This window comes from Diabrotica virgifera, chromosome 2 (genome assembly GCF_917563875.1).
Source record: "Diabrotica virgifera virgifera chromosome 2, PGI_DIABVI_V3a".
Taxonomy (NCBI): Eukaryota; Metazoa; Arthropoda; class Insecta; order Coleoptera; family Chrysomelidae; genus Diabrotica; species Diabrotica virgifera.
In genome coordinates, this window is record NC_065444.1 from 219,598,069 (window position 1) to 219,670,157 (window position 72,089).

Sequence of the window (72,089 nt, forward strand, 5' to 3'; positions counted from 1 at the left end):
ATGGTATATAGCATATCCCACCAGAATGAAAACAATGGGAACCTTCTCTGGTTACACCTCCGAGGCTTCTACAATTTGCAAGCCATACGGATGCTGAGACTAAGGAAGATGAGGGAATTCTACAATTTACAATTCACGTCCCATTGTAGAATTCCGTCTGTGTGGAGTATGAAGGGAACCAGTCTCGTTGGAACTTTACCGCGCTGAGCAGATGGGACGTGAATTGTAAATTGTAGAATTCCCTCATCTTCCTTAGTCTCAGCATCCGTATGGCTTGCTGTAGAAGCCTCGGAGGTGTAACCAGAGAAGGTTATGAGCACTATTATCCATCCAAGCTACTATCAATACAGATTTTGAATGTAGGGATAGACTTACTTATATATTAACATAGACTGAGCGTACCATTGGTGTTATCTCTTTCTATCACATTGTATCGAGAAACTAACATGGAACTAAGTGGGGGTATAGATCTGGTAGGTATAGATACAGTAGATGAGATCTAGTGTCGTACATTTACTATGTGTAAAAGGCGGATCCACATCAATAAAAATTTACCGAAAATTTACAGAAAAAAACATTTTCGCCACAAATTTAAATCTGGTCAAGTATTTTTACGACGTAAATATTTAGTTCGTGTGTTGTACCTCCGAATCCACTTAGCGACAAGTGGATAATCAAGTCCACACTGACTTTGCTGTGCGGCGCAAATTTCTTTGAAGTTGACTAAAAACCGACAGCACGATGGATAGCGTGCGTTGTTCGTCACAAAAATATTTTTGCGTTAATCTATGCGGCACACAGTCCACATCAACAAAAATTTCAGCGTACACGAACAAATTTGCGTCAAATGCAACGTACAACATAAATTTTTATTGATATGGATTCGCCTGAAGAGTGAAACAGCACTGATCAAAAAGAAATGGTGTCGTCACTTCACTCAACATGACACTCTATGTTAATAAATAAGTCTATGGTGGTGGGGGGATGTGGCAACCTGAGTCGAACCCTGATACAGGAAATGATGCGAAGACTTCTGACACTTTGGTTTACATAGAAGGCACTACCAACCTGGTAATTAATTGCTCTTTTAACAAAGGTAGGACAATCTTTGACAGATTGAAGAGAACTGAATCAGAGATGTTAATAGGATATATTCTGCTATTGGTCAAATACCAGATGACTGGCTATACAGGGTGTCCAGAAACTCTACCGACAAACGAAGACAGGAGATTCCTCAGATAATTTTAAGATAATTTAACCAAATTCACCTAGTCCGAAAATACTCCTAAGGGAGCTAGAGCTCTTTGAAAATAGCGTCTTGTAGTTAGTTTTTCTTAAATACCTCCAGAACGCTTCTAGCTAGAAAAGTGAAAATTGGTACACATATTTATCTTCCATAGATAAATCGATTCCATCTATTGCAAATTTCTAGTACCGGTCATAGGCGTCCGTTTTGGGTAGGGCAACCGGTTATTTTATCGCATAACTTTTTTGTCTTTAAATTTTAGGCATTTTGCACTTTGGATTATTAAATTGTGAGGTATTATAGTACTAAAAGGTACTCTTGCTTTAAATTGGCAGGACACAGCGTTTTCTAGAAAAATCGATTTAAAAATTTTTCGTCTCTTGAATTTGATTTTAAAAAAAACCGGTGTATTTTACCAACTTAAAGCAAGAGTAACGTTTACTACTAGAATATACCTCATAATTTAATAATCTAGTGTCAAAAATGCTTAAAAATTAAAGACAAAAATTATGCGATAAAATAACCGACCTACCCAAAACCGACGCATATGAGCGGTACTAGAAATTAGCAATTAATGAAATCGAGTCATCTCTGGAATATAATTAAACGTACAAGTTTTCGTTTTCTTAATAGTTTTTTTTTAATTTTTTTTTTTAAATTTAAAAAACGAAAAATTTTCAAATCGAGTATTCTAGAAAACGGTGTATCCTATCGACTTAAAGCAAGAGTACCTTTTAGTACAATAATACCTCGCAATTTAATAATCCAGAGTCAAAAGTACTTTAAAATTAAAGATAAAAAAGTTATGCGATAAAGTAACCGTTGTCCTACCCAAAACGGACGCCTATGACCGGTACTAGAAATTCGCAATTAATAAAATCGACTTATCTCTGGAAGGTAAATACGCATACTAATTTTTGTTTTTCTAAATAGAAGCGTTCCGGAGGTATTTAAGAAAGACTAATTACCAGACGCCATCTTCAAATAGCTCTAGCTCCCTTAGGAAGCGTTTTCGGACTAGGTGAACTGGGTTAAGTTGTCTTAAAATTATCTGAGAAATCGCCTGTCTTCGTTTGTTGGTAGAGTTTCTGGACACCCTGTATATCAACGTTTGTTCTAATTCCAAAGATATCAGATCTAAAACAGTTTACAGATTTCAGACGTATTAGCTTAATGAACCACGCCTTATAGGAACTTTTTCACGTAATTATCGCCACAAAATAACTAGAAACTATGTTTGTTTTTAAACCAAGAGGAATGATTCAAATTTACCGCGCTGTAATACTTGCTTGTAATTGGTCCAACCGCAGGCAAGTTTACTCCAGTGTTATAAAATTTTGACACTAATGACATTTATCAAATTTGGACACTTTTGGCATTTCATAGAAAAGGCCATTGAGTACAATAAATCAGCATATCTATGTTTTATAGACCTGACAAAGGCTTTTGATCGCATCCAAGTCGAAGACGTCTTACATTTACTGTATAGAAGAAACATACCAATCAATATTATACAAACCATCGAAAACATCTATTTTCATAATCGAATACAGGCAAAGATAAATGGAAAACTAACGCAGTTTATACCAAAACAAAGCGGAGTCAGACAAAGTGACTCATTAAGCCCACTGCTCTTTAATATAATAATGGACGAAATAATAGAAGCAGTACGTAAAGGTCATGGTTACAGAATGGGGAACAAAGAAATCCAAATATTATTTTATGCAGACGACGCCGCAGTAATCGCCGAGACAGAAGACGATCTCCAAAGATTAACACACATATTCAATACAACAGCCAACAAATACAATATGATAATATCAGCAGAAAAAACCAAATGTATGACAGCATCTAAATAACCACTACGTTGTAAAATCGAAATTGATGGAAAAATAATAAAGCAGGAAGCAAGGTTTAGATATCTGGCAATAGATATAACCAGTTACGGAGATGTTGAAGAGGAAGTACGACAACAAAGCTTAAAAGCAAGTAAAGCGGCGGGATCTCTTAATGACACAATCTGAAAGAACAAACACCTAAGACAAGACACAAAAGCAAGAATCTATAAAGCAGCAATTAGACCTATATTGACATACACGGCGGAGACGACTACTAGAAACAACAAAGATGAAAATACTCCGACGAATATCAGGGAAAACTCTGTTGGATAGGGAGAGAAACGAAAACATAAGAAGATCATGCAATGTAGAAGACATAAATGGATGGGTGACAAAACGGAAACAGGAGTGGAATGAACACATTAGTAGAATGGCAGAGGATAGGATAGTACGAATAGCACGAGATAAGTCACCAAATGGACGAAGAAGTATTGGCAGACCAAGAAAAAGATGGTGCGATAACTTAAATAATTTAGGAGGCTAATATTGAAGAAGAAACAGGCTTTAAAGCCTACATACAAGAAGGAAGAAGAAGAAGAAGAAGAAGAAGAAGAAGAAGAAGAAGAAGAAGAAGAAGAAGAAGGCATTTCATAGGTTAAATAAGTTATATCGGCGATTTTTGTATTTTCTGTGTTATTTCTTTAATATTTAGATTTTTAGTCTGCTTTTGTATAAAAAGCAATTGTTGTTAGAACTTTTTAGCTACGTATTAATATAATATAATATTGATGGAATAATGGATTACCATTGAGGGCCGACATGATCAACCAAAAAAGAAGATGTATTTTGGTGACTTTTCTAATGACTTTCTTGGGTGTGAATCTGTCTTTTTGGTTTACTCCTCTTGGTTAAAAAATAAACCATAGATGTGAATAGATGACATGATCAACAATTCGTTTTTTTTTTCAATGTTTAGACACTTCAGTTTCAGACAATGTTCAGAAAGAAGCATTTCTCGTTGAAGCTTTCAATTTGAAAATGCTAGGATAAGCAAAAGAATATTTTTATTTCATTGGCTATTCATTGACTAATATCAGCGTGCCTTAAATAATATCAAGCATGACTTGCTGTTAGAAAGAATGCAAGAAATGCATAGTAGTCCAGGGCGCATCTGTTTTGAGATGGACGTTGAGAGGTGACTCATTTTTTTTTGCAGAAATTGCTTGAAAATAACTCAAATATTTGAGTTATCCTCCCACTCAAAATGGTCCGGAACATTGTTTAAATAATCAAAATGTCAAAATATGAAGGAAAAATGCGATTTTTTTATTGATTTTTTGATTATAACTTTAAAACTATTCATTTCTGAGAAAAGTTGTACTGACATAAAAGTTGCGTACTTAAATTTCCTACAATATAGAATTGGTTAAAAATTTAAAAAATAGTCACCCTTGTTGCAAAATAGCAATAATTGCGAAAAAACCCATACAAAAACAAGTATTCGCATTTTACGTTTTTCAACCATTTATGCTACACTTAGGAGCTTCATATTTTACCCAGAAAAACTTTATGATATAGTAAAACAACACTGTAAATTTCATTAAGATCGGTTTAATAAATTTTGCAAAATAAATCTTGCAATCCAGCTTTCGCAAAAAAAAATAATTTTTTTTTAAATGTTGCAGGACTGAAAATAAAGCAGATCGCAAGTTGAATTTTTTTTTGCTTATAGAAGTGTACGGTACCTTTCATTTGCAATTTGCAAAATTAAAATCGATTAATTACCACGGCGTCAGGAAATTTTTAAATATTTTTGGTACTACGCGCAGGACAGCGGTGTTCGATTCACACAAGATTTCCACCAAAATTTCTTCCAATCTTTATCTAATATATTATTTTCTTACTCTATATTTTGTTGCATTTTAATATTTTAATTTCACAAAAATCAAACTACTTTTATTATTGTTTGTGAAATATTGTTTAAACAATTGCATATGTTTAAAAATAAAATAAAATTTTACTCTCTAAGTTAAAATATATGAACAAAGAAAGTTTTTGCTAAAAAAGTGTTATTTCAAAGGATAGAGTATGTGTTTTTATTTTGCAATAAACAAATTTATTAATTTATATCGAAATGTAATAAAAATTAAAATGTATCAATCATTATCAAAGGTCATTGGAATGCCCAATCAGAGCAAACTATCGGCTGTCCTGCGCGTAGCACCAATAATTAATGTTTATTTAAAAAATTTCCTGACGCCGTGGTATTTAATCGATTTTAATTTTGTAAATTGCAAATGAAAGGTACAGTACAGTTCTATAAGCAAAAAAAATTTCAACTTGCTGTCTCCTTTATTTTTAGTCCTGTAACATTTTGAAAAAATGAATTTTTTTTTGCGAAACTGGATTGCAAAATTTATTTTGCAAAATCTATTGAACCGATCTTAATGAAATTTACAGTATTGTTTTAGTGTATCATATAGTTTTTCTGGGTGAAATATGAAGGTCCTAAGTCTAGCAGAAATGGTTGAAAAACGTAAAATGCGAATACTTGTTTTTGTATGTTTTTTTTACAATTATTGCTATTTTGCAACAAGGGTGACTATTTTCTAAATTTTTAACCAGTTCTATATTGTAGAAAATTTAATTATGCAACTTTTATGTCAGCACAACTTTTCTCGAAAATGAATACTTTTAAAGTTATAATCAAAAAACGAAGAGAAAAATCGAATTTTTCCTTCAGTTTTTGACATTTTGATTATTTAAAGAATGTTCCGGACCTTTTTGAGAGGGAGGATAACTCAAATATTATTATTTGAGTTATTTTCAAGCAATTTCTGCAAAAAAATTTGAGTCGCCTCTCAACGTCCAAATGTACTAATATTTTTACAGATGCGCCCTGGTCTATAGATGATGCTATAGATGAAAAGTGTGTAGATATTATCCCATATCTATAATAAAGTCAGGTGGCGGGCATGAAAATTAATAATTTATTGATGGAACCATTTGATTTTGTAAAAGAAATTCATTCGGGTTATATCCTGTCTTTAAATAACCTAGGTAAACGAAGCTAAAAATGTTAAAGTTAATGTGGTCACCACCACAATAATTAATCCACAGAGGACCGACAAGCCAAATATGACGATGATGGTGATCAGAACAAAATACAGCAACAATTAAACCTACAATATCAATAGCTATCAATAGGGTTTTTCATCGATTGTTATTTGTTTCGAGCTTCTGTCATGTGTCACATAATATTAATATATCTACGTCATACGTCTTTGGTTTGTATCATTGGTATATACCAGGGGTGGCCATACTGTGGCTCGCGAGCAAATGTGGCTATTTGAATGATAATTTGTGGCTCTTAATAAATGTACCTAAATTACTTTTAATTTTTGTGTTTCAAAATGTCTTAAATTACTGACAATAAATATAAAAGATTAAGTGTAACATCAAGATTTAAAAAACGAGACCCCTTATCGCCGTTGCTCTTCAATTTGGCTTTAAAATATGCAATAAGTGTGTGTGTGTGTGTTTATGTTTTATTGGCACTGGTTTAAGCAATATGCAATAAGTAAAATATCATTTGAGCTAACAGGGGATTTGCTAATCGAAGATCAAAACTATTGTTGGCCTTTGCTGATGACCTAGGTGCAGTCGCTCATTCTACAAGAGACGTGAGAGAAGTGTTTTCACAACCACAACTCGAGGAATAAACAGGTAGTCTGGGCCTTTGAATAAATTAAGAAAAGACGAAATACATGCTAGCAACTAAAAATCCAAGACCAAGAATTAGGCAAAACATAACTATTAATGATCACAACTTCGAAGTAGTAAAAGAGTTTAAATATCTAGGAGCGGTAATCACAGATGACAATCACATAGAAAAAAAATCTCAGCAAGGATAGCTGCGTGGGATCCCTATCATCATTATTAACAGGTAGCAACAAGCGCGGTCCAAGATTGCGGCTGTAATGTTGAATTTTTTGTCGAGATATTTGGCACACATATTCGTAATATAATAAAGAATGGCGGTACAGAGCCCAATTTGAGAAATATGTTAGTATGTGGAAATTACTCTATAACTAACTAAAATATTACAAAAAGGAGCCTGTACCGCCATTAAGAAGAACAAAAATACACTTTCTTCAAATAAACGTTTTTATCCCATGTCTAGATTTTATGTCACATTGGTTTTACTAAAAAATCGATTTTCTACAATAAGAAATCGAACGTGACTGACTCGGCAACATTTAGCGTGCCTATGAGTATAAAAATTATTGTTTTTGATAGTATAATGTCACTGTCAGTGTCGAATAACCGACGCACTGTTGCCTCACTGTTGAAAGTTCGCAGAACTTTCGAAAAACAAAAATATTGATGACGCGCTACTGTTTACTCTTAAGATCTAAGCTGCTAAAAAGATAATCTAAATTAAGACTATTCACTATTCACCTAATTGTTACATATGGAAATGAAACATGGACTCCACATCAGCGGAAAATAAATATGCTGCTGGTTTTTGAAAGAAAAGTTCTCAGAATAATATTTGGTGATGAATTGACTCTGACCATTTCCTGGTCAGAATAAAAATGAGAACAAGGCTAAACACGAGACATCCAAAGCAACGCCAACAAGGAAACAGATGGGACATTTCAAGGCTCGATCTACCTGATAATGAACGCCAATATCAGTCACTGATCCAAAATAAATTGCAGACACTGGAAGAAGAAGAAACATCAACACCAGAATTGACCATAGACCAGAAATTGCAAAATATAACAAACGCCATAGAAAGCGCCGCAGCGGAAACTATAGGGAAACAAAAGAATAACAAGAAGGAAAACCAGTGGTTTGACCAGGAGTGCGAGCAAAGCTTACAGCAGAAAGCAATCAAGAGGCTGGAGTTACTAACGCGACCTACAGAAGAGAACAAGGAAGACTACAACAGAGTAAGGACTCAAACGAGAAGACTTTTGAGAAGAAAAAAGAAACAGTACCTAGTAGCACGAATACAGCAACTCGAGGAGGAACACAGAACCGGTCAGTCTAGACAGTTTTATAGGGACATAAAAACAATGACGGGCAACACGATCAACAGCCCAAGATTTATAAAAGACGATGCAGGACAATTGCTCACAGACGATGAAGAGATAAGCCGCCAATGGAGAAAGTATTTTGAGCAACTCTTAAATACAGAAAACCCCACAACGACAGGGCAACAAAGACAGTACCAGTTAGCCGAACCTGAAATACCAGGGCCCACACTAGCTGAAGTAAAGTCAGCAATTTCGTCCCTAAAAAACCATAAAGCCCCAGGCCCAGACGGCATACAGGCGGAACTACTAAAAAAAGGGGGAGACAAACTACATCTTGAGATATATCATCTTATAAGAGAAGTCTGGGAAAGAGAAGAAATACCGAAACACTGGCATGAAAGCCATATAATACCTATTCACAAGAAGGGAGATAAACAAATATGTCGGAACTATAGAGGAATATCGTTAATTAATACAGCATACAAGATTATATCCATAATACTGTTTAGAAGACTAACTCCATACGCAGAGGAAATAATAGGCGACTACCAAAGCGGATTCAGACCGGGAAGGTCGACTATAGACCAGATCTTCGTCCTACGCCAGGTGTTGGAAAAAAACTGGGAATTCAACCGCGATGTACACCAAATCTTCGTGGACTTCAAACAAGCTTACGATTCTGTTAGCAGAGAAGCATTGTGGGAGACTATGGTAGAAATGGGAGTACCTGGAAAACTGGTACGATTAGCAAAGGTGAGCACGGAGAACGCTTCCGCACGAATCAGAATTGGCAGCACCACGTCGGAGGAATTTCTCATTGACACCGGACTTAGACAAGGAGATCCTCTCGCCCCCCTGCTGTTTAACTTCGCACTGGAACATGCAGTAAGGAAAGCTCAGCCACAACTGACAAACGGATTTGCCGCCCAAGGATCAAAAATACTATTAGCCTTTGCGGATGACGTGGACACAATTGCACAATCCACCAGAGATGCAAAAGAAGTTTTCACCCTATTCGAGAACGGAGCCAAGGAAGTTGGTCTTAAGGTCAACGAGGACAAGACCAAGTACATGGTGGTTACGAAGAACCCAAGGCCAAGAATTTGACAAAACGTAACAATTAATAAATACAATTTTGAAGTCGTCAAAGAATTTAAGTACCTGGGAGCGATCATAACATCTGAAAATAACTATGAAAAGGACGTGGCAGCCAGGATTATTGCAGGAAACAGGGCATATTACTCATTAAGGACCCTACTTAAATCAAAAATACTCTCAAGACCAGCAAAAATAAGAGTATATAAGACAATAATTCGTCCCACAATAACGTATGGAAGCGAAACATGGACTCTGAATCAGCGGGAAACAACAAAATTACTGGTACTTGAAAGAAAGATACTGCGGACTATCTATGGGCCTTGCAGAGAAGAGACAACAGGAGAATGGAGAAGAAGACACAATGATGAACTCCAGACAATATACGTAGATGAAAACATAGTACGCTACATTAAATCAAACAGAATACGATGGGCGGGTCACGTACTAAGATCAAGTGACGAAAGACTTTTAAACGCCACATTCTGGGAAAGGCCCGATGGAAAAAGGTCAGTTGGTCGCCCAAGAAAGAGATGGAAGGACGCAGTAGCCAGCGATCTACGCAAAATGGGAGTACAGCAATGGGAAATAGCTGCTCAGGACCGACAACAATGGAGGGAAATAGTAAACGCGGCCAAGACTCACATAGAGTTGTAGAGCCAAATGATGATGAAGATGATGATGATGAATTGACAGGAGAGTGGAGAAGGCGCCGCAAAGCTGTATTCTGAAAACATCGTCAAAGATATAAAAGCTAAGATAAGATTGGCAGATCATGTGGTAAGATCAGAGAAAGTCAGTGTTAAGGGCAGTGTTTTTTGAGAGACGGTAAAAGATCAGTCGTTCCGGAAAAAGATGGAAGGATGATGAAGAATCGAAGTATGTATCCTGAATTAGTAAAGGCTGCTTGTAGAATTATTTGCATATTTGAAACAATGATGTGAACCATTTTATTTCACTGCAGCTGCTTTCACAAGTCGTGAAATCCAAACACCGAGAGAAAAATTTAATACACTTTCTAAATAACTGTTTAATTGCGGCTCGCTAAAAATTTCAAATTTTGAAAAATGGCTCGGAATCAAGTAGCTTGGCCACCCCTGGTATATACCAATAACGTATGACGTAGATATATTAATATTATGTGACACATGACAGAAGCTCGAAACAAATGACTGTGAATGAAAAGCCCTCCCTATAGCTCAAGCACTAAAGATGAATCAGATACACTAATATGTAATTTTAGTAACAATCTATTAAATGTTTAAAATAATATTAGTGGCCATTTGTATACTAAACAACCAATTTATATATTTTAAAACATGGCAACCTTCTAATTTTTTGTAAGAAACATTTTCGTACTACCTGCACTACTTTAATACCTCTATTATTATTCTGATCTCGAACATTCGCTGGTATGTGAAGTATCTGAGAGGCATCTCAACTATCTCCAATTATATATCTACGTTTTTTAAAAGTCCTTGTGTTCGTGCCGACAAGAAGAATGAGCGTGTTTTGCTTCAAAAGGATATTTTTTTAGGTATTACGAAAATGCATTAAATTTTAAGTAGAATTCAGCGTTATACGAAAAAACTACATATTTATGTTGTAGTACTGAAATGAGTGGAGTGTAGGATGATTTCTTGAGTTAAAGATGTAATAAAAATGGTTAAAGATGTAAAAATTTCTTGGGAAAGATGTAAAAATTGTAGGAAATCTTTAGTTTGTAAAAATTTTATCCAATTTTTTTTAAACCAAAATGCTTCAAATTTAAATTTACACGTGGTGTAGATCTGTAACTTTCTCTGATTATCTTTTTCCTTACAGTTTTCACATAATCTGTCAGGGCCGTTCCTAGGGTAACTGCCGTCCGGGTGCGAGAGTAATTTGGCCGTTTTTCCGCTATCCTTAAACAAGAGGCTTGGATATTAGTGCACCCTATGTAACCCACAGCTGAATCTTATGCTTGTGCGTCACAGTGTTGCCATACTGTTTTCTTTATTTGTTTCATAATTTCAATCAATGTTAAATGTACCTACAAGAACAATAGGGCTTTTCATCGATTGTCATTTGTTTCGAGCTTCTGTCATATGTTGTATAATCTGTGTATAATATTAATATACACGGATTATACGACATATGACAGAAGCTCGAAACAAATGACTGTGAATGAAAAGCCCTTTAGAATAATTTTATAAAAACGTTTACTTCTCCGTCATTGTACCAGGTATTATAGAATGACAAATGAGGTGTTCAAAACTTTACTTTATTGGTGTTTCAAATTTCAAAAGTTTTAATTTATTATAATCATTCATCTGTTTGATTTATCTATTTATCTACTTTTTTATAACGATTTAAATTAACTTCGATTTAAAAACATTTTTACAGTTTATCTTCATTGACCTATTTTGTTTATCAGTTAATCTTCTTTTTTATAACAATTTTCAGGTAACTTTGATTTAAAATGCCTCTTTTGAGCTTTTTGTATTAAAAAAAAAAAGAATGTGTGTGTACTTTGTACGCACGTAAGAAGTTATACTTCTATTATATGATTATATGATTATATGACTATAAACGAAATTAATATACTTTTTATTTATATTTTATTTAAATATTAAATTAATTTATACTTACTACTTCTCAAACATTTTTATTAAAACAGTGCCAAAAATTAAAATAATAAAAAAATAAAACACACACAAACACATTAAAAATGCCACAAATGATTTCTGAACATTAATTGTCGGAAAAATTTTTAACTAAATACGTATTTTCTGAAAATAAAATTATATAATAAATATACTTCATCACAATCATAAAATGTATAAAAAAAAATAAAAAAATAAAAGTTTCTATTGGGATTCGAACCAACTTACCACGCGGCTGGTATTTGCGTTGTATTGGGATTCACTCGCATTAAAACTTCGCCACAGAGACAGCTTGTCATTATGTGCGAAGATCGTCTAACTAAACAGATTAACCTTTTGACATTTTTTACTTATGTAAATCAAATTATTTTGATTTTGAATTGAAATGATTTAGAATTGAAAAAATACAACAAAACATAGAGTAAGAAAACAATATATTAGGTGAATATTGATAGACATTTTGATGGTAATCAAATTATGTAAATAAAAGTATTACATACTACTTATGTATTTTGGTAGGTTCAAGGTAGGTATCGGAGCCCGTATAACGACTAATAAATTTGGCAATCACTTGCGTCGTGCAAAGTGGCTATGTTCAAATATCATAACAAAATTTGATCAACTATTTATAAAACACTTACCAGTGAAAGATTCTTTAGCTTTGAATAAGCGAGATCTGCGGCAGGCATACTAGTCACAGTTTGATGAGCTTTCACATTGGCATGCAACAATCATCTCTTCTATGTAAATAAGTCCAAAAATATAATATGAAAACTATTTAAAAAGGCAGTATAACCATTAACTAACTTTTTGTTTGTTGTTTCTCTTCCTACAAATTTTAAAACGCAACAAGCATACATTAGGTTTGTTCCAACACGACCGAGAACCGTCACGAAACGGTAACGCTCCTGCGCAGTAAACAAAATCCGTTCCAACAAAAATATTATCGTCATCGGATCGTCCATCCCACTGTTCCAACAAGAATTGTGATCTTTTAGTGACGGTTTCGTGATGACCATTTCAGTAATCGGGAAATAGGGTTTTTCATTGATTGTCATTTGTTTCGAGCTTTTGTCATGTGTCACCTAATATTAATATATCAAGGGCATACGTCTTTAGCTTTTATCATTGGATATACCAACAACAAAATAGATATTGATAGATAAATCAGTTATCAGTCAGGTAACCGTTCCAACATCGGTTTCCAAATTACCGTCATGGGACGATAACTGGGCGATACAATTACGAACATGCGCACAACAAACGTTACAGTAGTTTCGTGACGGTTTCTGGACCGTCCAAAAGTTCATGTTGGAACAAACCTATTATAACCAAACCACAGTCCCACAGCTGCCATATTGGATAATTTTTGTCATGTCATTTGAACATCCAATCAGAACAAAGTTATAATGCGCATGCGCCCGGTCGCTAGGTTTTACTATATAAAATTTCACCGTCATTACGCCCGTAAAGAAGTATAACTTCAAAAAACTTTACTTTATTGGTGTTTAAAAACTCTTTTTAATTTATTATAATTATTTATCTATTTTTTTATAATTAACATCCCTCTTTTGAGCTGTTTGTAAAAAACAAGTAATTGAACTTCATCCTATTAGACGAAGTCGTAATTGGACAACTAAGTCCAAGGTTTTCACCCAAAGTAATCGAAAGTAGAACTGGAAGTCGATATTTGAACCCTTCCTGTAACTTTGCGTCGACTTATATACGATTTTACTAATTTTGAGTCATATTTACTAAACTGTGGGTCATAATTGTTTAGACAGAAATGAGTTCAAAATCGAAATTAAAGATTCAAACTCGACTTTTCAATACGTTTCGATTGATATGTTACATGTATTTCTGCGACTATAATATGGCACTTCCGGTTAGAACCTTTTAACCGGAAATGATATAAAAACCAAAATTCTACATTTGTTCTAATCTTGGTAAGGCACGTCGAATAATATATCGCTTATACTATTTCGGTGACTTTAAAACAGTACTTACGGTACAGTCAGTATATGTATTATGCTATGGTATGCTGCTAATTTGTGTTGTGTAGGATGGGATGATGAATTGTGTATAAATGTGTCAGGATCATCCCATCCTACACAACACAAATTAGCAGCATGATACATAGACTGACAGAAATTCCCATGTCAAAAAATAACTTCGAGACTGAACTGAACATCATTAAACAAATAGCAGTAAACAACGGTTATAACGAACAAACAATTAACAAAATTTTAAACCAAAAACTCCATAAGAAAGCCCTGAAATTAGTCTATCCACCACCACAGAAAGAACTCAGTACCTTCTGCTCTATCACATATACTGGCAAGATAACAACAAAAATTGCCAGATACATAAAAAAGAAAGGAATAGCACCAGCTTTCAGAGCTAACAGCAACTTAAGCAAATATATTAAGAACAATAAGACCCGAAAGAGAAAATAACTAGGTACAGAGTGGTGTTTACAAACTAAATTGTGGTGACTGTCCGAAAACTTACATCGGTCAAACTGGCAGAACCCTTGACAAACGGATAGCAGAACACAAAAGGGCTTTCAACAATAGAAAAACAGACACTTCTACATACGCACTTCACCTTCAAGATCATAATCATTCTTTTAATGTAGAGTTTCAAATTCTGCATATTCAAAATAAAGGCCTTAAGCTATCTTTATTAGAATCTATGGATATTAATAAATTAAAAAATGCAGATATAATTCTGAATGACCAACTCGAGACAAACAGCTCCTCACTCCTCAACCTCTTCACTTAAAGACTTTAAAAAGGCAAACACATAGTAAACTAAATCACTTGAGAAAAGTACTCTGCTGAAACAGCTGTATTCACATAGTTATAATAAATTTTGTGGAAGTATAGAAAACAAACGTTTTCAGTGTTTTATTGTTAGATAAGCAACAGATAAGCAATAGATCAAGCAACGGTCGAATCCATCAACTCTTATTGTTCACTTTTTCGACTGAGATTAGACGAACTTACGCCTGGTAAACAGCTAGACGGAGCCTTAAAAATCGGTTTCCATAGTAAGTTGCAGTTTACAATTTAAAATGTTGTATTTTTGGCGTTAAATTGTTAATAATTTAAAAATTCCGCCAAATCCACTCCAGAAATCGTTTTGGATATCGAGGTCCAAAAAATAAAAAATAAATTGTCAGATATCTGGCCGGGACAAAGTTACATGAATACCTTATTGCTCTGGACTATTATACTTGTATACTTTGTAATTCTTTCCTCATGTATATACAATTTCTCATTAAAATAATTACGGTTTTCGTACATATTTTAAATATAATAATGCAGCTTTTTAACCGAACCGCCGCATAATAGGAACAATTTCTCATGTAAGTACTTAGTAGACACGCCCGCTGTAATGTATTTCTTGAACATTACAGTGTAACTGTATCCTACGGTATTAAAGTATGACAAATTAATTATACCGTGCGGCGTCTGTATACAATTTTTACATTACGGAATCAATTTAATACCGTGCCGCCCATGAATGGAACGAAATGGAAAACGAACTAGCCCATATGTCGAGAATAATAAATATAATAAGTAGTTCTAAAACGTAGAATTATATTCCGAACACTATTTTTATAATACAATAATTATACCAGATAATTATACCCAGATTTATAAAGTTATTGATGGAAATACATTATTGGAAGAATATATGAGAAGCTTTAAAAAGGGAAAATCCCTAAAAATAAAGAAAATTCAAATTAGGGAGCAGAAGATTTTAAAGAAATACTACAAGAAAATGCACAAGAGAAAACGGTGGACGAAGAAATGCAGTTAGAATTAAAAGAACATATGCAGAAAATAAATATATTAATTATGAACGCAAGCATAAATGAGGAACTAACGCGTTGGAGGATGGAGAATTAGAGAGAATTGCAAATGTATGAAGAACAATTAAACTGCTCGTCAAAAGTTAGGGATATAGAAAATTCTGCTGAATTTTCGTAGTCAATTTTTTCGTGAACAGATTAACGGATTCCGCAAATTTTTTTTATTATTTTAGATTTTTCTTTAGTATTTACACAGTTATGCAAAGGTTTACTTAAACTTTTTTTTTGTACTTATACCGGGTGGAAGAAAAGAAATGTTTTTCTTATGTTAAGTTTGAGACGCCCTGTAGGGAGGACGAGGTACAAATGTGAGTATACATCGAAATCGTATTGTAGTCTTATGTTTTGTGAACATTTTGTTTTTTGAATGTCCCTGATATCTTTAGAAACAAAAAAAAAATAAACGGTTTTGTAATATAACATGTGTTTTAACCGAAACAAAAGTTTGAGACACCTTGTAGGGAGAACAAGGCACAAAGGTGAGTATACCTCGATATTATGTTGTAGTCTCATATTTTGTGAATATTTTATTTTTTTAATTTCTCTAATATCTTTAATAACAAAGAAACTAGACGGTATTACTCTTTAATATGTGTTTTAACTGACGACATGCATCACATCACAAATGTGAAACATAGAAACACATATTAAAGAGTAATACCGTCTAGTTTCTTTGTTATTAAAGATAACAGAGAAATTAAAAAAATAAAATATTCACAAAATACGAGACTACAACATGCCTTTTTTCCCTACAAGGTGTCTCAAACTTTTGTTTCGGTTAAAACACATGTTAAATTACAAAACCGTCTATTTTTTTTGTTTCTAAAGGTATCAGGGACATTAAAACAACAACATATTCACAAAACATAAGACTAAAATACGATTCTGATATATACTCACATTTATAGCTCGTTCTTCCTACAGGGTGTCTCAAACTTAACATAAGAAAAATATTTCTTTTCTTCCACCCGGTATAAGTACAAATAATTACACTTTTATAAAAAAGAACTTTTTTATAATAAAACCTTTTTATTATTAATTTATAGGAAAGAATATAAAATAATTTAACGATAAACGATTTAACGATAAGATGCTTAAAATTCCAAAAATTAGACTCTAATAAAAAAGTACTTACCTTCTTTTTTCTGCTCCTAAACAATACAATATAACAGTTTTATAATATTTAAACTACACCTTCTAACACACGAATTCTATAATTTTTAATCTTAAATTTTATTTTTCAGAACTCTTGTTCTACTCTTAAACACTACGTCTTCATTTATCACTTTTATGATATTTAACAAACTGCACAAGAACTGCACCTCTTGACACAAGTTTTTTATAATTTTTAATATTTAAAAAAAACTACCCATTTATTTTTCAGATTTTTTATGTAAGCAAACTAGACCTGATAGACATTTAAATATTCAAAGTTTTCACAAATAAAATATGAAATTAATATGACATATAAAGTAACGCCATCTATAGGGCTTTTCATCGATTGTCATTTGTTTCGAGCTTCTGTCATGTGTCACATAATATTAATATATCTACGTAATACGACTTAATACGTCTTTGGTTTGTATCATTGACAATACCAATAACGTATGACGTAGATATATTAATATTAGACGACACATGACATAAGTTCGAAACAAATGACTGTGAATGAAAAGCCCTATTAAAAGTAAACATCAACCGAGTAAACTAGTAGCACCATCTTTTGTATAAAACCACGGCGAAATAACAAGAACCAACACATTGCATTGGTGTGGTGACTCGTGGTGCGACGATATCTCGCAGTGATAGTTAATATGCTGCATTATTTTATTAACTCAGCCGGCTGCTGTTTCTGTCGTTGTAATATGGTCTTTCAACCAATTATGGGATATATCAGATTTTTATCAACATCCTAAGTGCTCTTAACTTTGTTGCAAACACACGCTAAATACAGTTACTGTAAATAACATAGTGTAGTTTAAACTCCGAGGTCCAGATTATAATTCCAAAAATTACACTAGTATACAAAAGTACTTTTTATAATACCACGGTTGTTTAAAATTGCATAATATAAGGTTTGTTCCAACACGACCGAGAACCGTCACGAAACGGTAACGCTCCTGCGCAGTAAAGAAAATCCGTTCCAACAAAAATATGATCGTCATCGGATCGTCCTTCCCACTGTTCCAACAAAAATTGTGATCTTTCGGTGACGGTTTCGTGATGATCATTTCAGTAATCGGGCAAATGCATAATGTGCTGGTTGGACTGACTTGAGCACTAGGATTTAATTCTTTAAATTTTTTGAGCCTTTGATCGACTAAAAGCACACAAGCTGTCACCAACAAAAATGACAAATATATGATTACCGTCATGGGACGATAACTGGGCGATACAATTACGAACATGCGCACAACAAACGGTACAAGTAGTTTCGTGACGGTTTCTGGGCCGTCCAAAAGTTCATGTTGGAACAAACCTATAATAATTAACTTATAAAGTATGAATTTAAAGTATATTAACATTTAATTATGTATTAAAGAAATTAAAAAAAGGTAGCGACAGGTAGGTCTCGAACCCAGGACCTCCTCATCTACGGCCTAACGTTCTACCACTGAGCTATCAGGTCTCAATGTATTATCCCTCGTTAAAGCGGTATTTAAATGTCATAGCATTAGTCACATTTTTAAAATAGTTTGAAATTTAAATAAAATTCATTTATCCATACAATAGCAGGTAATAATGGTTTTTCTACCAATTATGGGATATATCAGATTTTTATTAACATCCTAAGTGCTCTTAACTTTGTTGCAAACACACGCTAAACACATTTACTCGAAATAACATAGTGTAGTTTATCTCCGAGGTACCACGGTTGTTTACAATGGTATATATTATAATAATTAACTTATAAAATATGAACTTTAAGTATATTAACTTTTAATTATGTATTTAAAAAAATAAAAAAGGTAAGCGCCACGTAGGATTTGAACTCAGGTCATGTAGATCTCCCGCCTAACGCACTTCCACTGAGCTATCGGCTCTAAATGTCTTGACTTACGTTAAAATGGAATTCAAATGTCATAGTTAATATAAAATGTCATAAAAATTCACATTTTTAAAATAGTTTGAAATTTAAAAAAAAAATCCATTTATCCATACAACAGCAGTTAAATATTGCATTGTTAGTCAGCTCTGAGCTATCCTGAAAATTTCAAGTACCTAGTTAGCCCAGAACTATTTTTAAAATGGATTACAAAATTTGCGGAGTCCGTGACACCAACCAAGCCAAGTATATAAAAAGGTTTTAAAAATAAGTTTGAGTAAACCTTTTCACAATTGTGTAAATACTAAAGAAAAATCTAAAATAAAAAAAATAGCGGAATCCGTCTGCTCGAGAAAAAATCAACTATGAAAATCAGCATAATTTTCTATATCCCTAGCTTTTGACGAGCAGTTTATTAGGGAATCATTGAAGAAGACACGGCCGGAAGTTGGACGGCCTGAAACTACACAAAGGAGAGACATCCTAACACTACCGTAGGTAAGAATATTTGACAGAAGATATAAGACATGGACAACGTTCCATGATTTATTCACAAAGTTGATTCATGAAAATAATAATCAACTATTGAACGCAGAAAAATGCAGTATCTCAAAACACAATTAAAAGAAAGACATCACTATAGCTTTCCTCCAGACTTTTGGATTTATAATATACGGATGCAGCAATTCATCATCTTTACGAGTCACTCTACGGTTTTTAGTCAAAAGTTCTTTATTTTTTCATTATCTTTCATTTGGTGAATCGCGCATATCTTCTACCTAGAAGAAGCAACAGTTCCATCAAGGAAAATAGAAAAACTGGATTAATACATAACGTTTCGCAACAAAGAAATAGATTCAGTAGTTATAAGAACTGGGTATATATAAAATTAGGATTACATAGAAAAGTAAGGCAATTTTGAATTAGTTTTACAATAGAGTATGGCTGACCCAGCCTGATTGAAGACGGTCCTGTCCTGTAGAATCTTCTGTATAAATTCAATTTAATATCAACGTGCCGCCCATGGCCCATGAATGGAGCGAAGTATTGCGTGAACTTACGTTCAAAATGCTAGTTTCTCAGTGAAGTCATGCCATTCTTCAATTTAAGTTTTTCCTTTTTTTCTTAATATTGGAATGTTGCTGGCAGCTGGTACATTAAACTGTGAACGGCTTATCTTCTTGTACCTGCTCACTATGTAATTTATTGTTTTAATCATTTTTTTATTTTTAGATTTTAGGTATAACCGATTGGTGTGTGTTTCTTTTTCCAAAAAGAATTTGGGATTTATTAGCAACAATGCGCCTGTGGGGTGATTAAAGATATTTATGTGTATGTTCGGATTATGCTAACATGTTCAACATTTTTCCCTTTTTGGATAGAATAATTGTCACCAAAAAAATTAACTTTTTTTGTTTTCGAAAAATAGCCTGTTTTTCTGCTTAAAGTGTTTTTATGATTTATATATTAAAAATGGTAGTTCCATTCTAATCCATTCTATAAGTAACTATGCCATTATCTGCCATTATCTGACAACGTTGTTCTTTGCAGATGATCATGTACTAATTGCAATTGGGGATTTCTAATGTCGGTAATAAAAGTTGCACTATTTATTTTCTATAAACCATTTTGATCTAAAATTTTCCAGAACACTTCTTTGTACTCTCTATTTTAACATAAACGTGATTAAAAGGCTAAATTTTAAATTTCGTCACTAAACTTTTGCGATTAAACTTTGCAATACACAAATCCGCACCTTTTCCTTTGAAAAATTCATAACCTTTATCAGAATAAGAATTAAAACTTAAAGCAGGTACCGTTGTCTTCAAAAATGTTAGAGCTATATACTGTAAAAATTTCAGAAAAAAATATTAAAATTGAACAGAGTTGTAGCGAGGTAAACGGAAAAAAACGTGATTTCTTTTTTTTTATTTTTAGGTTAAAATTGCGATTTTGACAATGTTCCCCCGCATAAAATTCAGTATAAACCTCATTTTCGTTTTCAGCACCTTCAAAAATATAAAGTATGAATAAAATTAGCCATTTACCTCTCCGTGGTCAGTACCTGGTCATTTTAGGGGTATCTCCCGCTCGTCTACATGTTATGCATCTTCTGTTCTGTACATTTCTTTAAATACTAATATGTATATAAATTTCTATAGTGTTGGAAGGGGGCGGCAAGTATTCAGTTGCACACGGGCGGCCAACACCTTAGCGGCTGTCCTGATTTCAAAAACATAATATATGCGAATAGACAGTGAAGACGAAGACCCGGATTTGAAAATTAGACAAATATAAAGGTGCTACGAATACAAAAATATTTGGGAAGTATTATCTTCAGTAAAGGAACAACATAAAGAACGAGATATCGATTACAGTGTGCCACAAGGCAGGAAGAGTGTTCGATACTTTGGAGCGAATTCGATACTTTGGTCCAACACAGCTACTTTGAAAACTAAAATGACAATCTATCAAGTAATAATTGTAGAGCCCATTCTTACATATGGAGCAGAATGTTGGCAAATGACAGCAAAAGGAAAGAAAAAGTTGACACGGTTAAAATGGACTACCTGAGAAGAGCTTGTCCTATATCAAGAGCAGAACGTATACCTAATACTGAAATTAGAAGAAAAACGGATAAAGTAAATAAAACTTCGGAAAAAATAGAAACTATACAGTTAATATGGTATGGATAGGTGCAACAAAAGGACAGATAGCCAAAAAGAGCTATGGAATATAATCCAAGTAATAGAAGGGAACTAGGAAGACCAGTGAAGTCTTGGATATGCTACCGGCCAAACCCGATTTTAGGACAAACTAGTTTGGCCTAGGCCAAACTAGTTTGTCGTGATATATATACACACTTCAGGCCAAACTAGTTTATCCCAGGGGCGTCATTTGATAGGGTCAGGGGGGCATTTGCCCCCTGACCCTGAAAATGACTGAAATTTACAAAAAATAGATCAATTTTGTATTATGTTTGCATATATAATGTATTGTATATATAATGTTTGCCCCCTAGTATAATTTCAAATGACGCTCCTGGTTTATCCTGATATAATAAAGACTCACACTTAAGGATAAACTAGTACGGCCTAGTCTAAACCAATTTAGCCGAGTCGAAAGTAATTTAGAGAGCATGTAAGGACTTTTACATGTGGGGAATTCCCAAATCACGTCCTAACAGGGAAGATATTGATACATGCTATAAATCAATATATTCTTGTATAATTAAATAATATAAAAAATAATAAATAAAAGGATGAGGTTTTCTCCAAAAATTAAAAGAAAATATATTACGAATAAAATCGAGTACGACTTAATATTGTTTTCACCAATTTTAAAAAAATGTGAAAACGTTGAATTATCCACATCCGTCTGCCGTCCGTCCGTCTGTCTGTCTGTCCGTGAACTCAACTCCTTCGTCATTATACCAGGTAGAATAACAAATGAGATGTCAAATGAAAGCTTATAATCCAAGGATAGTACTAAAGGTGAGAAATTTGACCTAGGCTGTCTGTCCGTTCGACCGCGAATATAACTCAATATTACTGTTTGTTTGTTACGAATAATTATAATTTTAATAAAAATGATTACTTTTCCAAGAACAATAGTATATTGTACAACAAGTGAGAAAATATTGTTGATTTGTGAATAAAATTGATGATCGTTTTTTGAGACAACGTGCTCTCAGAGATAAGAGAGTCACCAGCAATTTGTTCGAAATGTCGCGATATCGTCTAGAACAGTTAGAAGACGTTTACATGAAGCAGAATTGAGCAACAGGAAACCGGCCAAAAAACCCTTGCTTACCAGAGAACACAGGGTTCAGAGATTGCGAAGGCGAGGAGAAAGGTTTGCCAGCTGCAATATCTCACCTAAAGTACCTTTTGGTGGTGGCTCTAAAATGTTTTGGGGGAATTTGTTTTGAAGCTCGTACGGAGTTGGTCCCCATACGTACGAAGTCTATGAATGCCCATTATTACTTAGACAACATTATTGTCAAACATGTAAATCCTTTTGCTCCGTTTCTTGGACCTTATTTTTTATTCATGTAAGACAACGCTCGTCCTCATGTGGCTCGACAGGTTATTGGCTACCTAAATGACGTTGATATTCCATTATTAGAGTGGCCACCTAACAGTCCGGACATGAATCCTATAGAGCATCTATGGAACTATCTCAAAAAAAGATTCGAAATCGTAGACCCCCTATTGCCAATCACAACCAACTCATTGAGGCCGTTATTGAAGAACGGGAGAATATTCCGCAAGCTTTTGTTGAACATTTGATATCAAGCATGCCTCGACGCATAAATGCAGTCATAAGAAGTAGAGGAGGGCCTACACGGTATTAGTGTTGACCCAGATGCATTTTATTGTGTTACTTTACTGATTTTTTTCTTTTTGCAATTTGGAGTTATGCTAGCTTATTTACGCATTTCCGGCAAAAACAAATTTTTAAAGAAACAATAAGGCAAATTAAGGTCATGATAAAGTCATGTTGGACTTATTTTTGTAGGTGTTTATTATTATTTCAATGTAACTTAGTTTTATTTTGTGTTTATATTGTAAATATTTAGATTAATTAAAGTGGTGCGTTAATTTTGTCCAGGAGTTTATAAACACTGATTTTTTCACTCATACAATAGACCATTCCAGGGTGACGTCATTTGACAGCGACTGGTGGGCAAAATATTGTAAACAAACTAGGTTAAGTGTTGAAAACCAGTGTTTAATTTAAGAATATGATTAAAATACCAGCGTTTTGTTCAGTTTGAAAGTGTTCCAGTAAAGGTAAAAGAGATAACATAAGTTTTTTTATAATACCAGCCGCATTTAAAGACCGAAATGTTTTAAATCACTATAATCACAATACACTGTAAACAGAACGACGATATGGGCCAAGAAAACTGATTTTCTGATTATACCGGGTTTTTGCATCCCCTACGAGGGTGTCCTATATCCAATATTTAAAATTTTTGTAGTTAAAACCACAGATTTTTATAATAAGGCGAGAAAATAGCAAAAATAACACCAAAAACACAATTTTTGCCCCTCAGCAACGGTGTCGAAAGTCACGTGACCTGAAATGGTCAATAATTAAATCTAACAATCAATTTTTTACATATCCAAACCAGATTATACACATTTTCTTATCAACTGTACCTCCCACATCGAAAGATACCATCTACAGATATTTTATTATTACAAAGTAGTTTGGCAACTAATTATAAGAATGTCTAAGCTTCCAACCAATGTTTTTATTTTAGTTTTAACCATAACCACATTTTCAAGATTGGTTACCGGTGAGGGTAAGCATTTTAGTAAATAATAATTCATAGCATAAAAGTTAAAGTAAAGTTAACATTCTTCATTAATTCTACCAAATACTTCAAACATATATTTTGCAACATTTTTGTTACAATAATCTTTCGTGTACTAGTGGAGGTGTTTTAAAGATTTTCACTACGTGTCTGTCCTATAATATAACCAATTATTCAAATTGACTTACGAAAATCTCCCAAAAAAGTTTCTTCTTCTTCTCTTAACTCTTTTTACCCCCAAAAGTGTCTGATTTTTTGGTTGGGTTGGTGTCTATTCTCTTTTTCCATTGTTTTTTATGCCTCGTTATCATTTTCATTTCTGTGTAGTTCATATCTATGGCATTATCTGTTTTTATAATTGTATTTATCTAACTTTTTCTTGCTCGTCCTCATTCATTTCTTTGTCCTTTTAGTTTGTATTATTCTTTTTCTCCCCTCCCACGTGCCCAAACCATTCCATTGATTTTCTGGTTTTTTTACTTATTATGGTTTCTTGCTCTAGCTCTAGTTGGTTTCTCTCTTTATCATTTCTGATTCTGTCTTTGTTGGTGTGTGTTACTTTCCACAATATTTCATTTATTTTACTTCTTGCTTTTTTGTAATGCCCAGCTTTTACTTGCTTATGTCACTATTGGTATGTTGCTTGCATATTAGTAATTTATTTTTATTATTTATTTCTCTAAATCGAATTTTCCATCATTTGAAAAGATACTTGCTAGGTATTCAAATGTTGGGACATCTCCTAGTTCTTGTCCTTTGTATCTATTTGCTTATATATTGTCTTGTCTTTGCTTTATTTTTCTTTTCTTGATATTTACTATTAATTTCAACTTCTCTCTCTTCTATCCATATGTTTACTAATTTTTACATCTTGTTCTGATTGTCCGCTATGTCGTCTGCAGAGTAGTGTTTCAATTTGTGTAGGTAGGGGTAATTCGATTGTATCTAACTGCTGTTTGAGTGTCCTCGTTCTAGATTTCATATTCTTTATTACCAGAGAACGGCAGTTCTCGCCAGTGGCGCACACCTACACCCACTACACGCGACACTATATATTTACACGAAATTTTCGATTTTCTAAATTTGACTGAATTGAAAATTCGGCCAACTCCCATCTTAAAGCTCAGGAAAAGACTCACCCAATCATATGTCAACCATCCATTTTGGTCCAAGGGTGTGGATTTTACGGCCCTTCTTATTTAGGGTCCGTTTTTCGTTCTCGTCCCCAAAACTCCCAAAAAATTCGAAAATTTAACTCCGACCTTTGCGGATTCTAATAGAAGCGATCATTACCTTTCCAACGCATGTCTAATTTTGAAAATCGGTTATACTGTTCAAAAGTTACCGAGCTCAGAAATATGAGTCAATTTTTATTTAAAAAAGGGAAAATGTTTGTGGATATGTATGTATGTATGTGTGTGGAAAAGTTAAACCGATCTGAATTTTTTCAGATCGGTTTGAGAGTTGGCCCAATTTTCAATTCAGTCAGATTTATAAAATCGAAAATTTCGTGTATATATAGTGTCGCGTGTAGGGGAGTGTGGATGTGCGCCACTGGAGAGAACTGCTGTTCTCTGGTAATGTATGTATGTATGTGGAAAAGTTAAGACGATCTGAATTTTTTTCTGTGTTTGAAGAGGGAGTGAGGGCCGATTCAGAACCGGTGTAGTTTGTGAGTTTTGACTACCCATAAACCAGCTATAGGACTTGGTAGGTACAAAACGGCATATTTTTTGGCGGTATATATCTTCGGTTCAAGAAGAGACAGGAGAACAGTAAATACACCAAATTAATAGCGTTGAGTTAAGCTTTCAAATGGTGTCAGGATCAGACATACACACGGCTCAGTATAGCCAAAAAGGTAAAAACTAAACTTTGAAAATATTGGTTTTTCGACAATTACTCAAAATTTCAACCTACGAATTGCGCCAATAACTGAGCGTTTGTAGAAGGCCTCTAGACGAATCTAACGGTGTATACCTTATATCCGGGAAAATTCGAATTTTTAAGTTATAGACTTCATTAGTATGATCAAATCTGTTTCTTATGAGAAAAACGGTTTTTCAAGCTCAATAATTCCTGTAATAGCTTCAGTTATCATAGTTTACCTTAGATGTATAATATACTACTTGTCAATACGTTTCAAACTCATGTTTAGTGAACAAAATCGGTTAAGCCGTTTAGAAGTTATTAAGCTACAAAAGTATAATCCAATTAACGATTATTCCCTAAATGGTTTATGTAGTTGTAGTGGTTACGACGCTAATTTGATCTGGCAACGGGCAATCCGAGTTCATTTAAGCGCTGGTTTCCTCGAAAGCGGTGCCGACAAACTGCGATGAATGACGTCATAAAAAACTGTACCACGCAAAATAATAGCGGTGGTTTCCAAGGATGCGTTGGAAGTCACCGCTTGCTGAGTTTGCACATTCCATTGCCGCAGTGAAGAACCTTGAATTTTTCACCGTAATCTGACGTAATTCATCGCAGTGCTACGGTCGCAGTTTGTCGGTGTCGCTTTCGAGGAAACCAGCGCTTTACCGGCCATCTTAATATTTTTTTCAATCTATTTCGAATAGAAAAGAAATCTAGTGTACATTCGATCTACATTAGATCATTTGGGAGATAATGCGACAAAGGCGACCATTTATAAAGCTTAACGTGTAATCGAGAAACATTGCATTCAGCTTTATACATTTAATTTATAAATAACTTTGAAAAACTCCTGATACAAAAATAAAAAACCGCTAAACCCCATAAAAATGAGTGGCGCATACAATATTCCAGCTACAAAAGATCTGATATGCATATTACGTGGCGCGAAAATGCATTTTCATTTTGATGCCAAACAAAATTCTAGTTTTATTTTAAAAGATTTTTTCATAATATTTGCTAAATTTGAAGTAAACGCGCCATAGAAGAGTTTCAAAATTCAAACTGTATCAAAGTTACTCTTTTGTGGCGCGTTTTACTTCAAATTGGGCAAATATTATGAAAAAAAGAATGTGTGTGTACTTTGTACGCACGTAAGAAGTTATACTTCTATTATATGATTATATGATTATAAACGAAATTAATATACTTTTTATTTATATTTTATTTAAATATTAAATTAATTTATACTTACTACTTCTCAAAAATTTTTATTAAAACAGTGCCAAAAAACACATTAAAAATGCCACAAATGATTTCTGAACATTAATTGTCGGAAAATTTTTTAACTAAATACGTATTTTCTGAAAATAAAATTATATAATAAATATACTTACAATCATAAAATGTATAAAAAAAAATAAAAAAATAAAAGTTTCTATTGGGATTCGAACCAACTTACCACGCGGCTGGTATTTGCGTTGTATTGGGATTCACCCGCATTAAAACTTCGCCACAGAGACAGCTTGTCATTATGTGCGAAGATCGTCTAACTAAACAGATTAACCTTTTGACATTTTTAACTTATGTAAATCAAATTATTTTGATTTTGAATTGAAATGATTTAGAATTGAAAAAATACAACAAAACATAGAGTAAGAAGACAATATATTAGGTGAATATTAAGGTGTAAAATAAAAGTATTACATACTACTTATGTATTTTGGTAGGTTCAAGGTAGGTATCGGAGCCCGTATAACGACTAATAAATTTCGCAATCACTTGCGTCGTGCAAAGTGGCTATGTTCAAATATCATAACAAAATTTGATCAACTATTTATAAAACACTTACCAGTGAAAGATTCTTTAGCTTTGAATAAGCGAGATCTGCGGCACTCATACTAGGCACAGTTTGATGAGCTTTCACATTGGCATGCAACAATCATCTCTTCTATGTAAATAAGTCCAAAAATATAATATGAAAACTATTTAAAAAGGCAGTATAACCATTAACTAAATTTTTGTTTGTTGTTTCTCTTGCTACAAATTTTAAAACGCAACAAGCATACATTATAACCAAACCATGCACAGTCCCACAGCTGTGCCACAGCTGTCATATTGGATAATTTTTGTCATGTCATTTGAACATCCAATCAGAACAAAGTTATAATGCGCATGCGCCCGGTCGCTAGGTTTTCCCATATAAAATTTCACCGTCATTACGCCCGTAAAGAAGTATAACTTCAAAAATCTTTCAAAATAAAACTAAAATTTGTTTTGCATCAAAATGAAAATACATTTTCCCGCCACGTAATATTCATATCAGATCTTTTGTAGCTGGAATATTGAATGCGCCACTCATTTTTACGGCGTTTAGCGGTTTTTTATTCTTTTTCATCTATACATGAATATTATAAATTCTACTAGAAGGCTCAGGCTACCGCTTTTCTTCACTCCTCTTTCTAGGAGGAAATCTTCTGACCTTTCTCCCCTAATTTTTATTTTCTTTCTAGTATTTTATGATATTGTATTGATGTATTGATTTTTGTATTATTTTTTAACATTTATCAATTATTTTTCTATATATTATGTCACATAAATTATGTCAAAGTATACGAATGTTAGTAATACTTCCTCCCCTGTCTCCATTTCTTTCTATTATATTTCCCAGTACAAAATAATATTATCTATTGTCTGTATTTTTTCTGCAGGCTTGTTCTTCTTCTAAGTAGGTTTTTTCAATTTCGGTTATTACTTAATCCTCTAATATTTGAGTATATATTTTAAATGCCGATGCGCTAGATATATCGCTCTAGAGTTCTTCCAGTTAATTCTGTCCACATTCTTATAAATTGGTAGAGCAAGATTATTTTCCCAATATTTTGATATTTTATTATTCTTCAATGTTTCATTAGATATAATAATCCAGAATTAGTCTATGACTTCATCGCACATCCATTTGATCATTTCTAGCCATCTGCTGTTTCAGCTTTCCCGTTTTTATTGCTTTTTATTGCTTCAATAACTTCTTTTTTGAAAATGAAAATGAAACTTCTTTTTTCTCTATTCTCCATGCCCTTTTCTCTTCTTCCCTTGAGCTTAATGTGTCATTTCAATACAGGCTTGTGTCTTCTTCTAACTTAAATTAACTTTACAGATGTAATGCTTTTACAATTTCGTATGTTTATGTTGCATCTTGTTATTTTCATCTTTTATACCGTACATTTCTTGTTCTCTTTTGTTCTCTTAATATTTTGATCTCATTCCAAAGAATCTACTTCCATTTTTATAACTTTCATTTTAGCTGTTCCCAAACTCTTGCCAGTATTTTTGTTTCGCATCTCTTACTGCCTTTTGGCCATTGTATTTCTGTTGTTATATAGTTCTTTGTCCCTTTGATATTTTGCTTGCACTAATCTTTTCCATGTTTCTTTTTGATTAGTGAGAGCCACTTTTACTCAACTTGTCCACTGTCTCTTTCGCTGTTGCTTTTTCATTATTTTCACAATTTTATCATCATCATCATTCGCCTTATCCCTATGCGGGGTCGGCTTCCCTAATTGCATTTCTCCACATAATTCTATTCTGGGTCATATCAATATTAATCCCCTTTACCAACATGTCCTGCTTAATCGTCTCCCCCCCACGTCTTCTTTGGTCTTCCTCTCCTACTCCTTCCAGGAATCTGCACTTCAGCTACTCGTCGTATTGGATGATTAACGTCTCGACGTTGAACATGACCAAACCATCTCAACCTATGCTCTCTCATTTTGGCATCAATTGGTGCCACACCTAGATTTCCCCTAATATACTCATTTTTAATTTTATCCTTTCTTGTCACTCCACTCATCCATCTAAGCATTCTCATTTCCGCCACATGCATTCGTTGTTCCTCTTTCTTTTTCACTGCCCAACATTCAGTTCCGTACATCAGAGCCGGTCTTATGGCTGTTTTATAGAATTTTCCTTTCAGCTTCATTGGGACTTTTCTGTCACACAACACACCACTCGCTTCTTTCCATTTCATCCATCCAGCCCTAATTCTACTGCATGCATCTCCATGTATTTCTCCATTACTCTGTAATACCGATCCCAGGTACTTAAAACTATTGCCTTTTACAATCAGTTCACCATCCAAAAATACCATTTTACTTGTAGTAACTCCATCTTTACATGAACATTCCAAATACTCTGTCTTTGTCCTACTAAGTTTTAAACCTTTTTCCTCCAGAGCTCGTGTTCATTGTTCCAGTTTTTGTTGTAAGTCTCTTTCACTATTTCCTACTAACACGACATCATCAGCATACATTAAGCACCATGGAATGTTACCCTGTAGTTTCGCTGTTATCTGGTCCAAAACTAATGAGAATAAATACAGACTAAGCACCGCGCCTTGGTGCAATCCTACTTTCACATGAAATTTATCAGTCTCTCCCACACCTGTCCTAACACTAGTCGTTACTCCCTCATACATATCCCTCACAATCTTTACATATGCACCAGGGACTCCTTTCTTATTGAGTGCCAACCACAGAATCTCTCGAGGAACTCTATCATATGCTTTCTCAAGATCAATGAATACCATATGAGCGTTTGTTTCTCTACTCCTGTATTTTTCCATCAACTGCCTTATAATGAAAATTGCGTCTGTTGTTGATCTGTCCTGCATAAAGCCAAATTGATTCTCGGATATGTCCCATATTTTCTCTCTCCCATATTTTCATGGTGTTGCTAAGCAGTTTTATAACCCTGTACTTTGTACACTGCTGTATATCTCCCTTGTTTTTGTAGACAGGTACTAGTAATACTGCTTCTCCATTCGTCTGGCATTTGTCCAACTTCCATAATTTTATTAGATAAACCAGCTAGCCACCTTGTTCCTGTCTCTTCCAATGCTTTCCATACTTCCCCAGGAATATCATCTTGTCCTACCGCTTTTCCTTTCTTTATTTTTTGAAGCGCTTGAGCCCCTTCCTCGTTTGTTATTTTGGTGACTATTGCTGCTACTGTCTCCGTTGACTTCACAGGCTGTTTGTCAAATTCTTCATTTAATAAGCTGTTAAAGTACTTTCTCCATCTCTTTTTGACATCTTTTTCGTGAACTAGTATTTTATTATTTTCATCTCGGATACATCTAATCTGATTAAAATCTTTTGCTTTCTTTGCTCTCTGTTTGGCTATTTTATAATATATCTTCGTTTCGCCCTTCCTGGTATCAAGTTGATCGTATAGGTTTGAATACGCTTCTGCTTTAGCTTTTGCTACTGCTACTTTCGCTTCCTTTTTCGCCACCATATAATTTTGAAGATCTGTGTTGGATCTGGTTTCTTGCCACTTTTTATATAATTTTTCCTTTCTCTTTTATTTTTCCTTGAACTTCGTTTGACCACCACCAAGTCTCTTTATCCTCAAACTTTTTTCCTGACGTTTTCCCCAGTATTTCAATAGCAGTCTCTCTAATACTACTGGCCATTCTTCTCCAAATTGTAGTAGGACTTCCTTTCATGTTCCAACATATTTTCTCTACTATTCTTTCCCTGAATAGACCTTCTTTCTCATCTTTTAGCATCCACCACTTGATTTTTTGAGGTCCTCTCCGATATTTTGGTTTATTTTCACTTTTTACTTCGTATATATTTTCACAATTTTACTGATTCGTAAATTATGTACTTTAATTTGTTCATTTTTCATATTGTACAGCATAAATAATTGCAAAATATTTTAGCTCAAAATGGAGTAGCAATAAAAAACAAGTACACAAGTTTGGTTTTAAGTGGCAAACATGACGAAGTTACAACCACCTTTTTTGATGATGAGGACGGTACTATGGTATGGAATATCACTCCAATGAAAAATGATTCTGACATCTACTTTATTATAAATGAAGGAAGTGGGTAAGCTACATTTTTAGTTTAAAATCTATTCAGTTAGCGGCTTTAAAGTGCAGACGCATAGTACTTACTTACTTTCCGTGTCCGGAACACCAACAACTTTAAATTCTGTATTTCCAATAGTTGGCCACATAGATGGCCCTGTCATTTGCTATAATTAACTCTTCTTCTGTGCAGGTCTCTCTCATCTCTGTGCATGCTAGTAGATGCCGGCTGGTCTGAACCGCGCCACAGTCGCAGGTATCGTCCTCCTGGTATCCACATTTTTTCAGGTTACTAGTACAACGTGAAACGCCGGTTCTTAGTCTGTTTAGCGCTTTCCAAGTCGGATACGGTAAATTGTGTCCAGCAGCCATTTCCTCTGAGGCAGGAAAATGTGTCGCGGTAGTTGACGCTTGCCATAGGTGTATTCAGCGCGTCTCTGGCGCTTTGGGGATGGATCTTGATGTTTTCAGGAAGTTTTCCGAGATCTTAGTGTGCTTGGCTGAGTTTGGTGGTCACATAAGGGGTGTATTCGGTCCGTCTCCTGCTTTTTTCGTTCTACCTCTGACGTGACCTTCCTCCTGATAGGTGGTGGACGCATAGTAAAAACACGTCACTTGAGAAAGGCACTCCGTCGAAACAGCTGTATCAACATTAATGTAAAGGCTATAGCGGGATAAGATGGTAAAATCTGCACTCGGCTGGATTCTTAGTTGAGGTTGGGCAATCGAAAGTACATAATTCAAAAACCCCCTAACCAAATTTTTAGCTCCCTATGTGACCCCAGGTGTCCCCTATCGAAAAAAATGTGTTTTCTCGAAAAACATTTTTTTTGGAGCGATCTTTCGCTTTAAAAAATGTGAAAAAAATTGTGAATGTACACTATTATACCCTAAATCACACTGATTTTTTTCAGATTTTTTGGATCAAAATTGACGCCAGAAAAAATTTTTGAAGTTTTCAAAAAATTTTTAGGTTATGTAGGTAATTTTTGGCTAGCTCCGACAAAAGTTTTTTTAGTGTATTTTTTTCCGTTCTTTTGAATGGTAGCGATAGTTTTGCCATTTTCTCGCCGGAAATTACTCAAAATTCGAAAAAACCCATTTTTTTGGTTACCCCCCTCATATTTTTAGTGTTTACTGAGCGATCTTTTCTTTAAAAAATCTGAAAAAAATTATGAACATACATTGATGCCCAAAAATATACTATTTTTTTTTCAGATTTTTTGGATCAAAATTGAAAAATTTTGAATTTTTCAAAAAATTTTTAGGTTATGTAGGTAATTTTTGGCGAGCGCCGACAAAATTTTTTTTAGTGTATTTTTTTCCGTTCTTTTGAATGGCAGCGATAGTTTTGCCATTTTCTCGCCGGAAATTTCTCAAAATTCGAAAAAACCCATTTTTTGGTTCCCCCCTCATATTTTTAGTGTTTACTGACCGATCTTTCCTTTAAAAAATCTGAAAAAAAATATGAACATACATTGATGCCCAAAAATATACTGGTTTTTTTTTCAGATTTTTTGGATCAAAATTGAAAAATTTTGAATTTTTCAAAAAATTTTTAGGTTATGTAGGTAATTTTTGGCTAGGTCCGACATAATTTTTTTTAGTGTATATTTTTCCGTTCTTTTGAATGGCTGGGATAGTTTTGCCATTTTCTCGCCGGAAATTGCTCAAAATTCGAAAAAACCCATTTTTTTAATTCCCCCCTCATATTTTTAGTGTTTACTGAGCGATCTGTTCTTTAAAAATCTGAAAAAAAATTATGAACATACATTGATGGCCAAAAACATACTGTTTTTTTTAATCAGATTTTTTGGATCAAAATTGAGGCTAGAAAAATTTATTGAATTTCTCAAAAAATTTTTAGGTTATGTAGGTAATTTTTGGCTACCTCCGACATAATTTTTTTTAGTGTATTTTTTTCCGTTCTTTTAAATGGCTGGGATAGTTTTGCCATTTTCTCGCCGGAAATTGCTCAAAATTCGAAAAAACCCATTTTCTGGTTTCCCCCCCCCCCATATTTTTAGTGCTTACTGAGCGATCTATTCTTTAAAAAATCTGAAAAAAACTATGAACATACATTGATGCCCAAAAACATACTCTTTTTTCAGATTTTTTGGATCAAATTTGAGGCCAGAAAAAATTATTGAATTTTTCAAAAAAATTTTAGGGTATGTAAGTAATTTTTGGCTACCTCCGATATAATTTTTTTTAGTGTATTTTTTTTCCTTCTTTTGAATGGCTTGAATAGTTTTGCCATTTTCTCGCCGGAAATTGCTCAAAATTCGAAAAAACCCATTTTTTGGTTTTCCCCCCTCATATTTTTAGTGTTTACTGAGCGATATTTTCTTAAAATAATCTGAAAAAAATTATGAACATACATTGTTATGCCCAAAAACATACTGATTTTTTTTAGATTTTTTGGATTATAATTTTCTTAGGGAATTTTTTTGAATTTTTCAAAAACACGGCACAGTGCGCAGCACGTGGAAAATCGAGCACGAATTGGCTTATGCTTACCTATAGTATTATTGTATTATTATTTTATCTATGTATATCATGGATTGAAAATATAAATATGTAGATATTCACATACTTATTTAGTAAGCTACATTTATGGAAATAACTTGATTACGGTGCAAACGTGTTTGCTTATTTAAAATGTAACTTTTAACGAATAATTTTATTTACTTTACACCAGGGGTTCCCAAACTGGGGGGGCGCGCCCCCCCTTGGGGGCGTGAGGACATATCAGGGGGGGCGCGAGACAAGTTGAACATTAAATTAAATTTAGTTATTTTTCTAAAATTCAAAATTAACCGCTTGTTAAACTGTATCTGGTAACGCAGAGTAAGCAAAAGTTATCTCAAATACCTCTTTTTGACAATACTGTGAAACGCCGCATTGATGATATATGACCGAAGACATACAAAACCAGGTAGTTGATGCAGTAAAATAATCGCCATTTTTTGCTATTCAGCTAGACGAGAGTACTAACATATAATTATCATATTATCATATTCATAACACAATGTTATCAGTTAATTGTTTATGTTCGGTATATTCAAAACGAAAGAATGAAGGACGAGCTACTCTTTTCTACAGAGTTGGAGACTGAAGACCACGACAAAAGCTGTTAATGTTATGACATGGGCTGCGAACTCAATGGAAAAAATTGGTTCCATATATATAGTGAGCTTCCGGAATTAGAGATGGCGACACATAATGTAGATCGCTAATATATGTGGTACAAGGCTAATTGAAAAGAAGAAGAATATTTGACAATTGAATTTTGAGTTGGACAGTGGTGTTTATTTTGTAACAGCGTTGCCACATTCAGCAGATTTCTACTTTTTGGATAGATTTTTGATATATTTTTTTTTAATTCTAGTAAGCAATATTTTTTAGTAGGTTTTTGGTATACAGTGATGAGCACGCTAATAACCGGCAAAAAAGCTCAAAAGATGGAAAACATAATACATTGCGAAACAAAAAGAGATGAAACTAGTGGAGGTGGAAATTATCGTTATAAACGTATTAATTAACATTACATTACATAGTTTTCCACCTGTAGACGTCTGTGACAGGAGTATTTTATAAAATTCTACTCTCACAGTGACAGTTGTCATACCTCTGATACGTCTAAAGGTGAGAAACTATGTAATGTAATGGTATTTTAGACGTTTATAAAGGCCGCGTCTCACCATCAAATAATTTGATCAAACAGTTTGAGCAAACCTGACGTACTTGAAGAAGTACGTCAAAGTGACGTCACAATTGCAGTTTTTTTGAAATTCTAAAAATCTGTGCTCTCACTATCAGTCTAGTTTGATCAAATTTTTTGTATTGAGTTGTCTAACTTGTTTGTACTTTATTTAAAATTAAAATTTTTCATTATTATCCACAATGAACACTCAGGATGTGACGTCACTAACTGTCACTTTCAGTTTGCTCAAACCAGTTTGATCAAATTATTTGATCGTGGGACGCGGCCTTAACGATAATTTCCACCTCCACTAGTTTCATCTCTTTTTGTTTCGCAATGTATTATGTTTTCCATCTTTTGAGCTATTTTGCCGGTTATTAGCGCGCTCATCACTGTATATCAACATTTTCTGTGCTATATGCATTATGACTAAAATGAAATTAACTCTTTAATAGTATTTACATTTTTCACATCTTGTTACAATTTCCTGTCATTACTGAAAATAAGATTCAGGACGTAGGTATGAATACAGAGATTAGAGAAATGAAACTGGAGTCTGATACCAAACTTTCTTGTTTCAAGCAGCAGTGCAGTAGTGTTTCGGATAATATTTATATAACGAAGAGTTTTGACATTCGGTTCGGTGAGGCTATTAAAATTAAGCTAACCACGGAAAACTAAAATATGTATGTAAAATGTAACTTTGCAAAAATAATGTGTTTACCCGTTTCTATTAACGTAAAATGAGAAAGATTTTTTTTCCGGTTTTAATCGTATTACAACTGATGATCGCAATAAACTTTTGAATAAATAGTTATTTATGATATAAGTGTTAAAAGTACACGTTTAAAGCACGCATGTGAGTACACAGTTTGCAGAATGAGCGAAGCGAGTTCTGCAAATTCACATGAGTGCCTTAAACATGTACTTTTTAACACGCATATCACACAATATTTTTTCTACAAACGTAATTACAGGACAATATCTACAAAAACTTTTACTTGAACTTGACTGACATTCCATTTTTATATTTTTTTGACATTACATCAAATTGCCGTATTGCGGTCAATACGAACTGCAGTGCCTTAAAATTTTTAAAGCACTAGTTCCTTGAAGTAACATTTTTAACGCTCGTATGGAGTGCTAAAAATTGCATTTTTAACACGGTTGTAGAAAAAAATGTATTTTCATGATTATTTGTCAAAGAAGGTATGAATGAGGTTGGGAATTGTACCAAATTTGATCCAGACATGCATATGTTAAAATCAATGGATGACAAAATATTATATAAAAATATTAAATATAAAACTGATAAAAATTAATTAAGTACCTAGGTCATTTTGTTTCCCTGTTAAAATATAAAAAAAGTTTGGTTTTTTTACATTCACGTTATACTTATTTATTTCTAGTTAAGTTAGCTGCTGTTTTTATTATAAAAAAACCTAAATTATATTCAAATAAGTTAATAAAGTTTTAATTCTTGATTTAGTAGATTTTAGCCAAGCATGCAATATATTTCCTAAATAAAATACGGCAACGTTGTCTTGTATTGAATTGAGTGCGTCATTTTGTAATTGTTGTGTTGTGTATGCGTTTTATATCAATTTTATACAATATTTGTGTATTAAGTTTTTATCCCGTACCCAAGTGATTAGTGAAGTGAATGTTTCATATTTTAGTTATTAATAGACATTTTTACAGTGTATAAATTATTTTTCTTCCCTCAACTGTGCCTAGTTGTTTCCAGGTAATGTTAATAATTCCTAAGGTAGAAAGACAATTATTTTACTATATGTTATGAAAACAATGAATTCATGTCAAAATTTATATAAATAATAATTATTACTGTCATTTGTTGGTTTCATTATTGTTCTTACATACATACTTATCATTTTTTAAATATAATCGCTGCTCATGCTAAATTCTATGTTTGTGTATGTTATTAATTTTTTGTTTTTGCAATAATTATTTTTATTTTTATGGTTTCTGTAATAAAAATATTTTTATTGCAAAAACTAAAAATTAATAACGTGCACATTATAGAATTTGGTATGAATAGCGAAGCTTCCAAAACGGTACAGATATCTTCCCAAAATGTTACAGAGATCTTCCAAATCGTTACAGAAATCTTCCAACTGTAAAGGCTTAGTTGGCTTCCAAAAATATCGACGGCGTTGGAATATGGGACCAATTTGGCCTATAGAGCAGTGTGAGAGTTTTTTGACAAACATGAACTATCTTGGCAAAAACTGATCAGTTTATGTACAGATGGCGCAACTTCAATGCTTCGTTTTCGTTCAGGCTATTTGTAATTAGTAATAGAAAAAAATGCTGATGTGATTGGGATACATTGTTTTATACATCGACAAGCCTTGTCAGCAAAAACCCTTCCAAATGAACTTAGGGATGTCTTAAAGTTGTGTATTAAAGTAGTGAAGTACATAAAAAACAGTGTGTTGAATACTCGACTGTTTAAAACTCTGGTGTCATTGACCTTCCTGAGTCCCCGATTGTTCACACTGCAGTATACTGCATAAGGATTTATTGGTCCTGAAAATTTAGAAAGTGATCACAAAACACTGCTACTTCATACAGAAGTACGATGGCTATTAAAAGGAAATATGTTGGCAAGATTATTTGACCTTTAAGATGAAGTAATCACCTTGGAACATCAAAAGCAAAATGAGCTAAACATGGCCTTCAAAAAACATTGTACCCAAGTAATATTGGCCTATTTGTCAGACCTCTTTGACTCGTTGAACAGCCTTCACCTAAAACTGCAGGGTGGAAACTCAAATATAGTAGTTACTCATTGTGATGGAGGCCTAATTACTCAACTTTGGAGGCGTAAAATATCAGCAAACCCCTGAAATTATTCAAATTTCTCTAAAGTAGAGCCAATCTCAGAAGAAACACGCTTCAAGGACATTTATGAAGGACCAAGTTTAAAAATCCAAATATCAAACCATTTGGAGAGCCTAATTGAAGAGTTCTGAAATACTTCCCAAACACTTGTGACGATTTTATTTACAGAATCCATTCCATGTCAACTGATCCAATCCATGTCAACATAGACTCCCTGCCTGAATCACTTCAAGAAGATGCTTTGCAAATAAATCCAAATAATTTTTTGAATGATTCCTCTGCCAAATACTTTGTTATAATGGACAAACCTTCATTTTGGTTAAAATATTTCAAAGTGTATCTTAGTGTATCACGGGAAGCTCTTCATTTATATTTGCCTTTTTCAAGTAACTATTTGTGCGATTTTCAACAATTGTGGCAATTAAAACAAAGTATCGGTATAAACTTGATGTAGCTAGTGACTTGTGCTGTGAGCTTACTAAAACTCAGCCACGAATAGGCATACTAGTAAATAAAATGAAAGCACATCCATCTCACTAACCAACCTAATATATTTTTCTTGTATTAATAATTTTTGTATTTTATGGAAACTGATATTATAGTATCTTATGACAGAATAAATAAATGTTTTGTTTTCAAGCTAATACTTATTTGTTTTGATTTTGTTCCTATTTAGGCGCATACAATTTATTGTAAAGGGGAGGCGCGAGAAGCTTTCATTTCAACAAAAGGGGGCGTGGTACAAAAAAGTTTGGGAACCCCTGCTTTACACCTTTGAAAAGTAAAATTAATAAATCAAATAAAGTTGAAAATAAACGTTTGCCTATAACGGTATGGCATATTTCATGCTGTGAAAACGTTTTTAATAATTACTTATTACTTATTAATTACTTATAATTACTTATTAATAACATTAATAATGTCTATATATATTTAAATATTTTTAATATTGATATATTTTTTAAAATAGGTACTCTAGCGTATCAAAAAATTAACTTTCAATTACCTTAACTTAATTAATAAATACGCAAAAGGTAATATTAATATCAGGGCCGTCTTAAGCATACACGGCGCCGGTGTGCAAGACTCAACTTTGCGCCCCCTTTTGTCAGATTATATACTTAGGAATATAGCTGTGGTACTAAGGCAAAACCCGATATGTCAAAAATTATCGATTTTTCGTTTTTAATGCCAATATGTACATTGAACGATGAAGAATATGATGACAAAACCCTACATGGCTAAACGCATCCATGTAACCAGTAGATGATAAAGTTAGTTTCCGATATTTTAATATTTTAATATTACAACAACACCGCTAACTTTTAAACTCATCTGCTGCAAAATCACGTTTTTTGACATATCGGGTTTTGCCTTAGCACCACAGAGGTTATAAGTACGCAAAAATTAAAACTAATTATGTTTGCTTTCTTTATTTATATATTAAACAAACATGGTTTCAGTATTCAAACAATATCAATCTTTTAACACTATTTATCAAAGTCAACTTTTCTAGCTTTTAAGTTGCCGAAAGTTTTTATTACTTCGGTGATATCTAATTTATGTGGTTTTCTATACCTATTAAAGACAGGTTTGTTAATCTGTATTGACCAATTGTTGAGCGCAGATATTTTTTGGTCAATTTAAGTTTAGAAAAAGACCTTTCTCCTTCAGCTAGTGCTATTGGAAGTGTTAAATTATATATCCTTAGACATATAGAAAGATTTGGGAAAACGGAAGTAAATCATTAGAGTATAATATAACTTAAAATATCGAGTGGAGTTGTGTCTTTATTTGTAAAAAATATTGGTAACAATTCTAACACATGGAATAATAGATCTTCACCATCTATATCAGATCTATTTCCATGCACTATTTTTTTTGTAATTTCTTTTTTGAAGGCTAGTATTTTTTCTCTCTCGTATTTTCCCCATTATCATACCCTTGGCCTCGTAAATAATCTAAATCAATGTTCATTCATTTTAAAATTTCTAACAAATAATTTTCTAATCCTTGTCCGGTGGTATCAACTATCAGTAACCAGTAAAAACCTAGAAAATGCAACTAACAATGCAAATCTAACTTCGGCAAGCTTTGTTGACGAATAAAGATAAACGAACCTAAACACAATAGTAAGTTGTTCCTTGAGTGAAATATCAGGTGTGCAATCTAAAATTATAGAATAATATTTAGATTGTTTTAAAAAATCAACAATAATTGTTCATTTAATTTTTTCACCAATTACACTTTATCAATTCATTTTAATATTATGTCCAAGATAATGGGGCATACGATGCTGAACACTTTGAATTCGTGCAATGTGTTCTGACAGCGTATTATATTCTATTAATTAAAAGTTACCGTTATCCGATTCATACAACCTTTGACTGGTTCCTCTTAATGGTAAATTTGGTGTGATAAAAATGTTATTATTTCGATTATTTCATTCATAGGAGATTCTGACCAATAGAAAGCTACAGACATGCAAATTAAGGTGATAATTTTTGATAATCTCCCGTCGTTAAGCATATTACGTCAGATGCCCTTCGTTGCTACGAAAAAATACATTCAGTGACATTAATGACAAATGTTTTAAAAATTATAAAAGTGATGACTTTCAACCGTCAAATACATATTTATAACAACTGTGTGTTTAATTTCACTAATTGGTACTTACATATATAAATTACAATAAAATTTTGGTTTTGAACAGGTTTATTCATGAAATAATCGCAACAAATTGCACTCGAACTCTAAAATTAATATAGAATTTTAGAGCTCTTGTGCAATTACTACTGATAATTTTTTCTAAAACCGCCGTTCACCTTTTTCTTTTGCGTTCAACTGCTACTTGATTGACAAAGTCTATTGTATGGCTGTCTAATAGTAGGTAAGTATTTTTTTAGACCTAAATATTTTTTTACAGAAATTAAATGACCAGAACTTTTCTCGTGTCTTTTAAATTTCTCGAAATGTGTCCAGTCTTTGAAACCGATGTGGGTATTAAAAGCAGTAAAAATTGGCATTGAAAAGCTTACAGTAAAAACAAAATACAGAATCACTATTAGATACAGAATATACATATAAGACAATCTCGTTTGCTAATTTCGTTTATTTTTTAAACTTTTTGTATAATAGGTATCTGCAAAGGACCTGTTATTGGTATCTACAGGATACTTAGATCTTTTAATTTGCACTGGTCCATGTTCTGTTAAAAATAATCTTAATTTATCTGATATTACTTAAAATAGTGTACGCGTCATCTTCTTGAAATTATATCGGAATAATCTAAATGGGTTTCATATTCCATTAGTATATCGTAGGTGTAGTAGGTAAGCATTAATAGCCTTTGTAAAAAATACTGAAAGTGCACTTTTACATATTTGTTATTTGCAGTTTTTTAAGGACAAGCGCAAGTTTGAGTCTAGAAAGTGTTCGGCTTGCGCCCCTTGGACTTGGCGCCCGGGTGCCTCGCACCCCTTGCACCCCCGGGTTAAGACGGCCCTGATTAATATGGTAATTTCAATTGAGAAATCGGAAAACACAACTAAGACGAAGAAATATCTATGAATTGATCTATACATAATATAATTAAGGTAGCCATGTACCTATAGTTAAGGGTTAAAGGTTGTCTACTAAAAACATAGGAAAAATATCAACAAAGGGAGTTTGTCGTATTTTATGCATATTCTCTTCTCAAAATGGCTACCTTCTCTTCTCAAAAAACCTGATCACGCTATTCAAAATAACGGAAAATCGTTATTTATTGACATCAAAAATCGTTATTTATTGACATGCAATTGAGTTTATGTGTACACATAGGGGGACACAAAGAAATGGCTCTTTTCGAATTGTGAGGAAGTCCCGGAGAGAAAATGGCAAATCTAACCCAGTTATTCAAAAGAACGAAAAAAAAATACACAAATTATTTCGAAGTCTGTCAAAAATGGCTTACATAAACGATTTTTTTTGAAAAATTCAAAAAATTTCCCTGAGTAAAATTTTAATCCAAAAAATCTAAAAAAAAAATCAGTATGTTTTTGGGCATAACAATGTATGTTCATAATTTTTTTCAGATTATTTTAAGAAAATATCGCTCAGTAAACACTAAAAATATGAGGGGGGAAAACCAAAAAATGGGTTTTTTCGAATTTTGAGCAATTTCCGGCGAGAAAATGGCAAAACCATCCAAGCCATTCAAAAGAAGGAAAAAAAAATACACTAAAAAAAATTATATCGGAGCTAGCCAAAAATTACCTACATACCCTAAAAATTTTTTGAAAAATTCAATAATTTTTTCTGGCCTCAATTTTGATCCAAAAAATCTGATATAAAAACAGTATGTTTTTGGACATCAATGTATGTTCATAATTTTTTTTCAGATTTTTTAAAGAACAGATCGCTCAGTAAACACTAAAAATATGAGGGGGGGGGAACCAAAAAAATGGGTTTTTTCGAATTTTGAGCAATTTCCGGCGAGAAAATGGCAAAACTATCTAAGCCATTCAAAAGAAGGAAAAAAAATACACTAAAAAAAATGATATCGGAGCTAGCCAAAAATTACCTACATACCCTAAAAATTTTTTGGAAAATTCAATAATTTTTTCTGGCCTCAATTTTGATCCAAAAAATCTGAAAAAAAGTATGTTTTTGGGCATCAATGTATGTTCATACTTTTTTTCAGATTTTTTAAAGAACAGATCGCTCAGTAAGCACTAAAATATGAGGAGGGGGAACCAGAAAATTGGTTTTTTCGAATTTTGAGCAATTTCCGGCGAGAAAATGGCAAATCTATCCCAGCCATTCAAGAGAACGGAAAAATATACACTAAAAAAAATTATGTCGGACCTAGCCAAAAATTACCTACATAACCTAAAAATTTTTTGAAAAATTCAAAATTTTTCAATTTTGATCCAAAAAATCTGAAAAAAAAATAATATATTTTTGGGCATCAATGTATGTTCATAATTTTTTTCAGATTTTTTAAAGAAAAGATCGCTTAGTAAACACTAAAAATATGAGGGGGGGTAACCAAAAAAATGGGTTTTTTCGAATTTTGAGTAATTTCCGGCGAGAAAATGGCAAAACTATCCCTGCCATTCAAAAGAACGGAAAAAAATACACTAAAAAAAATTTTGTCCGAGCTAGCCAAAAATTACCTACATAACCTAAAAATTTTTTGAAAACTTCAAAAATTTTTTCTGGCGTCAATTTTGATCCAAAAATCTGAAAAAAATCAGGGTGATTTAGGGTATAACAATGTACATTCACAATTTTTTTCACATTTTTTAAAGCAAAAGGTCGCTCCAAAAAAATGTTTTTCGAAAAAACACATTTTTTTCGATAGGGGACACCTGGGGTCACATAGGGAGCTAAAAATTTGGTTAGGGGGTTTTTGAATTATGTACTTTCGATTGCCCAACCCCAACTAAGAATCCAGCCGAGCGCAGATTTTACCATCTTATCCCGCTATAGCCTTTTGTGGAAATATTGAACACAAAATTTTCGGTGTTTCATTGTTAGATAAACTGAATTTCTATCAAGTAACGGTGTAATCCATCAATGAATTATACATTTTAAGTTTCAAATTTCTGGTCTCCAGTTATCTGTAATATGTATTATATTCTTCAATATGGTCTTTTTCATATTTGGGTATTCATATCTGCGATCAAAATTCTTCGCATGTGTTACCATTTTTTTTAAATTCGTATTCATTATAAACATTTTCATTTTCATTGCTGTCATGGTTCGGGGAATATACCTACTACTAAAAATGTCAGGTGATATTATATGTACATGTTGATTTAGGTTTAATCTCATGATTTACTTATTTAGAGCACTTAATATTTACAATATTATTTATGATTTACAATATTTATTTACTTTCACGTGTTATATCTTAAACTTTTATTGATTATAAAAATAGTCCTCTAACTTTTTTATCATTATTGACATATTTGTCAATATGAATAAAATTAATAGTTTCCGCAGTAATGTTGCAATAATCATATATATTTATGAAAAACCCTATTGATGGAGCATATGTCCATTATTGTCCATATAGGTCAAAAATCAAAAAATCAATTTTTTTCGACCCCCCCCCCCTTTATTTATTTTTTGGCTACGGGGGTTGCATCAGGAAATCGCTTTTGGTGTCTATGCATGAGTAATAAGAACTTGCACAAAATGATGTATGAAGCATTTTAATAAAGGGCATGGCGTGTGAAGGATTCCAAGAAAATCACTTTCTTTATTAATTCTCCTTTTTTTGGGGTGGTTCCGGAAAAAAATGGAGGTGCATTATAGAAATTTGTAAATAACATCAGTACATGGATAATCGCTGAAACTTTTTTTACTCTAGCAAAGGCGGTTCAGATGGTATAAAAAAGGGGGCTTTTTAAAATGTAACTTTGTTCTTCTCCTGATTTCTAATTTGATAATTTGAAAATTTGCGTATTTAAAACATTAATGAATACCTACTGCTGAAAACGATACTGCATGTTATGGACTTCAGAAAACATACATGATTTATGAGCATGTTGTTCCCCCTGCAACCTCTTAATCCCATATGTATCTTTTCATCTTTTGTTGTGGAGAAAGGTCTAGCTAATTATTGCAAACACATGTTACAGTGCTTCACAAATTTTAAGATTTTTTCACTTGAATACCATTGTCCTGTTGTCGGAACATGAGCGGAGCGTGAGGGCAGGGTTCAAAATATCAGTAGCAATCAGTAGATTTTTTAAACCATGTATAATACCCTGTGTTAACCTGTGTTAACGGTCACCTGTTAAAATCGGCCACCTTTACTAAGGCCCAGTTTCTATACTAACGGCCAGTTTAAAAATTGTCCAAACCAATTATATTTATGTAGATTCCCTTACTTATGAACTGGTATCAACGACCACCTTTATATTACGCACGCGGCCAAATAAACTCATATTTTTAAAACCTTCATAATACTTTAGTTATAAAATACTAAAATACTGCAAAAAAGCTACAACTTTACTGTAAAATAAGTTTATTTTAACGTTTTATTATTTATTTATTTATTTTACTTCAAAATAAACTCATCTTATTTGCTTCAGTGCTTATTCCTAACAAAAATATAAATTATAGAAATTAATAATTAATCATTTCTAATTAATAAATTAAAAACAAAGTACTGCTTATCTGATATTTAATTATTAAAATGAGCACCGCAAAGTCTAAATACCACAACTTAACAAAACACGCTCTGCGGTTATTGGAAATTGGAAACAGAATATAAGAAAAGACAAAAGAAAAGACAAAAATTACCCATTTCATGTTTACCAAAATATAAAGTACCTACCTATCTATTCATCAGATAAACCGTAAACTCATAAATAACTCCGAGGGAACAGTTCCGGATATTGGAAACATAATGACACATGGTCTATTCAAAACAAAACAATTCTAAAGGAAAGTGTCCCTTGTAAAGGCACTTGACATCATTTATTATGAAATCCTATGTCGCTAACTTTACCATCAAATATAATTTAGGTGAAGTGAAACGAAAGAAGAATGTGCTGTTGGATGTTGGGCTTTGGGTTGTATATGAATGAGAAATGGTTTATATTTGAGCAATGAATTTTTTTAGATTTTTCGGTATATTTTATACAGTTTTCAGTAGATAAGAAGATTGGAGTTTAAATCAGTAGGTTTTATACAGTTTTCAGTAGATCGCAGTTCAAATCAGTAGGTCTGCTGAAAAATTGAGGGTGCAACATAATACAAATCAGGGGTCTATGTAAAACATAAAAAAATTATGTAGTTTTTTTTATTTAATTTAAAAAATAATGTTACGTAACGCGCTGTTCGAACCCCCCTCCCCCCCATGTAACGCGCCGTAACGTTTTACAAGACCCCCCTCCCCTCCAAACTGCGTTACGTAATACTTGAACGCTCCCAAAGGTGACTTCTTTCTAGTGTAAACTCCTTTCGAGTTCCGACACCAGATTATACAGGGTGACTTCACCAGATTTTCCTGTTTAATACACCTATTACCGCTGCTGTTGTTTTTCTTGATGTATTCATTCCATTGTATTCAACATGAATGACGTCAGACTTATTGGCATGAGTGATTTTGCTAAATTGTAATCTGCTTTTCCTGGTTCAGGAATATACGCCACCTACGTTCTTCTCGCTTTGGGAATGTTCCCCAGTACATGGCTAGCTTTAAATATTCGGATCAAAGGACTTAAGGTAGCCTGAGAAATATACCATCTAGTCTCGCAGTTTTATATGGTTCAGAGTTTCAATAGCCCATCTGACCTTGTGAGAACCAAAGAACTCTTCAGAGGTCAGCCAGTCAATTATGGTTAGGGTTCTGGTTTGTTGATTATTTACACTAGGTAATGGCATCGACCCTGGGAAGTGAACATTTAAAAGTTACTCTACTTCTTCTCAGTCTCCATAGACTGTACTTTTTATTCGTATTATCTCTTTTAAGAATTCTGTTAACCCTGTCAGTGTCAGGTACACTTTCAATGCTTTCACATCATTCTTTTCAGGATCTTTTCTTAGAGGATAGGATTCTCTTGTTACAGATTTTCAGTTTGGCCTTATGTGCTTCTCAATCACCTGATTTCTTCTCCACATTAAATAGCAGCTTTGTTTCTCTTTCGAGATCAGACAGCTCCTTATTCCAACAAGCAGCTTGTCTAAGCCGGCGACTTTCTTTTAACGGAGATAGTACTATTGTGGCGAACGTTTTTCGGACAGATATTTTGACAAAACAATTTTATCAATTATTGCTCGTCTTGTTGTACGCTACAATAAATCTCAGCCAATTTGACAGACATAGCTTCAACAATATGGTTCAACAATATGGGCCATTCCACGAACATACGCCTGTTTTGGATTACTTCGACAACGAATATTTTACTGTGCAACATAAGAAGTACGAAAGTAAATGGCGCTAATAATTATTCCAATAAACAACAATGTAATTTGCAATTTACTTTCGTTTTTCTTATTTTGCACAGTAAAATATTCGTTGTCGAAGTAATCCAAAACAGGCGTATGTTCGTGGAATAGGGTATACTGTCAAAGTTCGGAAGAGCCTATTAGTGGAGTCAATGAAGGTGGATATGAGTTATTACCTCAGATTTCGTTGAACCTCCATCGATTTTCATAAAAATTGGTGAGTGGTTAAAGGATACCTCAAGGAACAAAGGTGATATAGTGCCAACTTGCACTTTTTGCATTTTAGGGGTGAAATACACCCCTTTTTTAAAAATTATTTTTTAGATTTCTGAAAGTGCAGTCACTGTAAGTTTTCACTTCCTATTTTGTTGAACCTTCATCGATTTTCATGAAAATTGGTAAGTAGTTAGAGGATACCTCAAGCAATAAAAGATATATAGCATCAACTTGCGCTTTTGCATTTTAGGCGTGTAATACACCCCTACTTTTTAAATTGTAAAAAATGCAGATTTCCGCATTATGGCGCAAGTAATCTCGTTTAATTAAGAAAAATTAATATTTTTTTTATATTTATGTGCATGAATTACATTTTTTTTAATTTTTCAAACCTTATAGCAACCAAAAATCCGAAAATTAACAAGTCGAAAATCACGAAAACCTTATTCTTCTATATTTCTGAAAGTGTAGTCACTGAATGTTTTCACCCACGATTTCTTTGAACCTTCATCGATTTTCATGAAAATTGTTGATTAGTTAGAGGATACTTCAAAAAACAAAAGTGATATGGCACCAAGTTGCGCTTTCTGCATTTTAGGGGTGAAATCCACCTTTTTTTTTAATGATAAAAATGCAGATTTCAGCATTCTGGCTCAAGCAATCTCGTTTAATTAAGTAAAATAAATATTTTTTTACATTTATGTGCATGATTTATAATTTTTATTAATTTTTTAAACCTTATAGCAACCAAAAATCAGAAAATTAGCAAATCGACAATCACGAAAAAAATTAATCTTTTATATTTCCAAAAAGGCAGTCACTGAAGGTTTTCACCCCTGATTTCGTTGAACCTCCATCAATTTTCATGAAAATTGGTAAGTAGTTAGAGGATACCTCAAGAAACAAAAATGATGTGGTACCAACTTGCGCTTTTATCCTGGGGGTGGATGTTGCCCCTTCTCATGGGTGAACACTATTTTATTAAAAATAACCCCATAATTAGAGGAGTAAATTCTAAGCACACTTTCTGGTATCAAGTTTATAAATTTTTTATTTAAATAATATTTCATAATTTAATATAATATTATTGGTACAGTAAAACCTGACAATAACGGCCACTAAAAATAGAAAACAATTGGCCGTTATAGAAATGTGGCCGCTAATGCTAGGTTTCCTTTTCCACAAATACATAAAATATAATTGAAAATTTATTTATTTTAGTAATTAAAGCAAATCTAATTAAATATAATTCTACAAACAAACGGAACATACTAAAACTAAATTCAATTTACTACAATATAAAACAATATCTATACGAAAAAACAAGTACAAGAAAAACAGAATTTTTGTTTGTTTTACATTTTTTTAGATAAACGAAACATACTAAAACTAATTTAATATAGATAATACATAATATAAAACAACATACTATAACTACTACGAAAAATACGCTTATCACTAAAGTATCGTCGTGCTTCCATTCAACAAAACCAACTTTTAGTTAGATACCGCAAATCACTTTGGCTGATTTTGTCTGCATATATATTATGTTTGAGGAATCCCTTTTTTTTGTGAGACTGGATATAGGACATTTCTCAAGTATGAATTCACATTCATGGTATATCGTTGCTATATAAGGATAATAATCTGTGCAATGTTATGGTACAGGCTACGTTAATATGAAGTCAATGTGGAAGATATACACTGGTTATTCATTTCAATTTAATTTGATTGTTTTTTAATCATTTACAATATTTAAAATAATTAAAGACATAAAGTTAGGGATTTCAAAAATAAATTCAGTTCTCACTGGCAGGGTGGCAAATAATAAAGTGGCATACAATAGCATTTCATTACAATGCTCATTACAGGCATTACAGGCTGCTCCGTTTGAGAAAACTCATACTCTCAAACTTTGAGAAAACACTCATTCAGTTTCGACCAACCCCGTTTTGCTAGATTAATAATTTTTGACAATAATAGATTATATTAAAAATCACTTGAACATAAATTGATTTTCTGATGTCAAATCACTACAATTATACAGGGGGTGAATATTGCTATGAAATTTGAAAATAAAAACGTAATTATCTTTTAAACTACTTCGTATAACATCACAAAACCTGATATTTTAAGAAATAAAACATAGAGGAGAATCCAAAAATGTAAAAATATACAGGGTGTTCCATTAAACAAAAGATAATTTTGTTTCACCCTGTCAATATGGGTGGCCCTGTAGGTATATTTGGAAATGTATTTAAATTCTGATATTATCTATGCCCCAATTTCACCTAAATAAACTTTTTTCGTATCTCCTACAACAAACGACTAATTGGACTTCCCACAACCTGTATACATACAAAATCTCCGCTATAAAATTTTTTCAAAGAAAATGTTATTGGTTTTTTTAAAATAACTCCGTTAAATTTTGAAATATGAGATTTATCCAAAAACCATTACAAAGCTAAGTAAAAGTTCTATAACACTGTATTAAACATCATTTTCTAAATCCTTTATTTTTTTTTAAATACAAGGTGAAAGGGCCCCGGTTACATGGTTCTCTCAGTAAAATTTAGGTTTTAAATGTTTCTATCTCGGGAATTTTTTGTCGTAAAAAAATATTAAAAAAAAGAAAAAGCTTAAATAAAGTTAAAACTAAAACTTTGTTCTCTACCATTTTTTAAGTATATCGAGTATTTTTGGAGTTATTATCAAAAGAAAATGAAATTCACGAAAATTTGAAAAATTCTAATTTTTTTAATCGTATTTTTTTTTCAAAAATATGCATTCTAAACCGGTCAAAATTGTTAAAGTTATTGCTCATGTTAAAATAAATAAAGTTTTAAATGGGTTACTATAAATTTTAATTTTTGTGGAAATGACGTATGTTTCATTTTTCATTCTTCCCTAAAAAATCTGAAAGGGTCCTATTATTTCCATCATAACTTGCTTAATTTTGATGCTATCGACTTCCTATATAGCTTTTTGATAGTTACCTTTAAGTACTTTATTAAAATGTTTAATATCTATATTTAACAAAGTGCATCGTTTTCCTATTATTTAAGCTTGAATACTAAGATTTGAGTACTCCCGGAAAAAAATATACATTTAATTGCATATAACTCACTTTGTATATATAATAAAGGATTTTTCGAATAAGGAGCTTATTTATTTTTATATTATCTTCGATTTTGGTAATGACAACTTTTTTGAAGAAACTTATGGTTTTTGAGTTATTTATGAAAAACTGCTTTAAAACATGGATTTTTTTCAGGAAAAATCAAAACTTTTGATCTTTAATAACTCAAAAACTATTGATTTATTGAAATAACTTTATATAACAAATTTTACTTATAATTTGTCCCTCTATCGATTAGTGGTATTATTTTTATTAAAATAATTTCCACCCCCGAGAAGGGGTGGCATCCCCCCCCAGGGTAAAAGCGCAAGTTGGCACCATGTCACCTTTGTTTCTTGAGGTATCCTCTACATACTTACCAATTTTCATGAAAATCGATGGAGGTTCAACGAAATCGGAGGTGAAAACCTTCATTGACTCCACTAATATTATAATTTTGCCACGTTCATTTTTCGTGAAATATATATGATAATACTATAGTTTTATAAATGACTTCATATTTTTAGTAGAGTACTTGAAGCTAGAACGTCAACCCTTCCAGTAATGGCCAATAAAAGCAATAACGACGACCAAAAATGGAAACTAGACAACAAAGGAAAAATAACCTCTGTAGCGTATCCTGATAGATTTTTGACCTATGATGAGAATCTGAATGCAATTTTAAATAATACTCTGGATACATTAGAAGCCGATCAGTGGTTATTCCAAAAACCGCAAGAAGGCCACTTAGGAAGACATTTATGGTGATTTTTTCAAGTGATAATATAGTTGTATATTTGTGAACATTATTTTTGTTATTTTATGTTGTTAATAATTATAAAATTATTTCTTTATTCCTATTATGACTGTTTATAAAATGCACAATTTATAGATACGCAGGTTTTTCATTAAAGACGTAAGGTCCATGTTGGTTTCACAAGCTCAACCCTTGGACAATGAACTAGAAATATAATGAAAATTAACTTTTAACTAAAAGGTGCTAAAAGTTAATCTTAACAGATCTGATCTAATAGACGAAGACAATAAAGTACTACCCATCAGTGTAGACAAGACGAACCTTAAAGGAAATGAAAAACGCGAAAGCACAGCACCTGTAAACGTCCCCAATAATGGTTAACAAATGAAATTTAATAAAAATAGTTCATATCCTCAGGATTATTTAACCCGGAATTACTACAGTTGGCCAAAGAAATGAAAAATGAAGGAATATTTATATTAGACGAGATTGTGCATTTTTTGACATAATGTGTTAAGACTGCTCCCTTGCCAATTTAAATTCAATCCAATTGAACATATTTGAACTTTGTGCAAACTTATTACGATAACTAGATTGGACGTAACGGTTACAGTGACGCAGCAGTTTTGGAAACAGGGCAAAAAGCATTGAATACTGCTACTCCTGAAATTTCGGAAAAATGTGTACTGAAATGTGAAAAGTTAAGAAGATATGTTGGATGCGTGAAAATCGAATCGAAGCAATTAACCCAGTGACGTAATTAAATATGTTGATGGTTGGGATCATGTGCATGTGCCTTTTTGGTCCAAATCAATTAAAAGTCTATTTCTGTTCAAATACATAATATATTGTCAGTTTACTATATCCATGATTAAATCATAACAACTTGTTTACAATAATATCGCGACCTATCCTAAACGTTAATGCTTACTAACTACAATAATAAATGCCGATTTGATATTTATACCCATCAACTTGTAACAAGAACACGTTGAGTTAAATGTCATGTTTACTTATTGTTCGTGGTCTTAAGGTTATATATACGAGTAAAAACATTAATAAATTTATTCGAAATTAAGTGTAAAACATATTTTATACTATACAGGGTGAGGCAGATAAAGGGCCTATTAGAAATATCTCGAGAACTAAAGGTAAGAGAATCATGAAAATTGGAATACAGGGGTTTTGAGGTATGAACTATTTAATGAAAATATTTTGGTCTCTTTGCTACTTCCGGTTATACCGGAAGTTGATTGTAACTTCGTTTTTTCAAATGGGACACCCTGTATATTTTTACATTTTTGTATTCTGCTCGATGTCTTCTTTCTTAAAATATGAGGTTTTGTAATATTATACAGGGTAGTTTAAAAGATAATTACGGTTTTTTATAAATTTTGTAACAAACTTAACACCCTGTAGAATTGTATTGATTTGATATCAAAAACTCCATTTATGTTAAAGTGATTTTTAATAAAGTCTATTATAATTAAAAACTATCAGTTTTTAGTTATAGGAGTGACTAAGTGACTTTTTGTCACTTGCCGTCATACTTAAAACATGTGAACAAGTCAAATCCACATCTCAGATGTTATCTGGGGCAGATTAGCCAAATATTTTAAACATCCTAGCTTAATGTAACATTTTAAACCAATGTTTCCTTGATGGACAACTTTTACTGGGCTTTGACCCACATGATTAAGAAAAAATCAAACATACTGTTGGATAAAAACGGCAAAATAATTATAGACGTCGGTGAAAGCTTAAAATATGGCAGGAATATATTCAAGAGCTATTTAAAGACGAACGGACTGGGATAGTACTAGAGCAGGAAAAGTTCGACAACGGCCCAGACATAATAGAAGATGAGGTATTAGAGGCGATAAAGCGAACAAAGAACAACAAGGCAACAGGTCCTGACCAAATACCTGTAGACATAATACGATTAATAGAAGAACAGCAAATTGGAATATTGGTCGACTTATTTAATACAATATACAGTACATGAATCATTCCCAGAGATTGGCTGCTGTCAACGTTCATAACACTGCCAAAAAAACCAAATGCAAAAGAATGCCAAGACCACCGAATAATAAGTTTAATGAGTCATACACTCAAAATATTTTTAATAATTATACACCGGAGAATACATAACAAACTTGAGCAGGACATAAGCGACACGTAATTTGGATTTAGAAATGCAATGGGAGCGAGGGAAGCCCTGTTCGCTGTAAATGTACTTGTGCAAAGGTGCATGGATGTTAATCAGCCAGTATATATGTGTTTCTTGGATTACAACAAAGCCTTCGATAAGGTCAGACATAACCGCCTTATCGAATTACTTGAAAAGAAAAACTTAGATATGAGGGACATCAGGATCATTAGTGCTATCTATTATAATCAGATCGCTGTGGTAAAAGAGAACAACGCCTTTTCAAATGAAATACAGATTGAGAGGGGCGTCAGACAGGGCTGTGTCCTGTCTCCTACTTTGTTCAATTTGTATTCAGAGGAAATAATCCAGGAAGCACTAGAAGAGCTAACCACGGGAATAAAAGTAAATGGCCGACCAATCAATAATATACGGTTTGCTGACGACACTATTTTATTATTAGCCGAATGTCTTGAGGATTTACAACAGATGGTTGACAGAGTGGTAGAAGTCAGCCAAGAAAACGGACTGTCATTAAACACAAAAAAGACACAATTTATGGTAATCACAAAAGCTCAACAGCGCCAAGAAAGCATAACAATACATGGAGAACAAATAAAAAAGGTTGAAAAATATAAACATTTGGGTGCAATAATAATTAATGAAACTAATGAGTACACAGAAGAGATTAAAGCAAGAATAGGACAGGCAAGAAATGCTTCCAACAAACTGAAAAAAGTACTCTGTAGCAGGGACATTACAATTTCTTTAAAGATAAGACTTCTGAGATGCTACGTGTTCTCCGTATTATTCTATGGGTTGGAGTCTTGGACATTAAAGAAGGATGTTTCGGACAGATTAGAAGCCTTCGAGTTATGGGCCTACAGAAGAATATTAACAATAAGTTGGTTGGATAGAGTCACGAATATCGAGGTGTTGAGAAGAATGGGAAAAGATAAAGAGGTTTTAAATACAATTAAAGTCAGAAAACTGCAATATCTGGGACATGTTATGAGGGGCGAGCGTTATAACTTGTTACAGTTAATAATACAAGGAAGAATACAGGGTAGAAGGAGTCGCGGAAGAAGACGCATCTCCTGGTTAAACAATTTGAGAGCTTGGTTTAATTACACTTCTGCTGATCTCTTTAGAGCAGCAGTATCGAAAGTGCGAATTGCCGTGATGGTTGCCAACCTTCTTAGAGGAGATGGCACATGAAGAAGAAGAAGAAGACCCACATATTTTTGTTAAACAATATCTTGGTGGTTAGCATGTACATTGCACGTAAGCACTGATGATGACTGGTAAACCAGTCGAAAACTAGTTATGTTGTGATTTTGATGTGGCCCTTTTGAGGGATTTTAAATATACCTTTTATCCAGGATTTTACTGTTTTTTGTATTATATGGTATACAGCCAACTACAGGAAAACTTTTTCCTTGTGGATTTTTTAATTGTATATTTCTCTAAATGAATATAAAAGTTAAACATTGGGACAGTGCTTCAAGTATTGGGAATTGGGAGAATTTGCTATTAACTTTCTCAGCACAGCGGACAGGTGAAGTCAAAACTTTTCATTCTCTAATCCAAAGCAGTCGCAAATTCATGAAATGTACTATAGTAGACCCATCCTATTAGAAATAGTAGATAATAAAAGGTACAAATAATACTAAACAAACTATTTATTTTAACCGAACCGTATTATAATAATATACAAACAAAGAAATTAAGATGTGTCTTCTACAACGTATACTTCGAGACTACAGTAAAAATATCAAAAACAAAACTACTAAAATCGCTTTCACATCCATATGTCTTGTAACACGATACTTTCATGTAATCAATCCTATGTAAGAGTTTTCGACCTAAAAGGTTCGGGGAATTAGCCCGCCCACTTTGACTGCTATGTCCATTTTAACACTAATAAGAATACCATAATTTATAGTTGAATATATTCTAACACATCCACCTTTTACACATTTATATACATTTGTATTATACATACCTATTCTAAAGAAATGTAACCTTCAGTGGGGTTTTCCCATCAGTGATGTCTGACAACAGCCCTAAACGAATCCGTTGAGAATTGATCTCATTTTGTGAAATATTTGCTTAAGAAATTTACCTTTTATATTCAAGTTTCAAAAATTATTTTACATAACAATGTACATTATCCAAGAAACCCTCTTTTACACCAAAACTGAAATTCGTTTTAAACCGTTTTCGCTTTCGTGTAATTTAATCCTCGCTCCATTGCACTACAAACAGCTGGAAACCAACAAACGTTACTACATATTACAATTTTATTACCCCATTCCGCAAGTAGTTTTGATTCGAGCTCTTATCACATGCCACTTCTCTTTTCAAATTAGGGTCTGCAGTGCAGAGCGGAACTTTGTACAAAATTTATAATTCTTTGTAAAGCCCTTTATTTGTAAAGGGGTGGATTTAGAAAGTAAAATTTTACAAAAAGTTCAACGGAAACTCTAAAAAAATTGGAGGCGCCCTTTGCAAAATAGAAGAGTATAAAGGTCCGGACCAACGGAGCCTGTTAAGGCGTCCTTTACCAGTTTACCAATTTAAATGTCGGCAAAGAGAGATAGAAAATATATAACAGCGAAAAGAAAAGAGAACACGGTTGGCACCCCATATTACTGTTTCAATTAATAAATATAAAGGGTATCCCCGAAAATAGTGCGTTCCTTAATTAAAGGTACATAATGTAGAGCAAAAAAGTCTTATAACATTTTTTTCTAAATTCAGCCGTTTAACCAAAGAACGAATATACATTTTGATATGCAAACTGAAGTCTGGCAACAACGTGTAATTCAAAGACAGTCACAATAGTAGGCTTGTAGGTTAGTAGTTGTATCTGGTAGGTAAAATATAATGTAAATATCAACCAAACCTTCTGCAGGGGTCTATTGTTTACATTTTTTCACCCTGTCCGTGGTCGTCCCCTCACATCAAACAAACCAAGAATTTGGTTAGTTTGATGTTGTTGACATTGAATATTGGGCATAATTGGTTATCTAGTTTTAATCTGTACCAAAAGAACGGGTATTTCTTATTTCTTAACAAGTAGGTATTAAACAAATATTAAATATTATATCCATTACGCCATTACTTTGTAAAGGATACAGAATGGGTAAAGTGTGCAATATTTTATGAATTACCCAGAACACTAACAGCTTGTTTACATGGGCGGTTTGCCAACGTTTGACGCCGCGGTTTACCTGAAAAACCCAACCGCCGCGGTTCGTACACATGAGAGCGATTGACTGGCGGTCTCATTTCTCCCCTAGTAAACTTACAACCGCCGCGATTTGACGACGGAAAGGTTGCATGTGTACGATTTTGAGCGGTTGCATTTGTTTCTATGTTAAACTTGAACCGCGGCGGTTGGGTTTTTCAGGTAAACCGCGGCGTCAAACGTTGGCAAACCGCCCATGTAAACAAAGCGTAAATGGAGAGGCCTATAAATTTCTTGTAAAATGTTTTGTCGGTACTTCTTAAAGTGCCTTTGCAAACACGACGTGAAATGTGGTTTCGACACGATGTAGCCCCAGAGCTGTGAAAAATCTTCTGGATACCACGTTTAAAATTATTCCATATTTCAATAGATTTCAGAAAATCATTACGTAGGTACAAATAATTTTTCCTAGGTGCATTTACATTTTAGGAATTAAACCATAGTTACTTAAGTAAAAGTTATAATGTATGTAAAACGAAATTTTACATACATTAAAACCTTATTTAATTATAAAACCTTCATTAATTCAGGTAATAGCAAAAATGCCACATTATTAAAGCAAGAAATAATTATTTTGCAGGTTACCGATGTCAACAACCCCAAAAATCACACCTCAAATAGTAAACAAACAAGGGGTTCCATTAGGTTAAATTTTCAACAGTCACGACAAGTTCTTCTACGATACGTTGCCATGTCATTTAAATTCATGAAAATAAAAATTCACTTATATGGAGAACAATGTAATTTTTTTCATGGAAACGGTTAACTTTAGAAAAACATGTTATAGGACTTATTTGTTCTAAGTTGTGTATTATATCCATACCTTAAAGGAACGCACTATTTTCGGGGACACCCTGTATACTTTTTGATAAAATCGGTCGGACCCATGGTATGGACGGTACACCACCAGTGTGGTGACCATGACACAACCGGTCCAGGACATTAAGGCGCGGCCACATAGGCGCGGCCGTTTAGGCGCGGCCGTTTAGGCGCAGGGACATTTAGGCGCAGGGACATTTAGGCGCAAGGACATTTAGGCGCAGGGACATTTAGGCGCAGGGACACTTGGGCGCAGATACATTAAGTTAAGAGGGGTATTCAGAAGTGGAACTTGTAGAATGAATATACCTACTTAAAATATAATAATATAAGGTATGCAGGTAAACAAAATTTGTATATAATCCGGCTCTGCCCGAAAAGGTGTAAACTTTTGGGACATTTTATGGCCAGAGGGATTATACAAGTATAATATTTCCCCGAAAAAAAAAACCACTTAGTTTCTTTTGTCCTCTAAAAGAAACAATCCCACAATAAACATTGTATATTTTTTTTTCTTAGAAGGCAATATACAGTTTAAATATTTACAACCCCCATCAGTAGATTACAATGGTACTTACAGGTAATTAGCATCGTGATTGGCCGCCGTAGGATTATTACAGGTATATAAATACTATAATAAATACAGGTAAACATGCTCTCATTTAGTTACTAGTGTGCTAGCTTTCTGACAGTATAGCTGTTTGTGATATTTTTTGTGATTATTGTGGTGTTTTGTGAAAAATGGAAGTAGTTTCGCAGAAAGGAAACAAGAAATTTCATAGCAATGGGTATTGTTATATTTTTGATAGACTTAGTGCATGTGAAACAAAACAATTTTGGCGATGTGAGCAAAAAAACAACGGTTGTAAAAAACGTATTCATACATTGGAAAATGTGATTGTGAAGGAAATTCATCAACATTCACATGATAGTAATGCGGCTAAGGTTGAGGCTGATGTTGTGCGTACAAAAATGAGAATACGTGCTGAAGAAACAATGGAACAAACATCTCAAATTATTAATACTTGTCTAAATGAAGTTAACTTGTCGCAAGCCGCCCAAGCAGCTTTACCTAAAAGTACATCGTTGAAGAAAATGATACGAAGAAAGAGGAATCTAATAAATGCCGCACCTCCAGTTCCTCTACGGATAGAAAACTTGATTATTCCCGAAGAATATAGAACCTATTCAACAAATGGAGCGGCAGAAAATTTTTTGCTAGCCGATAGCGGTCCAGACGCAGACAGAATTTTAATATTTGGCCGAGCAAAGAATATCGATGAGGTGAGATATTTTGAAAAACTGTTAAGGTTTTGTCTCTTAATGGGACTATCCTTTTGTCTTTTGTCGGGAGGTAAATTAAAAATTAAAAAATTACCTTTATATTTAAAAAAAAATGAAAAAATGACAGGAGTAAAGTGTGCTTTGGAATGGTCAAATTTCTACCGTTTTTTTGAAATATCTTGGTAATTATTAAATATTTTTAAAAAACTTTAGTATAAAAAATGTAGGTTATAAAGAGAAGTAACTTTTGTTTGTTTAACATTTTTTACGAGATAGGTACACTTTTGTCCTTTTTTTCAATATGCGTGAGCTCATGTGTTGGACCACATCAGATTTTTTCTACTTAAGTTATTTTAAAATATTTAATAATTAAGAGGATATTTCAAAAAAACTTAAAAATTACACGAGTAAGTGCGCTAAAAATGATAAAAGTGGACTTATCTCGTAAACCTCACTATATATACTTCGTATATGCGTGAGCTAATTATATGGCACGAGTTTGTCAAGTACCACACCAATTAGTGTTTATCTTGTTACAGATATTGGTACCATCGCAGCATTGGTTTGTGGATGGCACATTTTCAACGGCACCGCCTTTTTTTTCACAAATATATGTAATAATGGCCAAAAGATTTGGTGGAGTTCATCCTGTAGCATATGCATTATTGCCAAACAAACAAGGTGTCACTTATAGAAGAATGATAGAGTTGCTCAAAAACATAGGGCCAAATTTAAATCCAAATAAAATTTCTTGCGATTTTGAATTGGCAGCCATAAATGCCTTTCGAGATGCATTTCCAAATGCTCAGATGCTGGGTTGTTTGTTCCACCTTACGAAAAACTTAAGAAAACATTTGGGCGAATGTGGTTTGATGGGTCGTTATAATAATGATGCTGATTTTGCTCTGCACGCGCGTATGATAACGTCGTTAGCGTTTATTCCAGTACATGATTTGGATAACGCCATTGAGGAATTATCCCATTCATTGCCTCCAGAATTAGAACCGTTGCTGCAGTGGTTTGAAGATACCTATGTTGGACGTCCAAATCGCCGCGGGAATGGAAGGCGGCCTGCCATTTTTGGACCAGAATTATGGTCCGTTCACAATCGTGTTTTGTCTGACACAGACAGAACAAATAATCATGCCGAGGCGGCACATAGGCGACTACAAATAGAATTAAGTATGAATCATCCTAGTATTTGGAAATTGATTGATGGCTTAAAAACAGTACAGCGAGGTAGGGACATGTTTTTTGAGCAACTGGTTGCTGGTAATGAACCTCCAACGAAAAGATCCAAATATACTCTTGCCGACGTAAGAATAAAGAATCTTGTACGAGACTACGAAAATAGAAACATTATTGAATTTCTTAGGGGCATCTCTCATAATTACGAGATGAACGCATAATAGTACTGTTATTATCATTATTTTAAATATTATTATTGCTACAATAGATTGTTATTAATTATTAATTAGGTTTTACTAAGTGCGGATTACTCTTGCTATGTACATACCTATACGAATAGTTTGTGTTGAATATGATTGTGACCTTTATTGTATAGAATAATAATAAACTTGTGCTTGAAATGAACTAATTCTACTTTATTATTCAATAATTTTCCTAATGTATCTGCGCCTAAATGTCCTTGCGCCTAAATGTCCTTGCGCCTAAATGTCCCTGCGCCTAAATGTCCCTGCGCCTAAATGTCCCTGCGCCTAAACGGCCGCGCCTAAACGGTCGCGCCTATGTGGCCGCGCCCTAATGTCCGGCTCCGTGACACAACGTAGTTAAACCGCTACATAGTAAAATTTCCTGGCACCGATCGTATCAGCGCCCTAGCTGCATCGGAAGGAATGACGCTTTAGTAGCTACACATTAATTTCCTTTGAACCGTATCATTTTACCAACAATTCACGGGAATAATGTGCCGCTCCACAGGGGCATAAAATATAGGGTTCGGTATTAGCTTAAGGAGTATGAATAATAAATTTTGAAAGAAATTTCGCTATTTCACGTTGCGTGTATCCCATCTTCAGTTTTTATCTGTTTATATTACATTTTTCTGTTTCGCAAAGCAGCCTTAACACGCTATGTCGGAATTCTTTTAAACGAGAAAAGATAAAAACTGAAGAAGGGAATCAGCCCAACGTGAAATAGCGAAATTTCTCCTCAAAATTTGTTATTTATGATCCTTAAGCTAATACGGAACCGTATATTTATGGCACTGTGGAGTAGCGCGTTTTTTCCGTGAATTTTCAGTAAAATGACACGGTTCAAAGAAATTTAACATATAGGTACGAGGTCGTACACCCTTTCGACGGAGCTAATGGCTAATATGATCAGTGCCGTGGTGATTTTACTATGTAGTGGTCTAACCAGGTTGTGTTAAATTTTTTATCATTGTATAAATTAACCAACTTAATAATATTGCTACCGCCCAAATTGGTGGTGTATCATACTCTGGGCCCAACCGATTTTATTAAAAATTAATACAGTAGACTCTTTCTATAACGAGAACTGAAATGGCGGACTAATTACCTCGTTATAAGCGGATCTCGTTATACCAGACAACAACAATATTGTGCATACATATGAATACAAAGTTTTCTAAAACATTAACTTCCTATAGTGAAGCCATTCGGAGCAATATAAGATGCTAAATATTGTTTCCTCAACAATAAGGCTTCGCCATCATAAATTGTAAATTTTCTTACAATATTCAATATTGGTCGATAGATAAACAGAACAGGAAGAAGTTTATGATATGCGGTGGATTTTATTACAGCACTATCTTCGATAACCGCACAGATGTTGGGGATTTTTCTGTACAGGCAGTTGGGGTATTTATTTATAGCCATTACAGCGCTAAAAACAGGTAAAGATACATATTCTATGATTTCATTTTTCTTCGTTATAACCAAATATGCCTCGTTATAGAGGTGTTACAGTTCAATAGGAATTTCATGGGACATCTAGTATAACTCGTTATAAGCGAAACCTCGTAATAACCGTGTTCGTTATAGAAAGAGTCTACTGTATTTATTAATTGCACACTAACATACGGTACGAACCGTGCTCTCTTTCCTTTTCACAATTATATTATATTTTATATCTCTCTTTGCCGACGTTCAAATTGGTAAACTGGTGACGCGCCTAAACACGTTCCGTTGGTCCAGAGGCGAACCTATACCGTTTTCGCTTTCGTGTAATTTATCCTCGCTCCATTGCACTATAAACAGCTGAACACCAACAAACATTACTATTACAATTTTTTTATTACCCCATTCCGCAAGTAGTTTTGATTCGAGCTCTTATCACATACCACTTCTTTCAAATTAGGGTCTGCAATGCAGAGCGGAACCATTGGCGTAGTTAGGGGGGGGCAGGGGTGGGCACGGCCCCCCCAGAATTCTGGTGGCCCACCCCAGAAAAAAAACACAAAATAAAGAATATTTAACTGAAGTTATTGATATAATACTAACCCTGATTCGTCAAGGTTTGGCTTTGAGAGGGCATCGAGAAGATGTATCGTCTAAGAATCGAGGCAATTTCCTGGAAATTGCTCAAGTTTTTGCCAAATATGATAAGCAATTTTCTGTCCACTTTGAAAAATACTCCAATTATTGCAGTCCAGACATTCAAAATGAAATAATTGAGATTATATCAAGCCTTACTCTGCAGGAAATAGCTAAAGAAGTTAAAAACTGTGGTTTCTTTTCGTTAAGCGTGGATGAGGCAAGGTGCTATAAAGAAGAACAATTATCATTGATTATAAGGTATGTCATAGATTTAGAAATTGTTGAAAGGTTTATAGGTTTCATTAATTGTTCTGACTCTAGAGATGCTCAGGGATTAGCTAGGCTTATTTTAGAAAAATTAAGTAAACATGGTTTAAACGAGCTTCCTATAATAGCACAGTCTTTCGATGGCGCAAGCGTCATGTCCGGTAAAAATCGAGGCTTGCAGGCTATTATAAAAGAGAGTCATCCTAGTGCTGTTTATATACATTGCTTAGCACATAGACTAAATTTAGTTGTTGTTGATTCGTGTGCAAATATTGCATTGGCTAAAGTTTTTTTTAATGGCATCGAAGCCTTATATGTGCACTTTTCACATCCCGGTCATCACGCCAACCTGCAAAAGTTATTAGATAGCCTTGGCGTTAAAGCGAGCCGTGAATTGGGCAGTCTATCAACAACTAGATGGAGTTGTCGTTTTGAAAATTGCAAAGCAGTGCTTATAAACTACGAAACCATTAAACTAGAGTTAGAAGAAGAAATCGCCGAAAATAGAGATAAGCAATCCATAGAAGCGATAGGGCTATTGACCACAATAACTAAACCTGAATTTGTAGTTTCTTTACATATACTCCATAACGTACTTTCTATAATTAATATTCTAAATAAATGTTTCCAAGACACAAATACTACTCTTGGTCAGGCTAGTGATCTAATAACAAGTACTATTGAAACTTTTAAAGGTTACAGATCTGAGTTTAAAATTTGGCAAGATATTAAACAATTTGCTGAAAAACACGAAATTTCACTGGAGCCTTTAAGAGTTTCAAAAAGAAGACGACAGCAAAATGACTTTTTTACTGAGTCAACTATAGGAAAAAGCAATACACTTGACTTGAAAAAAGATATAACGGCTAAAGAATACTGGAAAATTAATATTTACTACCAAGTTTTAGACAATATAATAGTTAATTTTACGAGTAGATTTGAAAATTTACCATTAGCCACATCAGTTGATGCATTTTGTAAATTAGATATGGAGAATGCACAAGATTTCGTAGACAATTATAAAAATATATTGAAAATTGATACTTTCTCTTTAAATGCTGAAGCTGTGGTTATGAAGAATATGTTGCAACTAAAAGGACATGAAATAAATATAGATAATATAATGCAGCATATTAAAAAAGAATATTATCCCAACCTGTATAAACTGTTGCAAATTTCTAGAATATTGCCAGTAAGTTCTTCTAGTTGTGAGAGGAGTTTTTCAGCTATGAGGAGAATCAAAACTTGGCTAAGAGCTACTATGATTCAGGATCGATTTTCTAATCTCTCAGTAATACATATAGAAAATGAAATCGTAAAAAATAAAATAACAGCTGAAAAAGTTTTATGTAAATTTGCTGAAAAAAATAGGAAATTAACTCTTGTTTAGACAAGAGTTAATTTCCTAGAAGCATGTTTCTGTAGCAAAATTATAATAAGATGTATATGTTTTACCTAAAATAACATTATTATAATTACTTATATGACATGTACCTATACCCGTTACTAAAAGAATTGGTTTTTTCATTTTTATTTTTGTAATTTTATAAAAAGAACCTTTGTAAAATTATAACTTGTATTCCTAATTAATAAAGATTTTAAGTTGTAAGTTTAGAAAATGGTTTCTGTTCCTGTGACTATGTATATGATCAGGTAAAAAAAAAGGAGCAAAATTGGTGATTTTTTTAATGAAAAATGGGCGTGGTGCTCAAAAAAATTTTCGCCTCCGAGGCACCTGCGGCGGGCTTTTTGGGTCCCTTAATCATACTTCAAGATGCTCAGGGAGCCGTGCCCCCCCCCCCAAGCTCAAAGTATAAATTTTGTACAAAGTTCCGCTGCGGAACTTTGTACAAAATTTATAATTCTTTGTAAAGCCTTTTATTTGTAAAGGGGTGGATTTGGAAAGTGAAATTTTACAAAAAGTTCAACGGAAATTCTAAAAAAATCCGACAGAGCGTGTTGATGCGCGCAAAATAAAAAATATAAAGTAGTCCAGAGAAATAAGGTTTTTGTCGGGACACTTGAGCAGCCAGGTTGCAAATGGGTTTTTTGGGTACTATATTATAAAATACAAAAACGTCACAGTTCGGACGAGAAACTTAGTTATTAACAATAAATAAGGGTCAAAAATGACAGTTTTTACGTTTAAATCGCTACCTACAGGTAAAAATAGTAGGGTAATTAAATATCTTATTTGTAGTATTCTTCTCTTAGTATGACCCAAGGTTTAAAATGGCACTTTTTGAATTTTGGTGCCATCATTTGTTGCTTCCGAAATTGCAAAATAAAACTAAAAATTCGAAAATAAAAAAATTGCTATATCTTTCGTGAAAATGACCTTAAGATTTTCGTATTGCACGAAAAGTTGAGTCAAATAGTCCATATAATTCACAAAAATTAAGACGATTCGTCAATTAGTTTAAATTTTATTCGATTTGTTTATCCCAAAGAGCTTTTTTGCAATGTTATTGTTCAGAAAATAATAATGATATAGCAGTTCTGTGGAAACCACGTGAAAAGAGAATAGTTATGTTTTCAATATATTGAAAAAAAAAATCATTAAAAAGACGTTTTTATCACTCCGAAAACATTTTACTAAAGTCGAGTCATTTCTGGCTTATAAATAATTTGAGTAACTTTGTTAATATTGACTGTAGAGTAAATCTACTTTGGGATTTCAAAAGCTGGTATTTTTACACGAATTTACAAAAGAAAAATCTTTTGACCTAGGTTAATTACGGTCAAAGTTAGCCACTTTTATTATTTAATTCACAGTTACTTCTACATATATACATAAAATTCTCCTGTAACAGTGTTAGTTACCATACTACTCCGAAACGGCTTGGCCGATTTTTATGAAATTTTACACCGATATCCCATAGGACTGAGTATAGGTTTTAATCTATTTTTTATACCCATATGTTATAAGGGGGGTTGCCCCCTGACATTTTTTTATTTTTTTTTTGACAAAATTGTCTACCTTAATTTTATATTATATATAATTAAAAAATACGTACAACCCTTAATTTTCACTTTTTTATCATCAACCCCTATTTGTTAATAGCTATCTATATATATATTTATATCTACAAAATTCTCCTGTCACAGTGTTAGTGGTCATACTCCTCCGAGACCGCTTGACCGATTGTTATGAAATTATACATATATATATATATATATATATATGTATATTTGGTAGGTCTTACAATTGGTTCATTGGTTGTAATATATTTTTCATATCCCTGAGTGGTAAGGGGGTTCCCCCTAACTCCTAACATTTTGTAATATTAGGTGGGGATATGTGTACATAAACGTATTCTATCCCACATAACAATGATGTTCGCATCATGTGCAAAGCATATACTACCAACATTCGTCGAAGTATATTCTTTTTAGTATATGCGTAGTACAAGCGTAGCATGTACCATAAAAAACATTCTAAATTTCATGTTATTTGCATATACTTTAAGGAATATTCTCGTACCGAATAAACTGAGTACATTCGTGTAAGTAGTATCTCGGAATATTCAAAAAAGTTTATTCTTAGAATATACCTTTATCGAATATTACATAAAAGTATATATGTACTTGACACATACTTATAAGTACTTTTAACATATCTTAAAAGGAATATGTGTATGGATAGGAAGAATAATGTTAGCCTATATATATATATATATATATATATATATATATATATATATATATATATATATATATATATAACAGATTATCAACTTCGTTATGAATAATTAATAAAATTTAAAAATATATGTATGTAGGCAGTACTATTGAACTACCGAATTCATTATTTAAAATTGTTTTAATTGTATGGTAAAAATGTTTAAAAATTAATTGTATTAACGAAAAAGGAGAAATTCTCGTTTCGCTTTCATCATTGAAATGCATTTACTATTTTGATTTAATAAGTTTATCATGAGTATTCTTAGAATTTTATTTTTACATGGAATTGACATTCAGATAAGCTGAGCCAAAACCCACAAACAAAGAGGAAACGACCGCTGCATACCTGCATAAGGGGTAAGGGGTTGGGAACAAAGGCAAAATACAAAATATGAAAAACAGTTAGGCATTTGGTATTTGTATCTACACTTAACACTATCTGTCTATGCGGGATGTGTATTTTGGTCTGTGCTGTGTTATGAGGAAGACCGAGTATTTCTACAAGGAATAGGAACATGCATAATTAACCTTTTTATTTTGTTTGCGGTCAACTTACAAATAAAAAATTCATTTTGGTACTTCAATATTACTTAAATAGTAAGTATGTATATAGTACATATAAACAACATATAAATTTTAGTTATTTACATACATATTTTACATAATATATATTTGGGTACTATAGGTATTTATATATTCAGCATTTTTATTTTTATATGCAAATAAACTAAATATATATACCTAAATATATATACCTACTTACCTATATAATATTTATATAACTAACTAAAATTTATATATTTCATATTTACTTTTTAAGTAATATTGTAGAATGTACAAACTACATTCTCATATGTAATATGTAAATTTAGTAGAAAGTAGAACCTAGGATGAGATTCGGTGATGCTGAAAACATACTTCTGAGCAATATATAGCACTTCCTTGGAATATTCTTCCCATATACTAAAAAGTACATTCTTTCTATATACTAAAAAGATGTGCGGTAGTACATTCTAAGTATATAAATAGAAGGTTTACAGCACCTCCTTAGAATGTTCTAAAACGGATATTCTTGGTATATACTGAAAAGAAGTGCGGTAGTACATTCTAAGTATATACATAGAACGTTTAAGTACTGTAATGTAGTATATACTCAGCATCTGCTCTACACATTCCCAATGGTAATTACGCATATTCTCAGCATATACTTTTTCTGAAAAGTATGTTCTATGAATATACTAAGAACATGAAATTGTTATGTGGGATAAGACTACGAGTATATACAAATTTAAAAAATTATGATCAAAATGCATCAACAGGCTCCGGAGATATTAATCGCAGCATATGTTTGAAGAATCAGTTTCATTTTTTGAGTGCACGGATTTTAATAATTCCCTCCGCCGACCACGAATCGATTTCGTTAAGACGTCATTTTGAAGGCTTTATTAACCACTCTGTTGAAGTTCAAAGTTTACACAAACTTAAACACATAAACTATACCTTCAACTTGAAAATTGCACTAGTTAGGTTGCTTAATTGTTATAAACAAAGTAGCCGCCAATTAAATAAAAAAGTGGCTAACTTTGACCGACATGAACCTAGTCGAAAAGTTCTTTTTTGAAAATTTGTGTAAAAATACCAGCTTTTCAAATCCTATTGTAGTTTTAGCCTACAGTGAGTATTAACAAAGTTATTGAAATTGTTTATAATCCAAAAATGACTCTACTTTAGTAAAATGTTTTCGGAGTGATATGAATGATTTTTTTAATGATATTTTTAAATACGTTGAAAATATGACTATTCTTCTTTTATGTGGTTTCCACAGAATTGCTACATCATTATTATTTTCTGAACAATAACATTGCGAATATGCCCTGTTTGGGATAAACATATTGAATAAAATTTAAACTAATTGACGAATTGTCTTAAAAATTTTTGTGCATTATATGGACTGTTCGACTCAACTTTTCGTGCAATATGAAAATCTTAAGGTCATTTTCACAAAAGTATTATTTTCGAAATTTTAGTTTCATTTTGCAATTTCCGTAGCAACAAATGATGGAACCAAAATTCAAAAACTGCCCTTATAAACCTTGGATCATCTACTAAAAGAAGAATACCATAAATAAGATATCTAATTACCCTATTTTTACCTGTAGCGATTTAAACGAAAAAACTAATATTCTCGTCCGAGTTGTGACGGGCATTTTTGTATTTATAATGTATTAGGTATGTAGTACCCAAAAAACCCATTTGCAACCTGGTTGCTCAAGTGTCCCGAACATGGTATATTTTTGCCTTATTTCCCTGGCGTAAAGGTCCGGACCAACGGAGCCTGTTGAGGAGCGCTTAACCAGTTTACCAATTTAAACGTCCGCAAAGAGATAGAAAATATATAATAGTGCAAAGGAAAGAGAACACGGTTCGCACCCCATGTTACTGTGCAATTAATAAAAAAATATTTACTTTTTAATAAAATCGGTAGGACCCATAGTATGGACGGTACACCACCAGTGTGGTGGCCATGACACGACGTGGTTATTAGACCACTACATAGTAAAATTACCATGACACGATCGTATCAGAGCCCTAGCTCCGTTGGAAGGGTGGACGCTTTAGAATTCTCAGAAATACACTTTCTGAAAAACAAGAAGGAATAATAATTGTGAACGGTGAAGTCATCAATAATTTGTGACATGCGGACGGCATATTACTCCCAGTTTCTACTCAAGAAGATCTGCAAATATTACTTGATATTATCGTTGAGAGCTGTAAGGAAGCAGGTCTGGATATGAACATACGAAAAACCAAAATACTCTTAATAACTCTAAAGTCTAGTCCAGGACAAAGAAGAACTTCATAGTTGAGGAAGTTGCCAGATTGGTATGGTATTGACACAAGCATAATATGCTAGTTAGGGTGGCAGTGAATAAAATTAAGATAGCTATTATGACGGTAACCGGTAAGCATGGCCGCGCCGTCCATAAGGGCGAAGAGGAGCTGTGCCCCCCGGCGCCGAACCAAAAAGGCGCCGGCAGGTACAGAAAAAAAAATTTGGCAATACCGAAATTACCAGAAATATTAGTAATATTTTAATATCTTGTAAAATTGAAAATTTACCAATCGTAGGTACCTAGATATAAAAATAGCAGTTATTAGTACTGTGACTGTGATCCCCATTATTTCTCTCATTAACCTGAACTATAAGTCCATTCACTCACGGTAAATATTGCAAAACGTAGCTAACATGTCATTGTGTCGACGTGCGCTTTTGCCCTAGGGGAGTACCACCCCTTCGAAGGGGTGAAAAAAATAAACGTTCAAAATAAGTCCGGAAGTGGATAAACTGACGAATTGTAAGTAACTATAAAGTTAAGTTGTTAAGTTGTCTACTATCCGAGTTATTAGAGAGTGAATATGTTTATTTTACAACAAAAAAATCACGTTTTTAGACGGTTTTTCGCAAATAACTCAAAAAGTAAGTATTTTATCGAAATAGGAAAAAATTTTCCTACTTAGGAAAAATTTTGAAAAAAAGGCATTTATTCCTTCAAAATTTCAAATTATTATTATTTTTTTAATTTAAAACCATTTTTTTTTCAAAAATAACCAGTTTAAAATGGTGAAATTTACAGATTATATATTATAAATATACATACATAAGTAAAATTAATTGTAAAGATGTATCTAACGATTAATTCCATTTGGTATGCTAATTAGGCGAAGATTTTTACGATATTTTTTACCAAAAAAAAGAGACCAACTTTATTTTTAGCGTTAGTGGCTTACTTTTGCTGCTAGAAACTTTTTTAAAAAACAAAAATAAAGCTTTTTCTATGGACTTTAAAAAAGTGAAAATGAGTTTTGCCCGAAAAGTGCTTTATTTTTTGGTTATTTCTCGTTGAAATGTTCGATTTGGAATTTGACGAATAAGAACCCACTTTTCTCGAGCTACAACTCTTCCTCAACTATGTCTACCGACTTCAAGTTTTTTAAAGCGTACACAAGTTTTTTAAATTTTTTTATAAGCTATGTTTTTGCAAAGAATTTTTTTTTCAATAAAATATATACTTTTGTGTTTGCGTAAAACCGTCTAAACAGTAGTTTTTATGTTGAAAAATGAACATATTCACTCGCAAATTATTAGAAAAATATTGACTTAGTGAAAAAACTGTATATAAAACAAAAGTCGCTTAAAATTAGTCAGTGTATCCACTTCCGGACTTATTTTTAACGTATATTTATACGGAGCAAAAACCGAGAGCAAATGGACTATAATAATAATTATAAGGACATAGAATACCAAATAATATCAGGCAAAGAACAAAAATCAAAGACATAGTAGAACATGTAGCAAAAAAATATGGAGATGTGCAAGTCATGTGGCAAGAGCACCGAACAACAGCTTGACTAAAAAATTACTGGAATAGCCACCGCAGGCGGACAATCGGATAAACGCAGCAGTGATCGACCACCAACGCGCTGGAGTGACGATGTAAAGAGAACTGCTGGGAACTGGATAGAGCTGGTAGCTCAAGATAGGGAGACATGGAGAAACTTAGAGGAGGCCTATGTTCAGCAGTGGACGATAACCGCTGGCGGACATTGCGGACAATCGGATAAACACAGCAGAGATCGGCCACCAACGCACTGGAGTGACGAAAGAGAACTGCTGGGAACTGGATAGAAGCTGGTAGCTCAAGATAGGGAGACATGGAGAAACTTAGAGGAGGCCTATGTTCAACAGTAGACGATAACGGCTAGATTATGATGGTGATGATACTTTCCTAGCACACAGAAAATAGTTTGTAGATATACTGTATAACGATTCACTAAGCTACAAAAAACTACTTACAAAGGAAGGAGGAAAGGGGCGCCTAAAATTTCTTGCCCGGGGCGCTTGAAAGCCTTGGCGCGGCCCTGCAAGCAAGGTTCTGAAAGAACATGGTACATAAAGCAGAAGATAAATAACACGGTGATTTTTAATCTAATTCAAGCATCATGATTTTTACTTTTTTAGTCATAATTTAATTACTATCAAAGAGCGAACTTTCTAAACACGTCAATTTGCGAAAGCCTCTCTGCTTAACAAGCGGTGATGGGGACAGCTGTGTCCTCCCGAGTCGAGCAGTAGAGTTCGCCGTCACCACCAACAGCCGGACCCGCCAACTTCAACTTCAAGTGCAATAATCCATAACCGCAGGCATGCGAAGCACGATACGGTGTACATGAAAACAATCTAGGACGTGCAGAAGTGCCCTGCATGGTAATATCCAATCATCCGCTTTGGAGAGAATCTAACCCCCAAACTAAATTCCCACATATTAATAAGCTATAGCTGGTAGCGGCATAACTTTAAAGAGAAATCCATAGGGCATACTTGGCCCATTACCGAAATAAGTAGACATGCCGATCTAGAGACGCATACAGTCTTGAAAGTTAATTTTGGCATTTTATGCGAAACGGATTGTAATAAATTTTTTGTCGTATTAAATTACTAGCATATTGCACATACAAAATTGATAGTTTGGTAGAGTGAGAATTTGGGACGCGATACATTTATTATACGAAACGGGAATATCAAATATCACTGGATTTAGTAAAAACTGTTGAGAATATATTATATACCTAAA

General features: G+C 33.2%; 1 protein-coding gene across 2 annotated transcripts; it reads left to right on the forward strand.

Annotated features, from left to right (window-relative positions):
* Window positions 1-23,969: 23,969 nt before the first annotated feature.
* On the forward strand, window positions 23,970-51,585 carry LOC126880377 (uncharacterized). 2 transcript variants are annotated; one of them, XM_050644202.1, is made up of 3 exons: window positions 23,970-24,109; window positions 31,719-31,887; window positions 51,250-51,585. In XM_050644202.1, exons 1-3 carry the CDS (start codon window positions 24,034-24,036, stop codon window positions 51,488-51,490), a joined length of 486 nt encoding a protein of 161 aa, XP_050500159.1. In that variant the 5' UTR covers window positions 23,970-24,033; the 3' UTR covers window positions 51,491-51,585. The 2 variants fall into 2 exon arrangements, with proteins under 2 accessions (XP_050500159.1, XP_050500160.1); XM_050644203.1 differs by having other exon boundaries at window positions 51,253-51,585.
* Window positions 51,586-72,089: the final 20,504 nt, after the last annotated feature.

Excerpts from the sequence above, each read along its gene's own strand:
- LOC126880377 (XM_050644202.1), top strand. The coding sequence starts at position 24,034 with ATGTCTAAGCTTCCAACCAATGTTTTTATTTTAGTTTTAACCATAACC. Across the intron at positions 24,110-31,718 it reads AAGATTGGTTACCGGTGAGG|CTCAAAATGGAGTAGCAATA; the intron begins GTAAGCATTTTA and ends AAAATATTTTAG. Across the intron at positions 31,888-51,249 it reads ATTATAAATGAAGGAAGTGG|TAGAGTACTTGAAGCTAGAA; the intron begins GTAAGCTACATT and ends TCATATTTTTAG.